This window comes from Taudactylus pleione, unplaced genomic scaffold, assembly GCF_031769625.1.
Source record: "Taudactylus pleione unplaced genomic scaffold, aTauple2 ptg000375l, whole genome shotgun sequence".
NCBI classification, from domain to species: Eukaryota; Metazoa; Chordata; class Amphibia; order Anura; family Myobatrachidae; genus Taudactylus; species Taudactylus pleione.
In genome coordinates, this window is record NW_028284776.1 from 2,302,174 (window position 1) to 2,374,262 (window position 72,089).

At 44.3% G+C, this 72,089-nt stretch overlaps 1 protein-coding gene and 1 pseudogene across 1 annotated transcript; one reads left to right on the forward strand and one right to left on the reverse strand.

The window, feature by feature from the left end:
• Positions 1 to 22,083: 22,083 nt before the first annotated feature.
• On the reverse strand, positions 22,084 to 27,976 carry LOC148508166 (protein Wnt-11b). Its single transcript, XM_088444981.1, has 5 exons — positions 27,693 to 27,976; positions 25,899 to 26,134; positions 24,159 to 24,436; positions 23,258 to 23,550; positions 22,084 to 22,716 (listed from the first exon to the last, which is right to left on the reverse strand). Exons 1-5 carry the CDS (start codon positions 27,761 to 27,763, stop codon positions 22,542 to 22,544), a joined length of 1,053 nt encoding a protein of 350 aa, XP_088301107.1. The 5' UTR covers positions 27,764 to 27,976; the 3' UTR covers positions 22,084 to 22,541.
• Positions 27,977 to 33,934: 5,958 nt separating this feature from the next.
• LOC148508167 (uncharacterized) lies at positions 33,935 to 37,844 on the forward strand (annotated as a pseudogene).
• Positions 37,845 to 72,089: the final 34,245 nt, after the last annotated feature.

A 72,089-nucleotide genomic window follows, 5' to 3' on the forward strand; every position in this document is an offset into this window, starting at 1 on the left:
TCCCTGGTTTCCGGTGGTCGCCGACAGGTAAGTCCATCTAGAGCTTGTTTACCTGCTGAAATTGATTGATATGTGTATACAGGCTTTATACTAGCCTGTATACATTTATATTTATGTGCGATTATATTTAAAATTATATATAAATGTTAACTATAAAAGCACATAAATATACATGTATACTGACTAATATAAAGCCTGTATACACATGTCAATCAATGTGGACAGGCTGGAGATGTACTTACCCAGTCAGCGGTCACCGGAAAGCAGGCCCAGAGACTATTCCTGAGCACATGCGCAGAAGAACAAACAAAAGGTATTGTTTTCGGAAATCCCCAAAACAATGCCTTCTGTGATATCGCAGTGACAGCGTGTTACCGCAACCGCTGTCCCTGCACAAAATATTGCTGAATAGCAGCAGTAAATTAGCATAAAAACTCCTGACGATGTTGCCCAATAATATTCTGGGCAACATAGTCACTTTTGCTGAATAGACCCCATAATAAACAATTTGCAATTCCTGTGTACAGTTTTTAAAGCATGACCTATCTTATTATTTTCTTTTCTTTTCGTTGTTGATAGCTATATATATATGGCTACTTGCTAATGTCACTTTGTTACATGAGTTACCATGGAATGACCCTCAAGCACTTATGGTCATAGCTTATGAAGCAGACCTACTACAGTCGTCAGGTGCTATAAGACCAGAGAGATAGCAGAGGGGAATTAAGAATGTGCCAAAGACACTGGCGTAACTAGGGTATTTGGTATCCAGGGCAAGATAAAAAATGGAGCCCCCACCTATGTACATGCGATGAAAAAGTGGGAGTGGCCACATGTCACAAGGGGCACGGTCACTGAAAAAATGGGGGCCTGTCAACATGGTTTCTCGTCACTCTGAGAACATTCCTTTCCATTCCATATGCACCTTAATGCCCCCAGTAGTAGTGTCCCTTATGCAATGTCCCCTGTTGTAGTGCACATTATGCAGTGCCCCCCCAGTCGTGCTCAATATTTAGTGCTCCTTATACAGTGCCCAATATGCAGTTCCCCCAATAGTGCCCCTTATCCTTATGCAGTGCCCAATATATAGTGCCCCCAGCAGTAATGCCTTTTACACATAAGACACACACACACTCAACACATAATTTACTTACCAGAATCCCTGCTCCTGTGCCCACTGCCGCTTTCTGCTGCTCCCATCCCACTTGGCACTGTGGGAGAGACATCATGAGGTCTTCCTCCACCCAGTGCTGGTACCGGAAGGCGGAGCTCATGAGCGAGCTCAGCCCGGCTCCGGCCCTAGGTGCAGCAGCCAATAAGAGTCTGTCCGACTGGCTGCAATGCTAAAACAAACACACTGGCAGCGTGTTTGTATTAATGTGTAGTGCCGCGGACCGCACATGACCTGGACTGCGGCCGGTGGCGCCCCTTATGCCGCCAAGTCTGACGGCGCCCAGGGCACATGCCCTGCTCGACCCCCCCCATGTTACTCCACTGGCCAAAGACACTAATATAAATTTAAAGCAGGTAATACAGTCATGACTAGTCAGTAAATACAGTAATACAAGACTGTAGGAGATGATTAAAGGGGGAGCGCTCCCTCTAGTGGAATATGAAGCACAGCAGGAGAGAGTGAAAGTCAGCTCTCAGCAAATGAAAGAAATTGATTTAGAGGAGTTTTCACTGCGGTGACAACACCTATGTTTTGTAGTAAACGGGAATCTCAGGGCCTGATTCAGCGGGACAGTATTGCACAGCCACATGAAGCGGCTGTGCAATACTGTCCAACTAATATTCTAATGCAGCAGGAGGTGTCTGTCGGAAAAAGACGCCTCCTGTCAGCATTTGTGATCAGAGTGCTCCGTCTGGAGACTCAGCAGCGATGGATGCAGTAATCGCCCATCGAAGTATGGGCAACATACCTGCTCAGCCGGGGTCAGGAAGTCTGCATTGGAAGACACAGACACTGGCCACGGCACTCCAAGAAACGCAGGCCAACCACGTCTGCTTCATCCCCAAACAGCCACAACCAGCTGCAGCTTGGTGGCACAGCTTGTGAGGACGCAAGACCCGTCCTGCACATGCGCAGACCTCCAACAATCAGAGATGTATGCAAACCATTGCATTTGCGTACATCTCTTAATCAGGCCCTCTGTGCAGTAGAAAAATAGCAAAACTCTAGGAGCTGTGGGCCAGACCCTCCGGGACACAGAAGAATTTCAGGGGTTCTCTGTATTGAGCGATCTATGTAACTGTAGTAGCTGTGAAACAATTGTTTGAAGTATTGGCTGTGGTATTTAAGGAGATTGTCATTGACTAAGCTGTGTGAACACATCACTCTACACTTTACAGAGACACTAACCAGGGCAGACACTCACCAAAGTGGCAGAAGCTTAGACAGGGCAGGTGTCATTCCCACCCTGGCGGTCCCCTTGATACCTGTGCTGTGAATGAGTTCTAGTAGCAGAGAAAGAGCCCAAATGGTCAGCAGAGAAGGTTCAGCTGGGAGCTGGTGTGATGAGAAGGACTGCAAGTAGAGACTCAAAGTGACCAGCCAAAGGAGGAGCAATCCGAGTCATATCTTTAGCACATTGCCAGCCGCTGCCACCATCATTATTAGTATTAGCACTTGCACCATGCTAGGTGCAAGAGATCCATCAGAAACTGGCTGCTGCTTGCTGTTAACTGAAATTTGCACATGTGCTGTATGCGTCCATGCACATACAGTCAGGTGCATAAATATTGGAATATTGACAGAATTTTCATATTTTGGCCTCTATTCACCACCACAATGGCTTTGAAATGAAACAAACAAGATGTGCTTTAACTGCAGACTGTCAGATTTAATTTGAGGGTATTTACATCCAAATCAGGTGAACAGTGTAGGAATTACAACTGTTTCTATATGTGCCTCCCACTTTTTTAGGGGCCAAAAGTAATGGGACTATCAACTCAAAAGCTATTTCCATGGACAGGTGTGGGCTATTCCCTTGTTATTTCATTATCAATTAAGCAGGTAAAAGGTGTGGAGTTGATTCTAGGTGTGACATTTGCATTTGGAATCAGTTGCTGTCGACTCTCAATATGAGATTCAAAGAGCTGTCACTATCAGTGAAGCAAGCCATCATTAGGCTGAAAAATCAAAACAAACCCATCAGAGAGATAGCAAAAACATTAGGTGTGGCCAAATCAACTGTTTGGAACATTCTTAAAAACAAAGAACGCACCGGAGAGCTCAGCAACACCAAAAGACCCGGATGACAGAAGAATAATTTCCCTGGTGAAGAAAAATCCCTTCCAACAGTTGGCCAAATCAAGAACACTCTCCTGGAGGTAGGTGTATATGTGTCAAAGTCAACAATCAAGAGAATACTTCACAAGAGTGAATATAGAGGGTTCATCACAAGATGTAAACCATTGGTGAGCCTCAAAAAACAGGAAGACCAGATTAGAGTTTGCCAAACAACATCTAAAAAAGCCATTACAGTTCTGGAACAACATCCTATGGACAGATGAGACAAAGATCAACTTGTACCAGAGTGATGGGAAGAGAAGAGTATGGAGAAGGAAAGGAACTGCTCATGATCCAAAACATACCACCTCATCAGTGAAGCATGGTGGTGGTAGTGTCATGGCGTGGGCATGTATGGCTGCCAATGGAACTGGTTCCCTTGTATTTATTGATGATGTGACTGCTGACAAAAGCAGCAGAATGAATTCTGAAGTGTTTCGGGCAATATTATATGCTCCTATTCAGTCAAATGCTTCAGAACTCATTGGACGGCGCTTCACAGTGCAGATGGACAATGACCCGAATCATACTGCAAAAGGAACCAAAGAGTTTTTTTAGGCTAAAAAGTGGAATGTTATGCAATGGCCAAGTCCATCCCCTGACCTGAATCCGATTGAGCATGCATTTCACTTGATGAAGACAAAACTGAAGGGAAAATGCCCCAAGAACAAGCAGGAACTGAAGACATTTGCAGTAGAGGCCTGGTAGAGCATCACCAGGGATGAAACCCAGCGTCTGGTGATGTCTATGCATTCCAGACTTCAGGCTGTAATTCGTGAAAAAATACCAGACTAGAAATATTCGTGCGCCTAAACCTGCAGCATGTGTGGAGATAGACAAGAGAGGGGCTCCCAACACCTCTAAAAGCTATATGTAACAACAAATGATAGTAATCTCATGCACATGCGCTGGAATATACATTACATTCCTGTAAGTAACTTGTCAGGAAAACTTTCCTCATCAGTGGACACAGTGGTCAGCTGTGGTAAAGAACTGGCAATGGACAGTTCTTAATAAGCAGTTTGGTGTATTGTCACCGTGTAGTGTCCGGACGCTGCACGAGTGGCTCCACTTCCAACCTCTGGTATACAGTCCTTCAGTGACTCCTGGCGTCCCCGTACCACCAAGGCGTTTCGACCTCCAAATCTGAGGTCTTTTTCAAGGTGCAATCCAAGGTGTATGGTCTCTCTCCCAAAATCAAGTCCTTAAATACCCCAGTGTCCAATTATCAGAGCTCCGGTGTGACCGGATCCCTAGACAAAATAAACTACAAGTCCCATGATCCTCCGTCGCACCGGGCCTCTATCTATGACCACTTCCGGGTGTATCCTAACAACCAAGACGCTTGTTCCTCTTCCCGATTTCTTTACCGTCCCGTCATGTCCAGTTAATATCCAATCTGTAACCATGGTAATTAGCAGTATCACTCGTTCTCAAGCGTTCATAGTCAAAATTGAATATAGTTCATCGGAAACACCCGGAATCATGTAGGTAGGACCTGGGGATGTCCATATCAATACCATTTCTCCGGAACAACATAAGGATAAATACATAATAAAAAATCATTAAAAATAGAAATATTAAAAAAGTTAAAATACTGTGATCCATAAACCACCCAAAAAAAGTGCCAGTGCGTCAAAGTGCAAACAACAGCTAAAGTATACATGGACATAATGTGAAGAAGAATCTTAACATTGACCTTATAGAAACCATTTGACCTCGAAATCCAGGTTTAAACCCCCTGGGTGTAGAGTCCCTGAATTAAAAATTTGTCTCATTTCAGTTTTGGATAATTGCGGAGCCACATCTTTTTGTCTCCAGTGTCCTTTGACATTTTGTAGCCCAATAAAACGTATAATGTCCGCTGTATTACTGTTATGATGTACTTTAAAATGGTTTGAAAGGGCATGAGTTTCCATGCCATTTCTGACGTTCCTCAGATGTTCCCCTAACCTAACTTTCAGGGGCCTGGAAGTTCTACCTATATAGAAAAGATGGCAATTACATTCAATTGCATAAATGACATTTTTAGTATTACATGTTATGAAATCTTTAATAGAGATTTAATTGTCATTAATAGTTACCTTACTAATTTTGCTCTGTCCATCACCCTTAATGCCCCTGCAGCCTATGCACATCCCACATCTGAAAAATCCCTTGGATTTAATACCTATATTTTCCTTCTTTTTAGGTAATGCACTTTTAACCAGATGAGAACCTATATTTGGAGCCCTCCTATAGACACATTTTGGTATCAAGGGGAAATGGGGACCTATAACGGGGTCTTTCTTCAAAATTCCCCAATGTTTCCTTAAACATTTTTCTAGTTTGTTATGTTGGCTATTAAACGAAGTCACAAAAGCCCAATCCAATTGTGATGGGGTGTCCCTTTTCCCTAGTTTTAATAGATGCTCTCTAGGTATATTTTTTACTTCTTCCATGGTATCTTCAATTCTCAGTAGGGGATACCCTGATGCTAGAAATTTTTTTTGCATCACTTTAGCTTGTTCATCATAGGTTATGGGGTCAGAGCAGTTTCTTTTAAGTCGTCTCAACTGTCCTCCTGGGATTGCTTTCAGCCAATTAGCATGATGGCAACTCATAGATAGAGGCCCGGTGTAATGGAGGATCATGGGACTTATAGTTTATTTTGTCTAGGGATCCGGTCACACCAGAGCTTTGATAATTGGACACTGGGGTATTTAAGGACTTGATTTTGGGAGAGAGACCATACACCTTGGATTGCACCTTGAAAAAGACCTCAGATTTGGAGGTCGAAACGCCTTGGTGGTACGGGGACGCCAGGAGTCACTGAAGGACTGTATACCAGAGGTTGGAAGTGGAGCCACTCGTGCAGCGTCCGGACACTACACGGTGACAATACACCAAACTGCTTATTAAGAACTGTCCGTTGCCAGTTCTTTACCACAGCTGACCACTGTGTCCACTGATGAGGAAAGTTTTCCTGACAAGTTGCTTACAGGAATGTAATGTATATTCCAGCGCATGTGCATGAGATTACTATCTTTTGTTGTTACATTCAGGCTGTAATTGCCTGCAAAGGATTTGCAACAAAGTATTAAAAAGTGAAAGTTAGATTTAGGATTGTTTAGTTTGTCCCATTACTTTTGGCCCCTAAAAAGTGGGAGGCACATATAGAAACCGTTGTAATTCCTACACCGTTCACCTGATTTGGATGTAAATACCCTCAAATTGTCATTGTCCATCTGCACTGTGAAGCGCCGTCCAATGAGTTCTGAAGCATTTGACTGAATATGAGCATATAATATTGCCCGAAACACTTCAGAATTCTGAAAGTCTGCAGTTAAAGCACATCTTGTTTGTTTCATTTCAAAGCCATTGTGGTGGTGAATAGAGGACAAAATATGAAAATTCTGTCAATGCCCCAATATTTATGCACCTGATTGTAGATCCATCCGACTCAGAATCAGCCCCATTATCGCTTTTGTCTTAGAAGCTATCCATTTCATACTGCACACTGTAGTACTGCCGGTGATTCTTAGACGCCACCATTGGCGCACCAGCAACACTTGCACCAGCCCTATGGCAGGTGCAGTTTCTGCATCTGATTTTGGCCTCCTGTGGCTGTCACTGACACTCCCATAAAACGCCCATGAGGCAGAACACTCTTTTGCATTAACTTCTAGTCACTGCCCAGGAAAAGCCATCACTTTTCCGCCACAGCATCTATACCGATCACTGCATCTTTGTGCATAGACTCTGCTAAACACATGCGCAACAGTCCCCACACCCTTTACATGCTGCAAGGCCTCTCCCCCTTTTTGGGTGTGCCACTCTTAGTAGATCGGTCGCAAAACATTTTCGGCCGCGGATCACCAAGTCCAAAAGTTTGGTCACCCCAGTGCTACAGGTACAGGTTTGAATGTACAGACTCTATCTTAATTTAATAAAGCAGAGATTCCATATGTAATTAAATTGCTAATTATTTTAAATTTGGCAAACATCTTATATCTTCCTTAGTTAAATGTTATCTTATTAAAATTATTAGTTTTCAGTGTACACTTTATCTAGTACAAATGTTGCCAACCTTGATTAAACAGATTACATTTTAAAATACAATATTTTATAAGATTCTACCAGCCTTCTTATTATTGAGGAGTCAATAAATGAAATATAAATTAATATTATATATCTATCGTAAGATGGATAAAGAGAGCAAATGTTTATACAAATTGGAGAATTCAATTATGTTTTTAGATCAGATGTACATTTAATAGCTCTTGCAATTGTTTCTAACTTAAAAAACTGCTTGCCCACCTTTACAAATAACACCTCAGGGCCTGATTCAGACCCGGTCTTCGCACTCAGTCTGTCGATGCGAAAATATGCTAATGACCGCATACGCAATGTAACCGCAGAACAATAAGTAGACACCCAACACTACATAATGCCGCCCTACTTCGCTTCACTTACGTTCTTGCAAGACAGCGAAAACATCGGAAACCATCGGACCCACAATCACAAGTTGTGGTTGACCTGACCCTACCACAGACATTGCTAATGTTTGTGTGTGTAACTAGACGTTAGGATGTGTATGCCGTTGGGGTCTAATTATGCACGCCCCTGAAACAGCGTCCAGATGCCTAGGCACGCCTGTGTTTCTCTAATTACCCCCCATCACCACCCTCAAATGGTCACTTCATGTCAATCACTGTATGAAGCCTCTGTTGCATGCTCGCTGCGGTCGATTCCCAATTGCAGTGGCCGGTTCGCGCATGCGCAGGATGCAAACATCGACAGGCTGTGTGCAAACGCAGCCTTGCAACCGGGTCTAAATCAGGCCCTCAGTGCGCAGGTCATTCCGTTCCATTTCAAACCATATAAAATGGCAGACTATGAATGAAAAGCTTGTTCGCAGTATTTACATTTTCTTTCACTGATGGCCAGATTTTCAAGAGGGCAACTTTTCAAGAATACAATCCTTTAGAATATCCAAATATAGATATTAATACAATTAGATATAGTATAATCCGATTTAATTTAAACACTCAGATGTAAAGATCTCCCTGTTCTCATATATACAAATTATTAGTTATGCAAGTAAAGTTTTCCAAAATTCAACAATATCAGATAAACATTTTGTGTTCAATGATGCATTGTGAGAAAAAAATTTAAACAGTTTGGATATCTTGAGCATATACTCCATATAATTTAGAATATTTAAATTTATACCATTAAAGTGGGTATAGAAAAATGGAAGGAAATAAAATCCATATTTAAGGATTCAGAATATCTTAAAAGCCTGTGAGAATGGATGAGCAAAAAATAGCTAGCATATATATAGTATGTATACGAAAAGTAATTACTGATGTGCCCACATACATCTATCCTCCGTGCGCTACAAGTCGCGCCACACAACGCAGGAGCTCAGTGTGACTCGGTAGCACCAAGCATCTTTTTGTGCGTCTTTTTACCTTCAAATGCATCTTATTTGCACAACTATGCGACTAGATAGCACAAGCAGCTTCTGCTGATTAAAATTATATGCAGCATGCCTATGTTCTGTATGTGACTGAAGGGCAAAAAGCACCCTGCCCTCCAGCGCGGCACCCTGCTGAAACAGCCTGCGGGTGCTGTCCTCACCCGCAGGTCAGTGTCCCGCGGATGGGGAAAACTGTGGTGTAGTGGTCACCGCCAGTGAACTGATGCCGGGGGCATGCGCCCAGCATCCATTCACATTAACAGTATCGTTTGGGGGCAGCCTGGCAAGTACGTAAGTGCCAGGCACGCCCCCAAGACTGACGAAAAAGTGGACGCGACTTGAAGACACGCCCCCTTTTTAGTGACCACGCCCCCTTTACGGGTGCACCTTTGCCGAGCGCAGATGTGCCCTTGCTCTAGAGTGAACACTACTATTGGTTTAATGCCAAATACTAATTGTTATAGATGCCAAGCATCTGATGTGGAAATTATACATTGTCTCTGGTTCTTTCCTAAGGTCCAAAAAAGTTTGAGATAAAGAGATCTCATTAAGATACTGGGAATTACTTTTATAATAAAATGTCAGTAGGTGTTTGGAACATTTATAATTTAGAAACAGACAAATATCATTAGGAGTTACAAAATAATTGTTCACGGTTTACAGCTACTTACAATAAATACATGCAATACTACACTAATGCATCCCATTAGATTCCCCCCCCTAATGTAGGTATAGAAGTCAATCCAATTAGCCATGAGGGGTGCGAATGGGATGTGTTTTGCCATTGGCGCAGCGTTCAAACGCCGCCAACGACACCACGTCTCACACCCCTCGCGGCCCCCTTTTAGGCTAAATTTGCAAAATTTTGTAATCAGCCCACGAACTGAACGAATTCAGGCTGCCGCCAAGCGTGGCCGTTGTCACGATGACTCACACCCGCGAGTGCATCGCGCATAATTAGATTGACCCACTAGTGTACAATAAATTACTGCTACTATTATTAATAATAATAAATAATATAATGTTTTACTCTTTGGTCACCATATATTAAAACTGTGCCTCTCCACTTACAGAAAATACTATTAGAATAATTTTTCAATCAACCTCTTGGTTTGTATGGCCATAACATTAAAATCACTGACAGATTAAGTAAATAATATTGATTATCTTGTTACAGTGGCACCTGTCAAGGTGTATTAGGCAACATGTTGCTCTGTCTTAGGGTCCCCATACATCAGCAGTCAGAAAACCACAATTGAACAATTTGAAGATTTGTTGCCCGATCCTAGGATTTCCCAATCTAGCAATCTGCAATCATACATTACAGATCTTTTTCAGTGATTTGCAGATCGGTTTCAGCAAATTCAGGTCTGCCAGTCTTGAAAGGCCCATCATTTTACTAGTAACGGTCTACAAATCTGCTGATCTTCATAAACTACCAATTTACAGCCCCAATTGATATGTGAAATCCAACATGCTGGACAATCTGATATAACAACTCCAATCACTTTTTGGTTGCAATCTGCGATCTGTGAACCCCATAGATTGCAGAATATTTTTACACAATCATCTGCAAAACGCAGAATTGCCACAAATCAATTGCTGATGTATGGGGGCCTTAAACTCCATTATTAATAATACAGGTTGAGTCTCCCATATTCAAATATTCCGAAATACGGAATTTTTTTTGCATGACTGAGATAATGAAATCTTTGCTGTTTGATGGTTCAATGTACACAAACTTTGTTTAAGGCACAAACTCATAAAAAATATTGTATAAAATTACCTTTAGGCTCTGTGTATAAGGTGTATATGAAACAAATGAATATCATGTATGTACACAAACTTTGTTTGAGACACAAAATTATTGAAAATTATTGTATAAAATTATTTGCAGACACTGTGTATAAGGTGTGCATAAAACACAAATGCATTCTGTATATAGATTTGGATCCCATTCCCAATATATTTCATTATGGTATACAAATATTCCAACATACGGAATATTCCGATATCCAAAATACTCCTCCTCCCAAGCATTTTGGATATGGGAGACTCAACCTGTAATAGTAGACACAAGTAGAGTTCCATATAAAAAAACTGAAAACAAAAAGGATGGTAACCTGGTGAGAGTAGAAGTTCCTCTGTTTGTAGGCACAAATATACAGGAGTTCATTGCAAACAGGTATGGACAGGAAAAGGCATCCAGAAATCTTGGCAAGGAAACATTCAGGAAACATCAGTGACATGTTCCAGGCACGGTAGATCAGAACAGACAGGAAACCTTAATTTAGAGCTGTGGCAGAAACATGAATCCAATGCTATAGCAGACAACATTAATGATCCAGCAATGGCAACAGAGACTAAAAAGGCAGCTGACAGGTGTAGCCCATGCTGGTTATTGACCTCAGTTACCTGACACATTAATGATGAAGAGTCCAAACAGCAGCAACTCTGGTAAGGCCCAGTATTGCAGCTCTTATAACAGGAGCCTTGGTGACCCTTAGTGGTTGGGAAACATATTGCCAGAAAACATAGCAGAACAGAGTCCTAACAATTAGGCAGGTGCTTTTACTTTTAATATCTGATCAGTGTATTTTTAGGAAATCCTATTTAAATTAACAGGAAAAATTAAATAGAGATGTGATATATATTTAGTTTAAATATATATTGCATTGTTTCTAAATGAAATAAACGTTTAATGCACATTAGATAATTCATGATGCAAGCACAACTTTATCATTGTATAATGGAATGGTATATTTATCACACTTTCATTTTAATGTGAATGTTATTTAGTTGTTTTGGGATATGGTCCTTATGTCGACAATCAAAATGTTGACAGGGATGTAATATAGACATGGCATAATCAGGGCCGGTGCTTCCTTTAGGCAGCTGTCTATGGGCACCGGGACCTGAGGTGTGGCCTGTGAGGCTACCTGAGGCTGGGAGAGAAATTAAGACAACCCTGCTCTGGGATGGCTGGTCACAATCACAACAGTGCTGACACTAACAAATCTGTAGCTTTGTGATGCAGCCTCCCCTGCTCACCAGCTGTGCGATGCTGTCGGCGTAGCCCGCCCCTTGTCTAGTGATGCCCGATCCCACACAGCTGGTGAGCGGAGGAACAGGGGAAGCTGCTGCATCACAACACATGACAGACATGTCAGTACTGTTGTGACCAGCCAGCCCAGAGCAAAGGCGTAGGGAGGGTGGAGCAACTAAAGCTTATGTTCCGGATGCCAGCAGAGGTGAAGGATGCCTCCTGGCAGGGCCGTACATCAGACTCCGCCGTCAGTCAAATGGTGCCTTTTCTAGAAAGAGTAGTAGTGTGAGAGTGTGGGCGGAGTTGTTTCTTCGGGAGCCAATAGCATCAGGGGGTAGGAGGGAAACTGTCTGCTGGACACCAGTGAGGGTGGTGCTGGTGTCTGAGATGCAGGCTGATCGGGACTTCAGTCTTCAGCAGTGTAGAGATAATGAATTGTGCTAGCCAATGCACCACAGACCAAGGGAGGAAACACTGAAGAGGTCGTGGCAGATATTGCACTATGGAGTGGCTAAGCAGAGCAGAATTAAGGGAAAGGTGACATGTTGACCAGAAATTACACTAAAATAAAGGAAGAGTATTGCAGAAAGGGAAAAACTGACAGAAAGGGGGTACAAATGGAGGCACAGAGAGGCAGTAGTGATTATTACAGATACAGGTTAAAGGGGTACAGATAAGAGGCAGAAAGAGGTATAAATAGAGACAAGGGGGTACAAATTGAGGCAGAGAGAGATGCAGTAGGGGGTACAGATAGAGGTACAAAGGCTACAGATGAGGCAGAAGGGGGGCACAGAGGCAGTTGGGGGTACAGACAAAGGCATAAGGGGCTACAAGTAGTACAACAAGGCAGTAGAGATTACAGATATACACACTTTCACCTGAGGGGCTAGAAATTGGGTATTGGTGGTGGGGGAGGGCAGTAGGCTGAAGTTTTGCCTAGTGTGCCGGGACACCTTGAACCAGCCCTGGGAATAATGCAGACAATATATAGTCAAGATAAAATAATGAAAGTTATAAAGGCGACATAGATAAATTAATACATAATGGTGACCTGTCATAATGGACAAATGTACAAGATAGCATCCCACTAAGAAAAGTACATAGTCATATTTCCCTAAACATCACATAATAAAAATCATTGTCACCCCCCCCCCCTCGCTTCGTAACTGTACACTATGTGCCACCAGCAATGTGCCACACTATAAATTATTGCTGCAACCATTACGCTAGTCCCCTTCAAAGTTGCGATAACTAAATGACAAGCAAAGCATGTATATTTTGACTGCTGGTCAAACTATGCAGTTACCTATATTTTTTATGTCAATTTGATTGTCAATATTTTGATATTGTCAAAATTTCGAAATGTAACAGTGTTTGCAGTGCACTTCTCTCAGTGGGACACTATCTTGTACATTTACCCATTATGACTGGTCACTATTATTTATTATGTTATCGGTCAACATTATGACTGCTGACATTTTAACTATGTCTGCATTTTGATTGTCAACACAATTACCATGTCTGCCTTCTGGCCATGTTGACATTATGACAGTTGTCCTTATGATTGTCTATATTTTGACTACATTCCTAAGATGGGGATATATATATATTCATCACAATTTGCATTTAATTAAAATGCGGTTTTAGATAGATAAAATGTAAAAAAAAAGGACAAAATAGACCATCACGAATAAGCATAAGCTTATTAGTTGAAGATGACAAGCTAATTCATGTAAGATATGAGACTGCAAGACTAGACATGTACTGTAGGCTACATTACAGAAGCTGCATGAAAGATCCAGTTTAAAACAATAAGCGTTTTCTACTGAGGAAACTATACCAAATGAGACTTTGTAAATGAAAAGGAAAAGACATGCACAAGTGTAAAATTGGAATACTAGAGACAGTGGTGCAACTCCAGCCAATGGGTGAGCACCTAAAGTGTAACAATGTGATAGCTATACTTCTGTGCAGCCTGCCTAACACATAGTACTTATTGATACCCCGGAAACAAGGCCTGAACCAGAATTAATAGTAGACTTTGTTTCTTTCATCTATAATCTGGATTTCACATACATGACAACAGATTGTGTCCTCAGAATGGCAAAAGATATGTCACATTCTAAGGAAATTACAGCATTAGAAGCAAAAAAATCTGAAGAAACAATGCTCTGTGTATGGAAAGCAGAGAAACAGAATTTCCTCAGTGACACTTGCACAAATCAGTGAAGTGGACCTTTTCAGGCAATAGAAGGTTATCTGCCTCTTTCCTGGTGGATAGTTTTCAGAGTAAAAAGTCACACGAGTGGTAGAATCTTCTTCACAAAACATGACCTGCATCACAAAGACATACTGTATCTGGACCCACTGTCTAAGTTCCCAGATGTAGTCAGAGAATGATGGCTGTAGATGAAGCTACTGTATTACATCAATTTCTTCAGTCATATTGTGATAAAAGCAAAGATTGGTTTATTTAAAGAGACCTCACCACATTTCTGTGCAGAGTGAAGTCTATGGCAATGAGAATTCAAAGTGAATTCTGAGCTCTGAACAGATTGCAAGACATTTTATACACACCATTAGCAGATTATTAAAAGAGAGTGTTGCTTTTGACATAATACAGACATTTCATTTGCAGATGTATTGATAAGGGAGTAACATTATATGGTCTCGGGGCACATGGGAGAGAAAACAGGTGCATTCCATGAGGTCTGTGACATTGTTGACCCAAGTCATGGTAACCTCAGATTTATTTATTATTTGATTTATTAACAGTTACTTATATAGCACAGCATATTCCGGTATGCTTTACAATTTGAAACAACATTAATAGAAAAAACTGGGTTGTAAGAGATAGACATACAGGTAAGAGGGCCCTACTCGCAAGTTTACAATCTAGAGGGAAATAGATGTTGATACACATGGATAGGTGTTACATATTGCAAATTGGTCCAGCCAGATTGCAGAGGTTCTTGGTGAGCTGTATGATCTAGTAACACAGGAATGTTGGCCTAGGGTTAGTAGGATGTGAAATTGAAGAAAGAGAAAATATGTTAGGTTATGTGTGGACTGTAAGAAGGGATGTAATTAGATATGGAAGCTATGAAGGTTATGTAGGCGATTCTGGAATCTGATAAGCTTGTCTAAAGAGGTGAGTTTTCAGAGAGTGCTTGAATGTTTGGATACTAGCAGAAAGTCTTATTGTGCATGGGAGGGCATTCCAAAGGGTTGGTTGCAGCACGAAAAAGTCCTGTAATCGTGAATCGGAGCAAGTAATGTGTGGGGATGAGAGACGCAGATCTTGTGTTGAGCGAAGAGGTCGGGCTGGGAGATATTTTGAGATGAGTGAAGAGATGTATGTTGGTGTGGTTTGGTTAATAGCTTTATGTGTTAGTGTAAGTATTTTAGATTGAATATGGTAGAAGACCAGTAACCAATGGAGGGACTGAGAGCGGGGCAGCAGACAATGAACATTTGGTGAGAAAGATCAGCCTCGCAGCTGCATTCCTAATGGATTGTAATGGCAAGAGTCTGTTTTTGGGAAGACCGGTAAGGAGACTATTGTAATAGTCAATGCAGGAAATGAGTGCATGGATCAGAGTTTTTGCGGTGTCTTGTGTGAGATATGGTTGAATTTTGTCTGTTTTTTAAATGTATGTAACAGGACTTTGAGACAGATTGAATGTGGGGAACAAAGGACCGTTCAGATGACACTTAGACAGCAAGTTTGTGGGGTGGGGTTGATTGTTGAGTTGTCAACAGTGATAGAGATATCAGGTTGGTAACTACTATTGGCCGGTGGAAATATAATTATTTCTGTTTGAATATATAAAGTTTGAGGTTGTGAGATGCCATCCAAGATGAAATGGCAGAGAGACATTCAGTGACATGGACCAGCACAGATGGTGACAAATCTGTGGAAGATAGGTAGATTTGAGTATCGTCCGCGTGCAGATGATACTGAAAACCAAAAGAGCTGATTCGTTTGTCAAGAGAGGTGGTATAGATTGAGAAAAGCAGAGGACCTAAGACTGATCCTTGCAGTACTCCAACTGATAAGAGGTAGCATCAAAAAAGCAAACAGTGAAAGAGCGATTAGATAGGTAGGATGAGAACAAAGAAAGGGCTGTGTCTTGAAGACCTAGGGATTGTAGTGTTTCTATGAGAAGAGAGTGGTCAACAGTGTCAAAGGCAGCAGAGAGATCTAGAAGAATTGAAAGTGTCCTTTAGCCTTGGCAGTGATCAGGTCATTTACTACCTTAGTCAGTGCAGTCTCTGGAGTGTTGGGAACAAAAGCCTGACTGAAGTTGGTCCAATAAGTTGTGGGTATTAAGAAAGTGTGTGAGGCGAGTGTAGGTAAGTCTCTCCAGTATCTTGGAGGGGCAAGGGAGCTGGGAGATAGGACAGTAATTTGAGAGAGAGAGGGTCAGAATTTTGTTTTTTCAAAATGGGAGTGATCACTGCATGCTTGAACAGTGATGGAAAGATACCAGTAGAGAACGAGTTTAGTTAAGGTTGGGATGAGCACAGGAGACAGCGCTTTACTGATTTGTGAGGGTATAGGTTCAAGAGGAGAGGTAGTAGAGTAGGAGGATGAGAAGAGTGTAGATATATCATTTTCATTAGTGGGGTCAAATGAAGAGAATGTGCCAGAAGGTTCAGGTAGGGAATTGAGAAGGTCACTGGCCATTTCATATAGGATATTATCAATCTTATCCTTGAAATAGGAAGCAAGATCTTGTGCACTGATAGTAGCTGATGGGTTGGGTCAGGGAGGGATAATAAGTGATTTAAATGTATTAAAAAGTTACTTGGGTTAGAGGCTTGGGTAGAGATGAGAGATTGGAAATATGTTTGTTTGGCAGTATCCAGTGCATTACGATAGGCGTTGTAGATAGTCTTATATGTGAGGAAGTCACTTCTTAGTATGAGATTTACACCACTGATATTCTACTTTATGTGAGAGTTTTTGTAGGTGTCTTGTCAATTTGGAATGCCACAGTTGATATCTAAGTCTACGCGAAGTGTGATGGGTAGCTGGAGCTACTTCATCAAGGGCTAGCTCTAGAGTCTGGTTCAGGTGTGATGCAGCAGTCTCAGGAGAAGTGACCTTAGATAAGGTGGTCTTGTTTTTCTTCCATGAGACAAATAAGAGCCAAGGCCATTATATGTACTGTTCCAGACCATCAGGTGCCTGTTGGCTATAGTTCATAAAATAGATATCTATCTTTTCCAGCACTTTTGTGATTGATACCTCACTATCCTTCTGGTCACTGCAAGAATTAACTAAAAGCAATTATTTTGATTAGAACTTCAGTAATTAAGTGACGCAATACAGACCCTGTTTGTTGAAAATCCTGCTAAATGTTTACATTTTGAAGCAAAGGTTCAAAGGGAAGAGGCCCAAGATAGAGCTTGATCAGATAATAACAAGATTATATAAACCATGTTTTAGTTTCTTTCAGGCGGGCAAATTGCCAGAGAGTAAGATGGAGTGGATTGCACACTGGATGAGGAAACCAAAACTCTTGGGTTTACCATCATATTTGGCAGGAGTGGGCTTGTCTGGTGCAGGTAACTCATGAGCAGTTGGTGGAAAAGCAGGATTAGCCAGTGTGGTCTAGAGGACATCCAAACAAGTCAAGAGCTCATGCAAACATTGCATCATCTGAGCCTGAGTAGCCTCTTGCATCTCAAAACTTTCAACAAGGTATTGTAGCATGTTTTTATGGCTATACATTACCAACAGTATTCCATGTGGATGTAACACGTCAGACTGGTTTGGTGCTAGTCACCACAGAGTCGAACACGACACAGGCATTCATCAAGGACCCCCTGCATGGAGATATGTACTTTGTGGATACACCACGCAGGTTTGAGCCCCCAGAGTGAGTGCCAGACATAACTGGCAGGTATGGTTTGATGGGATAGAGACACAAGGGTTCCAATGGCAATAGTTGCTGATGGTATGAAGTATGAGACATAAGAGTACCAAAGACTAGAATGACTAATAGTAATGTGGCATGAAACTACCAGAGACTGGAATGACTAAAGGTAACAAGGCACATGAGAACCAGAGACTGGAGAAACTGATGGTAACAAGGCATGAGTACTACAGACTGGATACCAGACACAAGGTGCTTTCTTGAAGATTCTAAATACAGGGAATAGCAGCAAGCCAATCAGGGCCCAAGCAGCAAGACTAACAAAGATGAGATCTGGCAAAATAAAGAGCCATTGAATAGGTATAAATACCAAATTTATTGATGAGGAGGCAGTTCACTAGTAGGACTATCTTGAATACAAGCTTTTACAGTGCAGGTTGGCATGCACCTATATCCAAGATACAAATGGATGGCATCTGGAGAACAGCGTCGCCATAGAGGACCTAGACAGCATGCCAGACCCCGATAAATATACTAGAAAGTCTAGCGCATGACACATTGATATTTAAGTTTCAAAAGATTATTGTTCTTGTCAAAATTAGTAATTTCCCAAACAATTTTATACCCTTCAGTTCCTGCTTCTTACTTACCAGTTAGAATTCTGCATTCCGTAAGTTTGTGGCATCCATAAAACCTCGGATTGGCATAATTAAACTACAACAATCTAGTCTGGTGGAACGAACATCCCTAGTGCACTTTGTACAACCATGATAGGCAACTTATATGTCTAAGGATGCATTAGTGTAGCCAATTCCTCAAGTATCTTTTACTTGAGTTTCTCCTTACCCTTGCTGTTTTACCTCTATGATCGCCAGGTTTCTGAGCAGATCCTGGGAAATCCTCTTCTAATGACACCCATGAAATTGTGGCACATCCTAGTTGTAATTTAAACCCTTATATCTCCCAACACCTGCCACTTCTTTGACTTTGAGTCCAGCAAGTCATGCTACCTCAGCACACTGTCATCCGGTGGGAATTTACAATGCTTGTCTGATTTGCTCCCAATTATTGGTTTATATTGCTAAAGAAGAAAAACTTGGTAACCTGAAAAAAAACAAAAAAAAAAAAACAGTGCTTTCCAAAATAAACAGATTTCTAGATCCAACAACAGTCAACTTGGTATCGTAATAACATGACTTTTGTTAAAGACCTAGCAGATGATGCCACTTCCTTGCGAGACTTGGTACAGAAGAGAAAGCAAACCATAAACTGACCCACAATACATTTTCTGGACAAAATTATTTATGCAAGGCATTCAACAATTGATAACAGTAAACTACCACCAGTTCCTACAAAAACGCCCCTGCATCAAAGAAAGTGCAGTTAGTTTAAGTGAACCCATACCCTGAGATTTCTTCATCTGTTGGCATCTTATTTTCAGAAGGGGAATCAGATTCCATGCACGATAATGAAACCTGGACCCTGACAGAAATGCCAGCAGGGAGAAAAGCCATAGTTTGCAAATGGATATTTAAAGAAAATTATAACACAGAATGCAAAGTTGATAAGTACAAAGGACCTTATTCAGAGTCGGTCGCGAGCGCTAAGCGCTCGCAACCGACTCGATGTTGGTCCACAGGGCATGCGCACAATGGAGACTGCTCCGTCGTGCGCATGCGCGAGCCCCCGCTAACGACGGATCACCCGTCGTTGGCGGGCTCGAAGCAGACGGAGCGAGCTGTCGATGTTGATGATTGACAGCTCGCTCCGTTTGCTGGGCGGGCAGGGGACATGCCCGGCCAAACTGAGGCGTTCCTTTTGGAACGCTTGACGTTTTGTGGGCGTCCCCACTGACAGTGATGTCAGTGGGGAGCTTCCTGCTCAAACAGAGCAGGAAGCTCCCTGGGGCTTAAGGTTGACGAAACCCTACCCTAGGGTCTCGTCGTAAGCTCCGATGGTCGCGATGGTCTTGACCATCGCGACCATCTCCCTTAGCGGTCGTTAGAGCTGTGGGTGTTAACCCACAGCCTAACGACTGACATGGAGGCGGCCGTTCAGGATGCAAGCGGCCGCCCTGTTTCTGAGCGACCGCTTGCATCCTACGACCGCCTCTGAATGAGGCCCAAAGTCTCTACCTGCAGACAGACATCACGAGCGGTTCCAAAAACTGGGTCTCATGGACCAAATCTCAACTGTTGTGAATGATGTTGGAGTATGGAAACTGCTACAGGATGTATTGCTTGAAAGCTATACTGGAGGGACAGCAGGCAATGCTGTATCATCATACTTGCACAGCAGAACTGCAAGTATAGTTTATCATCTTGTTATACCCCATGTTATGAAGGTACAGGTTCTAGCCACCTGGGTTGTGGGGGCAGTTCCATCAATTAGTTGACCAAGGCAGTTTCATAGTGGAAACCTCTGGGTATCGTCATGACGGAAAACAACCACTAATTTTGCTAAGTGCATAACACCCATTCTGGTTTCCGAATAAACCAAAGTAAAAAATAAAATAATTAAATCTATACATGAGAAACCACCACCTTATTTACTGTATAGTATAGATTTTGTTTTGAGTTTTCAAATCTGCCATAAGTTTTTATGAACTTAATTTACATAGTAAACCCAGGATTATGTGAATGCTGAGGGCTCAGGTACCCAAGAGAATAAAGCTGATCCATCTAATTTTTGAACGGACAGTATACAACAGCTTTATTCATTTGTTTTTCCTATTGGAGAGAGAGGGAAAAAATAAAATATAAATCTTGCCATGTATATGATATTGTTTGAAAAAGAAGCACACACTAAAAAAAAAAAACTCATGGAAAGACATCCATCCAGACAACAAACACCACAGTGAAAATTACGTGTCAAGCCAACAGTATAGCTTAAAAAGTAATCAGCCCTCTATATAAATCTTTGGGATGGTCACCAAACAGTCTACAAAATATGAGAAAACCAAGGCATTGTGACACTGACAACCAGCATATCTTTAGGTTTAAGGGATGCATTGGGCAAAGGTGATTTAGCGTAATTATGAACATACATCATGATCTTCCAATACTTATCAAGACGAGTGGCTCCTGCAATATACAGGGGCAAAACAAGTCCACTAGAACTCTGGGCTTTATATTCAACTAGTGCTTAGATTTTTTTTTTTCTCTTCTTTTTCCAAGGTTTTAAATCTCATTTTTTTATATTCTCACCAATCTAGCTCATTTCAAGTGTGTGTACAAGCAAAGAGAACAAAGTCTACTTAATAGAGCTTTATACTATTACAGCTATATACTACAGTCTACTTAGATTAGAAATACAATTTCCCATTGTCCCTTAAATTTGGACAATTCCAATAAGGTAGTTCTGAAGAGAAAGGAATTACCAGATAATGTCTGGGAGTGCTTTGTTGTATTACTGATAATGTACAACACATTAATGAAAAAAAAAAGGTAAAATGCAATTTAACAAGTAAACACATTAGTACAAACAATATTGTTGAATTAGCAAACAAAGGATGTACAAAAGGATCTTGGGGCCATATCATGGAGTGTATGCTCAACCATAGTTTGTGATGTTCATAAAAAGTAAGAGTAACCCCCCCCCCCTTCTTCCCTCCACACATACCGCTCAAGGACCAGTCTAGCTCTATCATTATACAAACACAAAAGGGATATATGGCCAAGTACTTTCACTGAGCTGTATTGATCCCCTTAATGATCCTTTTGTCAAACAGCTACAAGAAAAAAAAAAAAACTTAAACACTTAGACCTTGAGATTCCGGAGCATTGACATGGGGCTAGAACCCCCCACAGAGTGCAGCTTGAGGTTATAGGACAGCCATAAATCAGACCTAGGGGTTGTAGGGGTCTTATTCCATGTGTGTACTGGTGTTTGCAAGTATTTTAGAGATATTCCTGGAAGCTTGTCTCCTGCACAGTGGGAGGGATGGAAGACTGGCGTTTCCCTTCCCACTACACTGCTCTGGTTTGCAGCAACTGGTGAGAGACTTCAATTCCAAATAAAACTACAGGTATTTTGGGATGTAAAATGTTGGAATTCAGAGGATTACATGCACTCCGGGTGTATCAGGACCTCACCAATACAGATCCTGTCCCAAACTCCAGCAGCTGCTCTTTACCAGGCCCTGCCAAAAGCACCTGCCAAGCCCTCCCCCATACAGCTGTCAGGCTGCAGGCCCACAGGTGCAGAAAAAAAAAAATATATATATCAGTGCTGAAAGACTGGACCTTTCCAGTACAGAGGACACATGCCCTAATGTGAGGAATCATCAAGTCGCAATGCAACCCTCCAGGCTGCCCCTTCCTACTTGATAAACTCATTTTACTAGTCATTTGCACAAGACAGGTCTCTGCGGTAGCAAAAAAAAAAAAGTTTATTAAAAAAAAATATATCTACAATTTATAAAATATATATATTTACACACCATAAATCAGTCTAAAAATTTAGACAAACATTTTTCTGAACTAGCACAGTGCATATATATTATATATTACACGGATGACTGCAGAATACTTTCATGTTCTGTTATTCAAAAAAAAAAAAAAAAAAACAGAACAAAAGCACTGCTGGGGTGCTCCACATCAGCAAAGACTGCGCAGACTGCCACCTAGCTGCCCCATCTTGCAGTGTCATGATACAGTTCATCCTGTGTGCTGCTCAGGGATTAAGTCTTAGCTTGAGGAAGAAGAGCCCTAACCAGCTGCAGAAAATTTCCCTGCATCTGTCAATAAAAAGCTTGTAGTCTTTTTTTTTTTTTTAGCTTCTCAGAACAGGGACTTTGCAATGTTTTAAAGGAGGCAGGTTGTCCATGCAATTGCAATGCGATCACAATAGGAGCTACTTGCAGACATATCGTTCTACTGTCCGCTCACATTTTTTGCACATGACATAACAGCACCAGTAATATTTACACTGGCAGCGCTCCACAATGGTTTCTGTGTAGACATTGTACCCACGACCACAACACATCAGGTTACAGCTGTCACTGCCCACTGAGGTTTTGTTGCAGAGTCTGGAAAACAAGGAATAATAGTGTACAGTAAGTAGAGTGAACTGTGCAAACAGATTTCTGGGAGGACAGGTTTTGGCATAAGACATAAGTTTCTACACATGCTTACAGTTATTGCGTTTATTTGGTTTGTGGGGGAGGGGTCTAAAAAGATTTAGTATTCTAGATGACAGAATATAAAGCGGCATGCAGGATAAGCTTGCTACCGATTTACATGCTTCAGAACACCTAGGTCGTACATATTTGAACATATGCTATAGCCTGTAACTCATGAAATCTATATTTGCTTAAAAGGTTATCATTTTATAGGTTAGTTGTATAAACTATGCAGTGACATAAGGACAAAGGTTTTCACTGTGTAAAAGTCTGGTACTGTTGTACCCACACAAATTAAGCACTAATGGCCAGAGACTAGTCTAAAAACACAAATCAAATGTTACGATTTCAGAGTGTTTGTCAGAGGGTACATAATATTGTAAACCAGAGAATAAGCTTAGTGGATACTACATGGAGAAAAGAGAACTCGGATAAAGGATCATCTTACCTATCTTGTGTTCCATATGATCCTAGGCTGGGATTTCTGGTGCAGTAGTCAGGGGAGCTGTTCAGATAGACCAGCTCTGACTCTCTAACTGGCCTGATGTCCAGCTCCTTATGAACCAAATGCTTGCGACTTCCCATCTGTCTATGGGTGACTTTAGTTGCTGCCAAGTACTTTGATTTCAGCTCATCTGCTATATGTGGCAAATCCTGTAGCCCCTTCCAGCAGGTCTTCACAGAACATGACCCAGATACTCCATGGCACTTACACTTAGTCTCCAGAGAATCCATTAGTACCTGCATAAAAGAATAAAAAGCCTTGCATAAGTTTAACACACTAATTTAAATGACAATTCCCTACAGACAGCATGTACCACTCTTTTTTTAAAAAAAAGCAATATATCTTTTAGGCTTGTTCACACCTATACGCTTTTTATTGCATGTTAATAAATGCATAAAAAGGGCATACTAATTAGCACAAACAGGAGTCAATGGTGCTGTTCCCACCATTGTGCTCTGAAACTTTACCACTGCATTTAAACAAGCATGATGTATTTCTCATGCAATAGTGTGCATTATCAGTGCAAGAAATAAAAGTGCATGTCAACTAAGTTTGGCATTGTGCTTATAATTGCTACGCACCTTCAATGCGAGCTACTTAGTATTGTTAGCTGTTCACACTTCCACTTACCACTGCACAAAGACTTTTAAATAGTCTAAAATTGGCACATAGCAATTAAAGCCTTGCTTCAAATCTTATGAAAAAAAAAAAAAAGATCTAGCTAGCTATCTATTACACATACATACACACGTAATATTAGCTTTCCAAGTCAAATTGGATATTCAAGTTAGCAGTCCTTTAAGATGTTATAATACAGTTCTCACCACTGTAATGTAACAGTTACCTGTCTACCAACTGCATTGTTGTGTAAATTCATTAGTTTAGTAGCTTGGGTCCCTGACTTGCTGGACTTCATTGGGGCATCAACAAAGGCAGATCCCATCTGAAGGCCATAACGCAAGTTGTCACCACATCCTCCCCAGCGGAAGCTTGGTCCAGGTACCTCAGCAGGCATGGCTCCACAGGAACACGTGGGTAGCTCCCCTGAGGCGCAGGCTCGAGCAATGGCATGACTTATAGTAGCAGAGGCCAAAGCATATACAAAGGCCGACTCTCTTGTTCCTAAAATTAAAAACAGCCATTTAGGAAAAGACATGCAAAAAGTAAAATCAAATACAGAAAGTTTAAGGGAAATATATGTAAATATAATGCAATTTCATTTATTTCCTAGATATTTTATATTTCCATTGTAAGACCTGGCACACTTGGAAATATTTTCACAAAAGCCAAGTTATGAAAGCTCTCCAACAATGGCAAAAGCCAATGAGCCCTAATGCGTTTTGAAAGACTGCACAGAGATTGAGTCAATCAAGTACTGTGGATTTATACATCATGCAATTGGCTTGTGCAGACATTATATACACCTACAGAAAACATACACTCAAAGGACTGCCATGTTAATACCATTACTCACAATTATATTCACCTTTAGCATAAATATGTCAAACTTTTCTAATTAATCCATCATCCAATATATTTTTCAGACGCGGATCGGAATAAGTTGTACACACGTATAGTGCATATGTCCAATCCATCATTCATGGAGAATATAAGATTTGAGGTTTCTGCTTCATATTACCACCAAGTGATCAACAGGTCTCCCTGCAGGAGAGGGAGCTACGCGGTATAAACCCCCCCCCATATTAGCCAACCGAGTAAAGAAAAACAAAATACTATTTCAACTCTAGATGGAGCTGGTGTGACAACTACAGTTAGTGCTTTAACAAACAGTTGCTAAAATATATATATCTCTGTATTGTCCCCATAGTCTAATCCGATCTACTGGGGAGATACACTCATAATATATTAACACAAAACCACATAGCACACCCATTGTAACTTTTGCTAAACTAGAGAAAATTCTACATAAAAAAGGTATGAAAATAAAGAGTAAGGGGGTCACATTTAAGGACAAAACTAATTGTTTGCAAATATTCAGGATTATAATTATGGAAAATTATATATTTTTTTACTTTTCTTGTCTGATTTAGCAAATGCTACACAAAAAAAAAAAAAAAGCTTTTACATAAATAAGGAGACATACAAGATCTGACATTTACTCAGATAAACATTTTAGGTTCGTAACACATGCTGAAATGACCCTAATCACAAAGTTGTATAGTTAGTGTAGTCAGTAAGGGGTTAAGATCTTTTAGACAATGGATACTTTCAGATCCACAATTTTATTTTTTGAAGTAAGTTTCCTTCAGTGAAAGGATTCAATTTATCATCATTAGCTAAAAAAAGAAAGCTAAACTACCAATTCCTAAAAAGGTATGTTTTCCTCTGCATATGGGATAATGCACTCACTACTGTAGATTATATAAAAAAAAAAAAAAAAGTCACTGCGTTCTGTAAAACATAAAAAGCATGAGACTATAGGCTTACAAATTACAGGGGACATTAATGTGTAATGATTTACAGTAGGGGCTGCATTATAATACATTAGTTTCCCACATTAATTGATATCACAATCCAATGTGTTTATACAGATTTTCATGCCTCTGTATATAATAGTCTTTACCTTTTAGCAAGTCTGGGGTAAAGTGTGGCGCAAGATCAATTGATGAACAGTTCCATCGCATGTCGGAGAAGGTCATCTGACAGGTCAGTTTGGTCTGCTTAGCTGCAGTAACAACACTCTGCATAAGCTCCAGGTTCCTTTTACAGAGTTGTGTTTGGTCAGGAACTAGCCCTTCAAGTAGGCTGCAGTGCTCACTCTCATTCCAGGCTACAGAGCTGCCATTTATTGTCAGACCCCTGATTCAAATGAGAAGACCAACAGCTAATCAGAATTAAGAAAAAAGTAAACATCGTTTGATTTATCACTTTGCGCCCTATATTAAGTAACTAGTACATCACTTAAGACTTTGCATAAGATTTGTACAGTAATACAGGCACAAGCGAACAAACCTGTAAATGGCCAAAGAAAAAAAAAAAACAGTAAAGCAAAGCTTGGGGGCAGAGAGAACATAGAGGCTGTAGTTGTTGGACATATTTTGCATCAAAAACACATGCTAAAAATGCACCTGAGAAAGATAACCAAGAAAAACACATTTTGCGCAGTATGCTCAGAAGTACATGCGCCTCTACAAGGCTAGCATATGCGCCAGTTTTACGCCTGGAGAGAAAGAATATGCTCCAGGTTGACACTAGTGTAAACTAGTAGCATATGCCATTAGATGTGTCAGTAGTAAATGATGAAGTTACAGGGTCCCATTTGTACACAATATAGTACTTTAATAAAGTTTCACATAGATAAGAGTCTATCTGGACAGTTATTAATAAATACTAAAGACATTTACCATGTAAAATACAATTAATATAGATGCAAATACAAAAAATTCAGCCCTTACATAAAAAAAAAAAAAAAAAAGAACACCCATCTGGGGAAGATTCTTTCCTACCATAGACCATTTGAAAATATTAATTTGACAATGCAGAAAATAAATACACACACACACTTTCTGTAGTTTCAGTGGGATGGGTCAAGAAGCAGCTGCCAATTGTCAGTGTGTATTTTGCACCAGGGTTCGAGCACCCACAAGATGTACGGCTCCTGACAGGCACATCTCTTTCTTGTGGCCTGTACAAGTCGCATTTCTGTAAACACGCAGCCGCCTTCAGTGTACTTGGCGTACGCTTACATGCCCCATTCCGCTTCTAAGCATATAGGGTCAGAAGTAAAATACAAGCAAATTAGTTTTGTAAGCATTCATAGTACAAACTAAAGATGCATATTTTATGTTCAACTCTACATCTGCCCCACAATGAGCAGATAGGCACAGACTGATAACAGAACAGCCAGATTGTGGCCCAGCATCATTTGGTACACAAGCTAGATAAGGAGTGGCTCCTGTGCAGATAAAAAGGCTTGTAAGCTGATTCATCTTTTGCTTTTTTTAAAGTGTAAAGTTTAACCAACTGGTAGATGGTACAATGAGCACATTGGCTCTGCAGACTGAAAACAAGACAGCAATTTGCTCTGTACTTCATTATGTACTCAAAAGCTACAGACTACTGAGAATAAGCAACTGATTGAAAAGCCACTGATTCTGGCACTAAATAATAATGAAATCACCATAAAGTCAGAGGGTCTTTAGTTCATAGACAACTCACTGCTCAATTTTCAGAAGGAAAACCAAAAAAATAAATGTGCCTTTAATTTACCATATAAAATAACCAGGTAAATGATACAGTATTAGAGTACAGTGCCATTGACAGCAAAACAGCAATTCCCTTGATACGTGGAAAATCAGAAAAAAAGGGAGGCATACACCAGAAGATACACTGTAATAGAAGTGTACACAATACTCACAGCCAGTGGATGGCGCCACACGGTCCGATCCAGCAAACAAGTAGGGAGATCCAAAAATGAAATAAAGCCATTTCGGCCAATCGGGAACCCTGGTGAACAATTGTGAAAAGTCAGTGATTTGCAGGGATTGGTGTACAGGGGGGTGACTTTCAACAGGGTTTGTGTGCGCGCGATTCCCAATGATGAATTCCAATGATAGTGATTAGTGTCCTGTGCAGAGAGAGTGTTTCTATAAAAGTATTAGCCCCCAGCCCGGCCGCTGTCACTTCATTTCCAGGAGTCTCCTCTCATTACTGACTACAGGATGAGCTGATCCCGGTGGTATTTATACCCCTGTTACGTCATCGGCCCGCCCCCAGAGCAGGGTTTGAACAGTGCAGGTGAGATCTGCCCCTCTGTATGTATGTGTGTATAATTATGTAGGTATATTTATAAGTCACATTAGCATCAATTTCTCTCCTTCCTGTCCTAATATTAAAGTGACAATGACAACTCATTTCTCCTTTATTATGAGTCCGGAGCTCAGGCTTTATCAGAGCAGTGCGAGAAGCCCAGCAATGGGTCAGGCATCCGTCACACAGATGCTAAATGATCTGGGAAGTTAATGTATTACCAGTAATTCGGTATAAAACGGATTATAACGCGAGTTGTGCTAACTGTAAATGAATTACACAAATGACTGCAGTTTCGATCGGTGACTAATGAGTGTGTTAAAGCAGCACCTTTCCACATGTGTGATACCAGAGAAAACATTATTATTAGAATTAACGAGATTAAGTTGATAGTAAAGTGTGTATAATTGTATTCCCAGTAGAGTGAAACCTCAGCACAGAGTTTTTCTATAGATCCTATATAGATAAATTCCGTGGTGCAGTATATAGGCAGATTTGTGTGGTGGAAGGCAAAACAGTATAGTGCCAGGGGCAGAACTATGGGAGACAATGGAGGTGCCTGCCGCCAGGCTCCAGCTCTGAAGGGGCACCTCCTCCATTGTCCACAACATATTCACCCCACTTAGGACTGTAGCTATATACTCGGAGTGTACCGCCACGGCCGCCCAATAAATGGCACCCCTTCCTGGCACCTGAGAAGCAACCATACACTAGTGGAGAGCTCCATGTCAGACCATCAGCTGCTGTCTTCGTCTATCTATAGCCTGTCTGCATGCAAATTGCTACATTACAGTGTCAGCCGCTGTGACGGGGTGGGGTGGACACCAAATTATAACTTGCCTCCGGGCGTCTGGGATGAATTTATGCCACTGTATAGTGCCTTGCAGACCTTAAGCTGGGTACACACTACACGATATGTGTACCCAGCGATGGAACGATGCGACAGCCCGATACATCGCGCTGTCCGTATACACGATGCAGTGGACGACTACGCAATGTGTAGTTCCATGCTGCATTAAGCATGGTGTTGTTCATTGCATCGTCCCATCTGCTGCGCTGCAAGATGCGATGAACGACTCACAGGCACGTGCAATTGGGCGTACACACTGCAATCCTCCCAATATATCGTTCCAATTCGCGTTGGATTGATATTTTGTGCAATGGATCGCATAGTGTGTACCCAGCTTTATTGCAGTGATTCCCAAACTTTCATGAATCAGGGCACTCTAGAATATCAGCATTTATTTTTCAGGTCACCCCAAAGCCAATTTTTTTTTTTTTTTGAGAATTTCAACAAAAATTATTAAATTTAATTAACTGTGCTTAGCTGTCATCCTTTGGATCAGTTTTGTGGTAGTGGAAAGGGTTCTTCCTCTGTTTGCCACATGGTTTAGGATTGGTAGCTAACAGCCCTGGTTTTGCCTATCATATTGACAATAAGTAAATTGATTTGTTCCCGGACCACCATCCCATGACACCCCTGCAAGTGCCCTGCGGCACCAAGTTTGGAAACCACTGCCTTACTGGTAGGAAGGAATTTGTAGGGATATCATTTGTCAGTCTGTAATAAGGAATGTTTCTGTGTTATGCACACAATTCATCAAACTCTTTATTTTATAAAGCACCTGTAATTCATATGAATATGCGTTGTTTAGGTAAAGCCATTGAATATCACATTGTTACCCAATCCCATTAAACATAAATTCAGCTGCTATAAGGGGCATATACCACAAATCGCACTTGTAATACGGATAGGATAAATATTTTTAGACCAATACATTTTGTATCATGCAAATTGACTAATATCCTATTGCCAGGAGACGGGCTTCAATAAGATCCCGTTCTGGCAAAGAGTAACACTATCACACTGCTTCCTGGTTCAGGTCCCCGGCAGCCAATGAACTATATATATATATATATATATATATATATTTTTTTTTTTTTTATTAAACATTTGTTTTTATTGAAGCAAGAGACATACAATCGATTTAGACAGAAATCAAAACAGTACAAATATCAAAAGGTAAAAAATGTTGAATGGAAATGCTGGTAATAATAAGAACCAATGTGCAATATTGACATGGAAGCCCATCTGGAAATGGCATTATTCTACCATAGCCGGAGTTTGGTAAATCCTGCAGCACAGCAGCCCCCATAGAAACCTATGTGGGCTGCATTTGCGGACAAAAATGGGGGGACTGTGGCAGATATTGGAGATATTTTAGGGTACTCCCTGAAAACAGCTGGGGGTTAGTACTGGGGGCACTATATAAGGGGGACTACTACTGGGGGCATTATGGGAGGGGCACTGCATAGGGGGACCACTACCTGGGGCACTATATAAGGGGCACTGCATAGGGGGACCACTACTGGGGGAACTATATAAGGGGCACTACTGGGGGCACTGCATAAGGGCTTGTGTAGCTAGCCGAGGGGGGGGGGAGGGCGCAAGGTTGAAGAAATGCCTAGGATGCCAAGTTACCTTGCACCGGCCCTGATCGTAAGATGCATCTCCCCCAAAAATACCTTCATAGGCATAAAGCGACTACAGCCATCTGAGGATAGCGGTTGCTTTTGGCACCATGCTTGGAAAGCTATGCTTTTTGGAGCTTGGTCCCTAGGGATCAAACAATAATGGGGACTGCAATCTGAAGCAGTAATTAGCATTTTACATGAGAAAGTATGTTTACATTGATTTTTTTTTCTTTGGCGAACAACTATTGGCTCTAGATAAATATCAGGTTGTTCTCCAAAGCAGAGGCATTGAGTTATTCCATGTGTGATACAGATTTCTTTCTCAGGTCACTTTACCTAAATCCTAACAAGTAGCAGGTCCCACATTAGCATTGACACCTCTACACACACACACACACACACACACACACACACACACACACACACACACACACACACACACACACACACACACACACACACACACACACACACACACACACACACACACACACACACACACACACACACACACACACACACACACACCAGAAGTGTTAAATCTGTACCACTCCCATTTCCCTACTTGCTTTGAAAGGAGAGTTCAGTCACTTCAGATCTATTTACATGTAAATAACTTTTAGGAGCAACTATCCAACAATCCTGGCATGTCAGAGTCAGCCCGGGGACCCCCCAGTTTGTGTGTTTTATTGGAAACCTCATATTTCTCAAAGACTTTAAAGACAGTTTCTCTGTGTGTCACAAGGGAATTATGGGGTAGTGTGATATTTTCCCCATCAGATATATTGTAGTGGATAATATCAGTAGCATCTATGACTGCTGGATTATTTACTACAAGTATGAAGAATTTTGCAGTCAGTTGAATGCACCTGCTCCCATTTATACAGAATGTAATAATGGTTACGTGAATGTTTGTAGAGTGACATTACTACACCAATGGGCAACAGGCTGCTCCCCTATAACCACATCCTCCGTGCCTTCACCTGCACCCCCAATTCCCTCCTGCTTTATTGGCGCACTTGATTGTTAAAGCTTGTAGCACTTCTTTAAACTGCCTGCTGTTATGCTGTCGTACGGTGCATACACACGGTCAGATTTTTCTTCGGTTCTGAAGGATAACGATTAAAAAAATCCTTAAATCGTTCATATCTGAAGGAAAATCTGACATATCTGACATGTCTGAATGATGAACGATGCGCGTTCCCGATGGTCAGATAACGATATCTAATATCTGATCTGTTTGCAGTCAGATTTGGACGATTCCATTCATTTTAATGTAGTCAAAAATCGTTCATAGTTCAAATCGTTCAAATCGTTGGTCAAATCGTTCATCAAATATTTCAGATCTTTCAGATTGTTCAATCGTTCATCTGACAAATCTGACCGTGTGTATGCTCCATTAGATGGGTGTTTATTTCTTTGATTAAATGTATTGTTTTGATTTATTACAGAAATGTGCAGTTCCCTTAAAGTTTAGAGAGCTACCAATGTGACCATCACTGTAATACACAGATCAAACTCATCTGTACCCAGAATCTCACTCTTCCTTCCAACATCACAGTTGTTGCCTTGCCCCCATCTTAATTGTAGTGTTTTAGCTTTTTTATGCTTTACAGAAAGAGGTGATTACATTGAATGGTCTCCGTACTGATGCAACAAGAGCAGCGGCAGCTCCTAACAATTGACTTAAGGGGAGCTACAACTGTCTATCCGCCCAGTCGCCTGCCAGTCACTATCGCTTACACATGTGCAAAAATACAATTAGAGCATAAAAAAAAATAGGCAAACAAAACACACACAAAATGGTAAGCACAAAAATGGTAAGGCTGGTGGAAAGTGCTTTCTGCTATTTGCAGTCCGGATTGGCAGTCCCAGGTGGAGAAAACACCTTCCCTGGGACTGCCTGCCCGACATGCAATTAGCAGATGAAAGTTCTTCCAATGTGAAGCCACTGCCAGTGCACTAACTGGGGGCTTGCGTGGCAGGACTAAGGCTGCCCACACATCTAATCTGGTAACGTATGGGAGTAAATGAAAATCGTCCTGACAAGTTGGTTAAATGAAATGTATATAACAAACTTTTCTGAACGACCTTTTTCCATCTTTTTTTCAGCGTTTGGCGCAAATGGCCGATTGACATTTGCTCACATACATTACCAGCTGTCAGTCACTCACCGGATCCTACAGCAAGTGTACAGGCGGTCGGCTGTATCCAGTTTAAGATTAGCTTTCTCTTGTTAAATCAGGTGTGGAAAAATCATCCTTGTTTTTATCCTATCCTGATTGGATAGGAGGATGGCAAACTTGGATTTGCTAAATTTAAGGCTGCATAGTAATTCATCCCCTGAGCTAGTAATATTACAGTATATAAAGGTTTCTATGGTAGTTCTGTACCAGCAGAAATTGGATAATATTTTAAACCACATTCTCCCTAGGCCAAAAAAAATATGCAAAACACAGGAGAGTGTGCCTATGTGTGCATTATATGAATCTTTTGTGGCTTCTCCCTACAGGAGATCAGGGACGCAATACGTCTGGCCCCAATACACAGGCTATTGTCAGTAAAAGCCAGGTGACAACTTGCACTGTACAAAATAGCAGTGGCCTATGTAATTAACATAGCATATGCAGCTGCAGGTCCCAGGGGCATTGCATTGTTTAACCCTTGCTTCGCTTTCTTGGAAATCAATCAGGAAACAGGAGCCTTTGTAAACACTTTCATTTTGTTTGTTCACTTACAAATATTTTATCCATCACAATGTAGCTGCCTTTCGTAAGGTTCATGTTTCTGCTTGTGCTAGATATGCTTGGTAATATAAATAACTATGGTTTACATAATAGTTATATCAATTTATATATAGTGTTTTAGGTCTCAAAATGAAATGATTTAGGGACCTATGTATCAATGCTTGATGAGAGATAAAATTGTGAGAGAAAAAGTATTAACCAATCAGCTCCTAACTGTCATTTTTCAAAGACAACTTGTAAAATGTAAGTTAGAAACTGATTGGTTAGTGCTTTATCTCTCACAATTTTATCTCTCTCCAGTCTTTGATACATAGGCCCCTAGATACTATGGGGTCTATTTACTATGGAGCAGCAGTTACAGTTATTATGTATGGCAGAATATAACGCCATACATAATGTCCTTCTGCTGCAATTTTCCATGGCATGGCTCCTCAGCAAGGATTTATCCTGGTCACTGGCAGAGTAACGCTGATGATGATGTGCACATACACGGCTTATGTGCGCACATGCGTATAGTGATTTCACCCAGAGGGGTCTCTCTATCTTCTCCATTTCCACTTGACTGCCGAAGATAGAGAGGTAACGCCATCTTGAGATGTGGTTTGCTATCTTTTTGCTACCTGTTAAAATGACTCACGCAGCAGTCCTGATAGAGGTCTATGGGAGTGGCAGTAAGTGACGGTAAGAAAGGAACCACAGGAGAACTGTTATTTACCACTTGGTAAATTGTAAGTAGCTGAGAAAGACCTCTTGTTCGTCGGGAGGCTTGCCACCTAGCAACAGCTGATGGGTTAGGTGCAAGCCTCCCGACGATCACGGTGAAAGAAAACTTTCACTTACCTTCTACACAGCCAGGGGGAGAGCGGGAATCAGGAGACCCATGAATCGAGGGTACTAGGCGCTATAAGCGCGCGCGCATGGCGCTGGGCACGAGCGTGCGCTCAGTATAAACATAAGGGCTGAGCCACGCTCCTCCTGTTAATTTTACCTTAGCGCGATGGAAGACACAGGGCCTGATTCAGGCACAGCGCTCGCAAGCGGATCGATGGTCCCCGACTGCGCATGCGCCTCCTCTGGTGTGCGCATCCGCGAGACCCGTAGTGCGACAGCTGCTCCGGTCTCACTACAAGATGGGGCGGCTGTCGATGTTGATTGACAGCTCGCCCCGTTTTGTAGACGGGGGGGGGTGGCTGCACAAACGCAGGCGTCACCCACAGCTTAGCGAGCGGCCTGGAGGCCGGAAAAAAAAAAATCCCCGCCATGATTCAGAGCGAGCGGCTCTGAATCAGGCCCACAGTGTCTGTGTTTGCCACAGACACGCTGCTGGTGTCCCCACCTGCCAGCAATTTTGCTCAATTAGCCTTTAGAACGGCTCTCATTAAGGAGGAACGAAATGGTTCTCCGCAACCATACTGGCGTCACTGACATAACCGCTCTGTTTGCACCAGAAATAGATCCAGCCCTTTCTTCACTCATTGGGGATAAGGCCCAGAGTGATTCTACAGATAAACTACTTAGGAAAATTCAGCTTAAAGTTGCGGACACGGCTGGTCCTCTGTTATTTGTCCTAGATAAAGCAGAAACAGAGGGGGTCTCAGGGGGCTCTCTAGATCATACTTGCCTACCCTCCCGATTTGGCCGGGGGCCTCCCGAAAATCGGGTGCCGCTCCCGGCCTCCCGGGAAGTCAGGCAAGTCTCCTGACCTCCGGCGACGTGTCTGCACCCCGCGCACTTGTAAGTATAAAAGCCTGGCAGCGGGGGACCGATGACACGATTCGCGTCATCGTGGCTCCGCCCCCTGCTCCACAATGCCATTAATATCGGCATTGTGAAGAGGGGGCGGAGCCACGATGACGCGATTGCGCTGTCCCCATTCTCAGCCCCCAATGACGAGTTACTGTCGGCTCACGCCCCCTTTGGCAGCGCCACGCCCCCCTGCTCTGTAAGCCCGACAGCTCCCTCCCGGAACGAGGGAGCAAAATGTTGGCAAGTCTGCATAGGTGGCTAGTCCGGGGGGAACTTATGAAGTGAATTGCGCTGAATTGGGTCATCGTGGCCCCGCCCCCGGTTACACAGTGCCGGTAATCTCGGCATTGTGTAGCGGGGGCGGGACCATGATGACACGATCGCACGGTCACGCCCCAGCCCACAAAACCGTGTCACGCCCCCCTTGCTGTGCCGAGCTGGCTGCCTCCTCCCGGAAGAGGCAGCCAGATTGTCGGCAAGCCTGCCCTAGATTCCCTGGTAGCTTCCAAGATGGCCCTCTTAAAATCTATAAGCAGGGCTACCCTAATGATTGGCCAGACTTTTGATTTCATATCAAATTCCCGTAGAAGTCGCTGGTTGACTAGTGCAGGTCTGACCAATCTAGCCCCCAGGCCACTAGACATTCCTAACTTAACAGATTCTTACCTTTTTGGTCCTGACTTCATAGATGAAGTGAAAGTCCACTATAAGGCCCGTAAGTCATTTGCAGACGTGAAGGGCCCCCAGCCTTCCAAACGGCCCTTTCGTTAGGAGGGTCGTTCTGTGGGAGCCAGCAGTTCGACCCGTGACCAGCGGGGCGCCCCCAGAGCTCCCAGAGGAGGATTCTCCCGGACACGGATTGCGAGAGGCACCGGATCCAGCAATGCATACTCCCTCAGGAAAGACAGAGGATATGGTAAGTCAGTTGCCTTCGCTTCCTCCTCCTCGTCTTTCCCAAATAATAGTTTCCTGGAGGCAGATCACCACAGACAGGTGGTTGCTAAGGATTGTGGAGAAAGGTTTGTCTCTCCCACTTTTCCATTTTCAACATCAGCTATATCCCTGCTCAAAAAACACCAGTCCTTTATTAGAGGGTTTCCTATCCTTTGCCCTTCAGCAGGGCAAAATAGAGTTGGCAGATCCTTCCAGGAGAGGCTGGATCAGTCACCTATTCCCTGTAAAAAAACAGGACGGTTCATACAGGCCGGTTTTAAATGTCAAAACCCTAAACCAATATATAATATATATATATATATATATATATATATATTTATAAAACCTTGTTCTTTCCATATTCAGGGCTTAGCGGATGTACCCTTCCTGCTCGCCAAGAATGATTTTTGTATCAAAATAGACCTCAAAGAGGCCTTTCACACAATTCAAATGCATCCAAATCACAGGAGACTCTTAAGATTCCTCTGGAATGGCGTCTCTATCAGTGGACAGTAATGGTTTTCAGGCTATCCAATGCCCCTTACATATTCACACACCATATGAAGGCAGTAGTTACACACCTCCATCAGATGGGAGTCCACTATATAATTTACCTAGATGATCTCCTGATGGCCCACTTGGACCAGGACTCCCTTTTACTCCACAGGGACCTTATACTGTCACTCCTTCGGAATCTAGGGTTTACCATAAATCTCGACAAATCCGTGTTAGTCCCTTCACAGGCAATCATATTTCTGGGATTCTTGATAGATACCCCTTCTTTATCAATATCAGTTCCCCCAGAAAAGTGGAGGGATTTTCAAAACTTTGTGTCTCAAACCCTCGAACACCAATTCTTAATGAGGGATTTAGCCAAAGTTATTGGCAAAATGAGAGCCTTAGATCCAGGGTTTCTCCATGCTCCCCTGGTATGCAGGCACTCTAAGAACCTTCTCTCAACTCTACTTCGACAGGGCCCAGATTGGATGGACAAAATCCTCCTAAATCCCAGAGTTCGCAGAGAGATCCGCAGCTGGACAGCCCTTCCCCTACCCTCTCCCAGACTTCTGCTTCCTCCTCCACCGGACATAGTCATCATGCCAGACGCATCTCTTTCAGGCTGGGGAGCTTATACAAAACACAAAGCAGTAAGGGGTCGGCTCAAGAATCGACAGCTCATATCATTCTTTTGGAATTGAGGGCTGCCAGATTAGCTCTTTCTGCACTAGTCCCACCGAATTCTCGAGAGGTATCTGTCCAGCTCTGCCTGGACAACAGGACCACGGTTTCTTATCTCAACAGAATGGGAGGCACTCAATCCCTAATTCTCTGCCAAGAGGCAATAGACATCTGGAACTGGGCGGTGGAGCGATCTAAACTCCTATGCACAATATACGTTCCAGGAGAGCTAAATTAGTTAGCCGATTCCTTATCCAGGAAAAAACTCACCCTAGATCGGGCAACCCTGAAACCTGAGCTGTTTTGCAACATTGTGAAGACCTTTGAACAACCACAGGTGGACCTGTTTGCAACTCTGTCAAACACTCAGGTTCCAACCTTCATCTCCAGAATCGGGACTCAAGGGGCCATGCACATGGATGCAATGTTCTTCCCATGGACAGACCTTCCTTTTGCCTACGCCTTTCCCCCTCCTGCCATGCTACTAAAGGTCCTCCACAAGATCAAAGCAGACAAGATATCGCAACTCATTCTAGTATATCCCGTATGGCCCTCCAGAGTTTGGTTCACATTGATTACTCCTCTCCGCACAGGTCCCAAACTTCCCCAAGGCATTTCCAGATACTGCTTTCAGGGGACTCCAGACCTCCTACAGGATCTTCCCCATTGCATTTGGATAGCGACATTACTCGGTTGTTGACTGCTACTTTCCTCTCGGCTTAATCCATGGCCTTGATAAATGCATCTCTTAGACCCAGAACAAGGTCCAGATACCAATCCATAATCAATGCGTTTATGTCCTGGTGGGCTGCTCAGGCTCTGCCCTTCGGCTCTCTTTCTGAACCTAACTTAGCCCTAGATATCCTAGCTACTAAGTTCAAGTCAGGCCTCGCTTCTGCCACAATACGTTCATATGGCTTGGCACTGGCTCTTCTTATTCCAGGCCTCACAGAAAATAAACTATACCTTAGACTACTTTAGGGTATTTTCTTGTCCAGGCCTCCGTGTCAACATTACTCTACCACCTGAGACATTAATCCCTTTCTGAATTGTCTTGCCACTATTCCTTCTATGGCTGACATCTCTAATCTTTCAAAAAAGCTAGCTTCAGCACTAGCACTGGCATTTGTAGCCAGAGGAGCCGAACTCTTTAATACACACATCCGAACCCTGGATGACACCCACTCCACTGGGTTTCCATATCGTTTTGAGAGGACACACAAAGACCAGTTCCATTCAGTCCCCTCTGGTGGAGTTTGATCTACTCAGAGACCAGTCGGACCCGGATCTTTGCATAATCGACTGCTTATCTACCTACCTAACACAGCCCCACTGAGAGACAATATTTCTAACCTCTTTATCACTTGCCATAAACCCTTTCGTTCCGCCAGACCTTCCACAAATAATTTTTGCTATGCAGAGTTCAGGAATAGACACCTCCCACTTCAAGAGTCATTCCGTTTGTGGGGCTGCCATCACATTGGCACTGGCTAAGGGCTTGCCATTACAGTCCATAATTCAAGCTGCTCGTTGGTCTTCCACGCGTACCTTTGTTAAACACTATTGGAGGCCTTCCGATACACAAAGGATAGAGGGGGTCATTCAGACCCGGTCGTTAGCGCCGATGCGCTTGACCGGGTTGATGGCCCCCCACAGAGCATGCGCATGACGGCGCCGGCGTGCGCATGCGTGAGACCCGCTACGACCGACAGCCCCAGTCATAGCGGGTCTCGATCCAAAGGGGACGAGCTGTCGATGTTGATTTGGGCCGGGGGGGTGGCAGCCCAAACGGAGGCGTTCCCATGGGAAGTGATGTCAGTGGGGCCGCCTACCGTTTGGGGGCGGCCCCACTGACATCACTAGTGATGTCAGTGGAGAGCTTCCGGCTTTGACAGAGCCAGAAGCTCTCCGGGGCTTACGACAAGTGAGACCCTACCCTAGGGTCTCGTCGTAAGCCCCGATGGTCGCGATGGTCTCTGACCATCGCGACCATCACCGGAGCGGTCGTTAGAGCTGTGGGTGTTAACCCACAACCTAACGACCGCAACAGAGGCGGGCGGTCAGGATGCAAGTGGCCGCCCAGTTTCTGAATTACCGCTTGCATCCTCCGACCGCCTCTGAATGAGGCCCAGAATTCCTTAGAGCAACCACCAGGTATGAGGTAGTCTACCCACTAGCTGTTGCTAGGTGGCAAGCCTCCCGATGAACAAACACTAGTTTGCAGGAGTCTATGACCTGCAAACTCTCTTTGTTCTAGGGAATAGGATTGCCACCTAGCAACAGGTCCCACCCAACCCACCCTTTACCTTGCTATGTCTGCTGGCTTTAAGCTCTAATGTCAGTTATGAGTTATACCTAACATCTCCTTTATTTCGGGCGCTCCAAAGGTCCAGAAGAAGCAGCAGCAGTCACAGCTACCTAAGGATCAGAAGTAGTTTTATCCTTATCTTCTACAGTCACCACAAGTTCGCAGGAGTTTAAGACTATGGGCCTGATTCAGAGCCGTTCGCTATTTGCGGTCGTTCGCTCAAAAACAAGGGGTGGCTATTCAAATGATCCGTTCGCAAATTGCAGTCTGTTCACACCTCTAAGTCTGAACGAGCGAGCAAAACATACGCTCGTTTATTTGATAAAAACGCCACCTGGCCGCACGCACCATACGTCATGTCCGCTATTAGATTAATCGAGTACATCGTACAGCGTATGAACTGCTCGCTATTCTTGTGGTTGGTGTTTTCAACCGCTATTTTGCGAGCAGTTCTGAGTTAAAAAAAACCAAGTGACGTGGTCAATGACGCTGATGTATTAATTATGCACTCCCTTAAAACGCCCGTTTTGACCTTTAAGCACGCCTGCGTTCGGATCTCCACTCCCCGTTTTCAAGCACCTTCCCCTGTTACCACCCACATACGCCTCATTCTGTCACTCAAAAAAGCAGGCACTCGCTATATAGCGTACAAACGATTTTCGGCCACACTGACTGGTTCGCGCATGCGTACTAAAAACCGTACGCATGCGCAGATGTGCGAACATCGCTCGGAACGAGCGTACTGCCGCTAGCGAGCGGCTCTGAATGAGGGCCTATGTTCCAGTTTCAAAGCAATATAGGAGATCGTTCTTCCTCCATTCCCAGTTGCTTTTCTGATTACCTTATACTACCGTTTGCTGGTTTCTAGTAAACGTATTGTTTCTGCATCAACATAGTCTCAGGTCTCCTTTGTTCTTAGGTTACAGGAATTAGGGTGATTTCACCCTTCCCAACTTCTCTCTGGTTCTAGTCGGGATCGCAATCTGTAAGCTTCCGTAAAATCTAACAGGGGGTGTGTGGCTCAGCCCTTTATACTGAGCGCGCGCACGTGCCCAGCATGCGTGTGCATGACCGGCGATTCGCGGGTCTCCTGAGCCCCACTCTGCCCCCCGGCTGTGTAGAAGGTAAGTTTTCTTTCACTTTACTTTCTCCGCGATCGTCGGGAGGCTTGCACCTAACCCACCAGCTGTTGCTATGTGGCAATCCTATTCCCTAGAACAAAAAGTTTGCAGGTCATAGATTCCTGCAAACTAGTGTTTCTCAGCTCCTAAATGGACCTCTTTATATACTTCAGAAAAGTATGAACCATATCATAAATAATGGAGTACACAGAAAAATAATTTAAATGTAGCCCATAGAACTTCTAAATGATGTGGGTATGCCTGCATACAGATGTGTCCTCATATACTATTACTGCAGTCATGCCAGACAGCCCTTCTCTGAACACCAGGGACCTGATTCAGACCTGCTCTCTAAGGCGTGATCGCTCGATGTGAGTGATTTTTGCCCATCTGCGCATGCGTATAATTCGCAGTGCGCGTGCGCAAGCCATTCGTTGCAATCTAATTTGCTGCTTTGAGTGATAGTGCCGTTTGTGGGTGGTAACGGGAAGGTGCATGTGAACGGGGGAGTGGTGTTGCGAATGCAGGTGTGTCTGCCCGCCAAATCACAATTTAAAGGGCGTGCATAATTAGCAAAGTAGCGTCATTATACACGTCACCTGCATGTATTTCAGCCCGCACTGACGGCAGTGCTTGAGGCAGGGAAAAGCAACCCCAAGGGCTGCGATCAGCTCCGATGGCTCACGATGGTCCCGATTAATCATACATTTTCCGGAGATGACGTGTGTTGCGAGTGGCAAGGGGGCGTCTTCAGACATGTGCGAGTACACTTTGCCGTAGCTCACTAACACACAGTGGGCGTCCTTACACGACGCAGCGTGAGCGCTTAATTTGAATATCTGGCCCCTTTTTGCCAGCGAGCAATTGCATCTTGCAAGCGGGTCTGAATCAGGTCCCAGGTCCTATACGTCTGCACGGCTTGCACTGAGTGTCTTTTTTGGCATTTTTATGCCCAAAAATGCATCTTAGTCATAATTGGATGCAAAATACAGCTTCAAGAGACTGCATTGGTTAATTTGATATGTGACACTTGTATATCTGTGTGTGACAGAGTCTGAATTTGTATATGAAGTGCTACGATGCAGTGGCTGCAGCTCTTCTTCACGCCAAGTTCTGTTGCTCTTTGTATACAGACTCAGGGCCTGATTGAGACCCGCTCACGAGCGCTGAGCGCTCGCAAGCGGGTCGATGGTGCCCTAGTGCGCATGCGCACGACGGAGGGAGCTCCGTCATGCGCATGTGCGAGACCCGAATAGCGACGGCCAAGCCGTCACTATGGGTCTCGCTACAAAGGGGGCGTGCTGTCGATGGTGGGTGACAGCATGCCCCCTTTGGTGGGCGTGCCGGGGGCGTTCCTGCCCAGACGGAGGCGTTCCCATGGGAACGCCTACCATCTGGGGCCGGCCCCACTGACATCACAAGTGATGTCAGTGGGGGTGCTTTTGGCTCTGACAGAGCCAAAAGCACTCCTGGGCTTGCGGCAGCGAGACCCTACCGCAGGGTCTTGTCGCAAGCCCGATGGTCGCGATGGTCTTGACCATCGCGACCATCTTTTTATCCGCTCGCATAAGCTGTGGGTGGTCACCCACAGCTATGCGAGCGGCCAGGAGGCCGCTCCAATCTTAGGTAGGAGGGCCCTGATTCAGAGCGAGCGCTCTTGTCAGAGCGTCCGGCTCTGAATCAGGCCCTCAGTTACATACAGATATCCAAGTTTCGCACATCAAATTAATCAGTGCAGTCTTGTGAAGTTGTTTGTCACATCTGATTGCGACTGAAATGCTCGATGCAAGCTGAGTCCTGGTGGTTCACTTGCGGCAGGCTTCTCTTGCCGTATGGCTTATTGAGGCTAGGGGGTAAATTTACTAAGATTCAAGTTTGGTCGAGATGACAATCTCGGGTGAGTTTAGGCATGTTATTCATCTCACAAATTTACTAAAGACAAACTCGGGTGAGTTTGGGAGATATTTCTCTCCTTTTACTCGTAAAACATGGGTGAGATCGCAAACTCGAGTCAACTCACCATCGGACAAACTTGAAAGTACTGTTCATGAAAAAGATGCAACTTGCAAATTTACGAAGAATTAAGATTCCAATCTCAGCTAAGATTGGAGCAAAGAGAAATTGAAGTTTCAAATACTCCACCTCCTAAGCTGCGACAGATCAGTGTGATTTGTGTATGTTTCTGTATGTGTACCTAATGTAAAGTTTTTTGGGTTTTTTTAATGATGTAGTGTTCACCCCCAAAAGCATAACCAGCCCCGGACTTGTCAGCCAGTCCTGGTTCCTAAATTACGGGGAACAAAACGAGTAATGTTCCCCCGTGGTTTAGGTACCAGCACCTGGCTACAGGGCCAGTGCTGGTTTTAAATATAGGGGGAAAAAATTGCGTAGGGGGTCTCCCTATATTTAAAACCAGCACGGGACCCAAACCGACCGGGGTGTAATGCCACAGCCAGGTAACCCTATCACCGGGGCTCCATGGCCAAAACATTCACACCCTAAGCCAGTCAGCCCAAGCCAGTGATGTCAGGGGAGGTGGGGACCCCCCTAAGAAGGTACCCCCCCCTCTTCTGAAACCCCAGGCTTGGGATGAAGCCTGGGGCTCTTCCCCGCACCCTGGGCTTGGGTACGGGGGTAATAATGTGTTAAATAGTTATAAACTATTGTATTTTACAGTGGAACTACAGGTGCCAGCATGTCTGCCCTTTGGCACTTGTGGAACTACAAGTGCCAGCAGGCGGCCGGCCTCTGTACCCACACTGTAAAATAAATATTTTAAAAAGGCAGAAAACAGATACCATAAATAGTACAGCTTTATTACATACCTACATACCTCACTCACACATACCTACCTGGGTCAGCTGGTCGGTCCACTTCTCCCATGTAGAATCCAATGGGTGTACCTGAATAAAAAAAGTGATACTCGTGTGGTGCCCCAGCCCTGTACAGTGGCCATGGTGCCCTTTGATGTCCCCTCCTGGACCCTGTGTTGGCTGGGTGGGGGGCTGACAAATGTAATGAAAAGAGCACATTTATTTTATTTTAAAAAGCTTAGACTGATTTATGTAGCGGTGGAGCTGGACTACATTGATGACAGTGGCACAGCAGCAGCAGAGTCAGCACGGGACCCAGCAGGAAGTGGCTCATGTTACCTGAGAGCCATTGAGGGTTGGCAGTTGGTGGCCATCTTAGGAGAGAAGGAGCTGCTGTACCGCTGACCAAAAGGTGCTGTGTTCCCGGAGTCCCGGCTGGCAGAGGAGCAGACTGGTGAGCGCTGGCATCACGGCCAGATCAGGAACATCTCCCTTCAGCTGTGTGTGTGCAGGTGGTGGAGTTGGCGTGGTGACGCAGCTCCTCCCCTAGAGACGAGCAGTAGACAGCACCCAGAGAAGAAGGCTTTCCTCTGCCATCTACAGGGAACCGACAACCTTCATCTCTTTGGAGAGTGAAAGATAGAGGAATCACAGGTGCAGTAGTCAAAGACCTCAGGACTAAGGCCCTCATTCAGAGCCGCTCGTAAGCGGCCGCTCGTTCGTTATGAGCGATGTTCGTTCATCTGCGCATGCGTTCGAATTGTATTACGCAAGCGCGAACCAGTCAGTGCGGCCGAAAATCGTTTGTTCGCTAAATAGCGAATGCCTGCTATTTTGAGTGACAGGAGGAGGCGTATGTGGGTGGTAACAGGGGAAGGTGCTTGAAAACGGGGAGTGGAATTCAGAACGCAGGCGTGCTTAAAGGTCAAAACGGGTGTTTTAAGGGTGTGCATAATTAATACAGCAGCGTCATTGACCACGTCACTTGGTTGTTTTATAGTCAGAACTGTTCGCAAGATAGTGGTAGGAAGAAACAACCACAAGAATAGCGAGCAGTTCATACGCTGTTCGATGTACTCGATTAATCCAATAAATAGCGGACATGACGTATGATGCGAGTGGCCAGGGGGCGTATTTTTCAAAATTACGACCGCAAGTTTTGTTCGCTCGTTCAGACATAGAGGCGTGAACAGACCGCAAAGAGCGAACGGTTCATTTGAATAGATGATGATAAAGATGGTAGAATTACTTATGTAACTATGTCTGGTACATTGAAAACAATCATAGGGTGTACACTATTTATTGACATGGAACATATAAGTATAAAACACAATACATATGACACATAAAAACTTCAGCTTGGTAACTCTGATGTAAATAACTATGTCACCAAGAAATCACAGATGCATGACATATATAATACATATAAGTCCAATCCCGGTGTTTATAATATAAGGTGGCTGCTTTACCAGAATTAAGCAGGTCATGGGCATAGGTGTAAAAAATTGCGGAGAGGTAGTCCGGGTCCCTCAAATCCACAGGTCCATTGATTCTCCACAATCCTGGTGCTGCAGTGGTTCTAACTCCCTTCTTCCAACGCGTTTCGGTACTCCGTGTACCTTTATCAAGGTCTTCAGGCTGCTGCGGGTGACACAGAGACGGTCTGGAACTCAACTTACATTCTCCTCCCTATTAACCTTCCCACAGCCACATGCTGCAGCAGCACAGAGCGGAGGATATTCCTGCACTCCCGGTTTTTTATGGGTAGATTGATCAGCCAGTTGTCTGAAGACCTTGATAAAGGTACACGGAGTACCGAAACGTGTTGGCAGGAGGGAGTTAGAACCACTTCAGCACCAGGATTGTGGAGAATCAATGGACCTGTGGATTTGAGGGACCCGGACTACCTCTCCGCAATTTTTTACACCTATGCCCATGACCTGCATAATTCTGGTAAAGCAGCCACCTTATATTATAAACACCGGGATTGGACTTATATGTATTATATATGTCATGCATCTGTGATTTCTTGGTGACATAGTTATTTACATCAGAGTTACCAAGCTGAAGTTTTTATGTGTCATATGTATTGTGTTTTATACTTATATGTTCCATGTCAATAAATAGTGTACACCCTATGATTGTTTTCAATGTACCAGACATAGTTACATAAGTATTTATACCATCTTTATCATCATCTATCATGAACTTTTTTGGTTAAAGAGGTAGCGCTTGTGTCAGTTTTTCAATCAATTTTTTAGTTCAAAGTTTATTAGTCCTTGGGGGGACTGAGATCTGACTGTTAGCTGCTCACTTTCAGGTGTAGCGCTGTATAAGAATTCCCATTTTTCTTGCTCCTGGTTCATTTGAATAGCCACCCCTTTTTTCTGAACGAACGACCGCAAATAGCGTCCGGCTCTGAATCAGACCCTATGTACAGAGAGAGGTCTGTACAGCATTATCTACCTCATCCCTGCACTAATTGAGATACTACTCAATTAAGATCAACAAAAACCAAATGAGTACATATGTATATACACCCAAGGGAGCTCTGAATTAATTGATAATACATTTAATACATATATAACATTGCATATGAATACATCAATAAAATTGAGCTAAAAGATACAATATAACCACTGATGACTGGCAAATATTAGTCGCTTGAAAAAGGTCATTCAAATGATCCTGTGGAAATCCACTAGTGGTATAGAAACTTCATTAGCAGAGCCAGTGTGTTAGTATGATTTGCATCAATATAGTCTCACCACTCTTAGGGAAATCCTGAGCAAAGGCAAAGTCCCCAGATTGTGGCAGGGCAATCTTCTGTGAATCACGTTCCCCGTCTGATAATCAGACTTGCCGCTTGCCAATGTGATGATGTCAGCAGCAGTGGGAGCAACACATCAGTGCCCAGATATGAGAAGTCACAGCTCTTGCATAAAAAATTGAGGTTTTGCATCCGTAACACCACAATGTTCAGACAGATCCACTTGTCAAGCAGCCAGTATTAAGTCCACAAACTTAATTTACCTTCTGCATCCCCGTGGTCGGCATGACAGTGCCAGAATTCTGACCGGTATCAGGATTCCGGCTCCGGTAATGTAAGCGTTGGATTCTGGACCACCGGGATGCCGAATGTATCCCTAAATGAAGCCTTCTATATTAAATAAAATGTGATCAGTACAAAAATGCAAACCAACACTCAGCTGCCTTGATGTCACTGGCTTGGAGTGATTCTTATATGGCATGTACCACCACAATGTTTGGTGAATAGGCTTGATGAAGTTATTGTTGGCAAATGACAACAAGTATTGTCATTGGCGGTAATTATTTGCTCTGTTAATGCCAGCGGTATCACTTAATGTTTAGGGTTCTCATTTAACCATAGAAGAATTACAGTACAACATTATACACCTCAATGTTCTAGCACATATACTGTATGTATATGTTGATCGTTTTGGAACAATTTTTCAGGAATATCAATTGGCAGATATCTATCTGTCTTAAGACAATAAATAAAATAATTGTGCATACTTGGCAGTAATCAGGACACAAATGATACCTGACTGTGTCTTATATCTTATATAATTTAGGATCAATATCAATCCTAAATTGTAAAGTAGCAACAAGATGAAGGTCATGTGACCCTTCTGAGAATCACTCGACAGCTCCCCACACATTCCTGTGATAGGAACACAAGCAAGGGTTTATTGGAGCAGACTCCCACTGTGAGCTCACAATGATAATCCTAGCTAAGCAGATGGAAGACACATTGGACATGCAACTGCACATGTAAACCCTCTCAATAGTCTGATAGGGCACAGGAACTCACTGGAGTTTTAATATTTTTGCTTAACACTTTGAATACCTCAGTGGGAACAATAACGTAAAACATAAAGCACCTTCGGCCCTGCTTGCTACCACATACAAATGATAGAATATGCATACTTGCGTACTCTTCCGGGATGACTGGGAGCCTCCTGAAAATTGCTCCTGCCCCCCCAGATTGTCAGCAAGTCTGAGTATACGGTGGCAGAAGTCTGGTAGTGATGGCTCAAGGTCTCCGCCACATAGATCCGCTGGTTTTTGATGAACCCATCACAGTCACATGGATGAAGTACAAGTAAGAATGGTACAAGTACTGCTGTGCTGGTCTGTCAGACAAGTCTAAAATACACTATTAAATATGGCTGGTGCTTAGGTGGAGGGCAAGGCAGATACATTTGTCTGTTTTAAAAGGAAAATAATGAGGATCTAGGCACACAAAGAAGTTTTGAGATATGCTTACCTGTTAAAAACATAATTATGAATGGACATATGAGCAGTACTGCAGTGGAAAACCCTGCTGAGTGTATACAGTCATATACCATGAGATTTAATTTACTGGCCATGAAGTGTGATATTGGCATACTCACAAATGTGCTTATCATGGACACAATTGTTAATGGTATGAGCAATGGTGCAACATCCACAAAAAGTTAACATTAGAGGCTGCTGTACACATATGTATGCCACATGAACAGTCTGATACAAATGTCCAGGAGTTTAAGTGGGAGGCAAATGTCTATGGTCTCCAACATCAACCACAGCAAATGGCACATTGTGAGAACTGTGGGGGTCACTTTTCCTATGAGCATCATAAATGTACTGTATTTAATAAGTGTTGTAATGCTTGTGGCAAACTTAATCACTTTGCAAAATGGTGCAAGTTTAAAAATAAGAACAAAATTAGTCAGCACTATAGTGTCACGGATGTGGTTGGCTGTGGACCCGGACTAAGGGTTCTGGCTATAATGATGTCTAAGAGGTCTGGGCAGAAGCTGGGAGAGGTGTTATGTAACTTTTCCTCATACAGTTGAGTGGCATAGAGAGGAGCGGTTATGACTGATACTGGACTCTAGAATACTGTGTGCCGGGATTGAACTGGAATACTGGACACCAGGATTGAACCGATATGCTGGACACTGGCATTGAACCTGAATGCTGGACACCGGGATTGAACCAGAATGCTAAACACCAGGGTTGAACCCGAATAGCTGGACACCGGCATTGAACTGGAATAGCTGGAGCCAGGAGCGCTGGTGATGGAAACTGCACTGGAAGTCACTGTGCTGAAGAATCTGAAGAAATACTCTATCAGCTTGCGGCAGGATACATACAATAAAGCACTGGCACCAGCAGACTGCCTGGAAGTTCCTTATATACCCCTGGGCCATTGGAGATTGGCTGAGGCGAGTCAGGTGACTGAGTCCAACATGGCTGCGCCCATACTGAGTTTTGGAGGGAACTCTGGTGTGCAGTCTGAGTACTAGCAAGCTTTGGAAGTGTAGAGACAATATAGCAGACCCTGAGAGCAAATGTATCTTCATAATCTATGCAGTTCAAGACCAGCACTACTATTTGGAGTGCAAACACTGTTCTAATCAGGAATCTTCAGACTTCACAGACAGAAAAACTGTGAGGTGAATAATCAGCCAGCATGCTGAGCAGACCCAGGCAAATCAGAATATCCTGACCCACAGGACTGGTGGCAGAGGTAAGTCACAAGACAAACTAATAGCATACAAGAGAAATTAATCTGGATCGTGACACATAGAGCCCATACCAGACACCACGCCTGTCACCAGCTTCTGCTGTGAAAGTGTAGACCATAGAGCTGAGAAAGTTGACGTATGCACCACTATCACAGACAAAGGGCCTGATTCAGAGGTGGACACAGTGTCTACCTTTGCGCAGTTGAGCGATTATTTGCTACTGCGCATGCGCTTAAAATCCCGGAAACCCCTTTCAGCACATGCGTACCACCAAGTGCAAGCGGAGACCGCTGCTGTGTACGGAATCTCTCTAATTTTATTTGGTGGAGGAAAGCCATGTGCGTTCCTGGGAGGCAGCTTGAAGTGATCACTAAAAAAGGGCGTGTTATGGGAATGTCATGGGCATGTCAGTGAATGCAACTGTATTCTCAGATGCAGAGCCGCAGCCACAGAGACCATGTTTAGATAATGTTCAGAAGGAGACACATCATGATGTGTTGATGGTGGAATATTTAAATACACCGTCGGACTTCCACTGTCAATGGATATTGAAAGTGAGCAACTCAGGGCTTGCAATCTCTGGCGCTCACAATTACAAAAGGGGAAGGCTGAGACTAGCACTTGCATATTATCGCAGCTGCAAATCCGAAAAAATCAGAGCCGTACATGCATTAGAGCCCACCTCCGAATCAGGCCCAAAGAGGCCAAAAATGTTTTCAAAATAAAAATTGACACCAAAGCTAAGTGTAACTTAATGTCCAAGGACCTCCTCCACCACACAAATCCAAATATACAGATTGATCTGCTCCCTCCATGGTGAATTTAATTGCTTACAGATGCCATGTGATCAAGACCGTGGGAGTGCTACACTTAACTGTACAAGTGATAGTGATGTGAAACTGTGCAAACCACTGCACACTGCTTCTGCTAGAATACAACATCTCATGCTCAAACTACAATCTTATCGCATTGATGTGCTGTACAGGTGCAATAAGGAACTGCATGTTGCTGATGCTATTTTCCGACTACACCTGTTGCACTCTGACACGCCTGATAATGATATGAAATGGTTGTAATGTAGTTTGATGTCCTATCCTCCAGTCGTCTAGAGGAACTCTGTGAGGCCACACTCCGTGAGGACCTGTGTCAGCGTCTTTCTCAAATCGTTCTGAATGGTTGGCCTGCCTCTTCCAGGGAATTGTCCCATGGTCTGAGATCTTTGTTTGCCTTGTGGGATGAACTTATGAACTTACCCTCTCTGATGGTGTTCTCTTGTAAGGTCAACTTTTTGTCATCCCTCACGGTCACCAGAATTTGTAAGCAGCCCAGGTCCATCAAAGGCACGCTGGGTGTGAAGTTACCAAGCTCAGGACTAAGGAAAAGCTCTTTTCTGGCCTTCCACGTCTGCCAACATTGAGGATGTTGTGGTTTTTTGTGCTCCTTCCAATGCACTGCAGACACATCACACCATGGAACCTCTCTCTTGCTCAACTGAAGGAGCACCTGGTAGTAGATTCGTACCCTGGCTGGTTCAAAATGGATTATCTATACAACATCACCAGCAGCACAGTAATTAACAAGCTAAAGAGACACTTCTCAGTGCATGGCATACCACAGAAGCTCCACATTGATAATGCTATACAGTTCATGAGTACAGAGTTTCAGACTTTCACCAAACAATGGGACATTACTCACACCACTAGTAGCCCCTGATACCCACAGTCAAACTTGTTAGCTGAGAGATCAGTTGCTAAACATGTGCTTGAGAAATGCTCCAGAGATGGTTCTGGTCTATTCATGGCACTTCTGAATCTGAGAAATACCTGAAGGGATAATCTTTTCTCACCAACATAGCAATCTTGCTCAAGGTGCACTAGCACTGCTGTTGGCCAAGCCGAAACTACAGCCAAAAGTTTAAGACAACATACAGAATGCATTAATGACCTCCAGAATGCGGCACAAGACCAGTTATGATTAGTCATAACAACAGAGGCGTCAAATACACCCAGGTCAAGCAGTGCACATCTAAACTCGTGTGGGATTTGTCAAATTGGGAACACTGCAGAATTCTTCAAACAGGCAACAGTTGTCATGGAAGTGGATAGTACCTTATAGGAGTGCAACAGGCGCCACTTGTTGGGGGTGTCCAAGTCATAATTTTATATGAAATGCAGGTGCACCTACTGTTGTGGATAGGTACTCACAGTGGCTCAGGATACCCCAGCATCCATGCCAGATAGTGATGCTTCACAAGAGACTTACCCATTTCATCTTTACCAGGTCTTGCATAATCTCCAGACCCAATTCCAGATTCAAAGACTATGCCACTTCTGGCTCCATATTTTCCAAGTGGTGTTTTGCATACACTGCCTCGCCATTTCTAATGCCAGCAGTCCTGTGCGTATCAGCGCATTTGTACGTACACACAGGCTAATGCATGCGCCATAGTGGTTTTCAAAATATTTTGTTCATGTGCAGTAGAAAATAATTGCTGAACCTTGCAAACATCGGCATTGTGTGCACCTCTAAATCAGGCCCTATGTCCCAACAAATCTACAAAAAGTATTAACGCTTATGACATTAAATTTGTGTTATAAGCTACTAGCTGGGATACCCGGCATTGCCCATGTTGAAGACTGGACCCTGAAGTACACCTGCAGCCTTTATTTGTTTATATTGTCCTCACCTATAACACCATTCCATTGATTCTGAAAAGGACCCCACTGTTTACTAACATGCATGCAAACAGTGGCGTATCTACCGTCGGTGCAAGGGGTGCGGCTACTATGGTGCCCAAGCTTCCTCTGTGGCCCGCTGCATCCCCTGCACCATCATGCACAGAAGGTGGGCTGGTCCAGTCAGAACCATCGAGGGGGCCCCAGGTGTCAGCAATGTTGATTTGGTTCTGGCCCGCACGCCAGCTGATTATAGCTGGCGCACTGGAAGATAGCCATGAAAAGACAGCACTGCCGGTCCTGAGGCAATCAGAGCTTGTGGACTGGCAGTCAATCAGCAGTGGCAGCTCTTGATTGACTGTTGGTCCGCAAGCTACTTGCTGGCGACTGGCGCCAGTTTCAAATTGCGCCAGTGCTGTCTGGTGCTGGCTGGTGTTGCACCAGCTGTAATCAGCTGGCGGCCCAGCACCAAATCCACACCTGCTGACTGCTGATGGCACACAGGGAAAGGCAAAATGCTGCTTGAGGGACACTGGGAGGGGAGTTGCTGGGGGGGACTTAGGCCTTGATTCAGACCCACTCGCAAGCGGCTGTCCGCTCGCAAGTGGGTCGATGGTGTGCACTGAGCATGCGCACAACGGAGGGAGCTCCGTCGTGCGCATGCGCCAGATGCGACGAGCGAAGGAAAGTCCTTCGCTCGTTGTGTCTGATCAAAGGGGGCGTGCTGTCGATGTTGATTGACAGCACGCCCCCTTTGGTTGGCGTGCCGGGGGCGTGCCTCCCTGACGGGGGCGTTCCCAAGGGAACGCCTACCGTCAGAAGCCGGCCCACTGACATCACTAGTGATGTCAGTGGGAGTGATTTTGGCTCTGATAGAGCCAAAATCACTCCGGGCCTTGCGGTTGAAAACCTCAACCGCAGGCTCCGGCTCGCAGTTTCAATGGTCGCGATGGTCAAGACCATCGCGGCCATCAAACTGCACGCTCGTATAGGCTGTGGGTGGTGACCCACAGCTATACGAGCGTCCAGGAGGACGCTCCATTTTTATAGAGGGCGGCCCTCATTCAGAGCGTGCGCTCTGCTCAGAGCGTACGGCTCTGAATGAGGGCCTTATTGTGTAAGGGGCACTACTATTGTGTGAAATAATGTGTTATATGGGACACTACTACTATGTGGCATAATCTGTAAAGGGCATTACTGTGTGGTATAATGTGCATGGGGCATTACTGTGTAGTGTAAGGGGCATTACTGTGTGGCATAATGTATAAGGGGCACTACTACTGTGTGGCATAATGTGTATAAGGGGTACTACTGTGTGGAAAAACCTGAATGGGCGCTGTGTGGCATAATCTGAATGGGGTCTGTGTGGGCAAATGTATGTTTTTTTTACCTCTGGGGGGCCCATTTAAGATCTTGATATGTGTCCCACAAAATTCTAGTTATGCCCAGGGGCGCAGAGAGGGGGGGAGCAGGTACTAATTACTCAGCTCTGGGCTTGTTGAAGGGGCCTGGCTGGGGCCTGGGTCCACCCTCTTACCTGTCAGCAGCACAACACACGCTGTTGTGTGCTTGGTTGCAATGGGAGACTGCTTTGCTGCTACAGAGCAGCAGTAGTCTCCTATGCCTGTGAGTGGGGGGTGTGATCACACTGATCATGCCCACCCTGGATTTGTGCCGGGCTTAGGGGCTCACAGTGCCCCCCCTCCCCAGTGCGCAGCCCTGCTTCGCAGCACTGCAAAAAAGTTTTTTTTGATGGGGCAACTTTGTCATTCCCTATAAAATTGCTCCTGAGATCTGGATGGTTACATCTGAACAACTAGTTCTTCCACAAGTGTAGCCAAATTGACTAAAGATTCAGCTATTTGGCCATCAATTTCCATTATGCATTTATTACAAACAAATAGCATGTAGATTTCCTTAAGACAATGAACCTCAGTCAAAGCCGCTCGCAAAAAGCAAGCGCTCGCTCTGAATGAGGGCGGGTGTTTTTTTTTTTTTTTAAGCCGTCCTCCTGGACACTCGGTAACCTTTTGCGAGCGGCTAGGTGATGGTCGCGATCATCGGGCTTGCGACGAGAGCCTTGTGGTAGGGTCTCGTCTGCCGCAAGCCCCAGTGAGCTTCCGGCTCTAATAGAGCCGGAAGCTTACTACTGACATCACTGGTGATGTCAGTAGGGCCGCCCACAAATGGCAGGCGTTCCTTCAGGAATGCCTCCGTTTGTCCAGCCACCCCCCCCACTCCACCTACAAAACTGGGTGAGCTGTCGATCAACATCGACAGCCGCCCCGTTTGTAGTGAGCCCCAGAGCGAGTGAATTTTTCACTCGCTCCGGGGATCGCGCACGCGCATTGAGCACGCCGCGTGTGCGCAGTGCCCCACCATCGAGCTGCTTGCGAGCCCATAGCGCTTGCGAGTGGGTCTGAATCAGGCCCAATGTGTGCATCACTGCTGGGGATCAGCTGTATGTGAGAGGGTCTGGTTCTAGCAACTGCTTGGGTTGGATCTTAGGGCCTGATTCAGTGCCACTCGCTCTGACAGAGCGCTCGCTCTGAATCAGGGCCTGGCTTTTTTTTTGGATCGGCCTCTTGGCCGCTCGCATAGCTGTGGGTGACCACCCACAGCTATTGCGAGCGGCCATGATGATGGCCACAATGGTCAAGACCATCGCGACCATCGGGCTTGCGACGAGACCCTTGTGGTAGGGTCTCGTGGCCGCAAGCCCCAGAGAGATTTCGGCTCTAACAGAGCCGTAATCTCTCCACTGACATCACTCGTGATGTCAATGGAGCCGCCCCCAAATGGCAGGCGTTCTAATGGGAATGCCTCCTTTTGGGCAGCCACCCCCCCGGCCGCCCACCAAAGGGGGCGAGCTGTCACTCAACATCGACAGCTCGCCCCCTTTGGTGCGAGACCCGGAGCGACGGATTGCACGTCGCTAGCCAGGTCTCGCGCAAGCGCACGACGGAGCCGGCTCCGTCGTGCGCATGCGCTGTGGGCCACCACTGACCCGGTTGCGAGCGCTCAGCGCTTGCGAACGGGTCTAAATCAGGCTCTTAGACACCAAATCACAAAGTATCATTGTGAGTGATAATAATGGTTTTACAGCAACGGCTAGGCAAGGGTGGTCCCCTGGAAACCTAGCCTTTGCTGATTATGGGGGTCATTCAGACCCGGTCATTAGCGCCGATGCGCTCGGACCGGGTCGATGGCCCCCCACAGAGCAAGCGCACGACGGCGCCGGCGCCGTCGTGCGCATGCGTGAGACCCGCTACGAGCGACGGCGCCGGTCGTAGCGGGTCTTGATCCAAAGGGGGCGAGCTGTCGATGTTGATTGACAGCTCGCCCCGTTTGGAAGGCGGGCCGGGGGGGTGGCAGACCAAACGGGGGCGTTCCCGTTTGGGGGCGGCCCCACTGACATCACTAGTGATGTCAGTGGAGAGCTTCCGGCTCTGATAGAGCCGAAAGCTCTCCGGGGCTTACGACAAGGGAGACCCTACCCTAGGGTCTCGTCGTAAGCCCCGATGGGCACCATCACCTTAGGCGGTCGTAAGGCTGTGGGTGTTAACCCACAGCCTTACCACTGCAAAGGAGGACGTCTTGAAAATTCAAGACGCCCTCCCCTCATTCAGACCGACCGCACGCTCTGTGCGACCGGCTCTGAATGAGGTCCTATGAGAGGTGTGTGTGGGGGAAGGGTGTTGAGCCTAGGAAAGTTTCTGCAAGATCACACCGCTTCTAGGCTTTGTGTACAGCATAGGTTTTTGCTGAAACTCTGTGAACAAGACTCAAAAAGTGGCATCAGAGTCCTTTAATATTTCACAAGGGTATTGCGTAGTGCCCCGTGTGTGAATATTCCACATTGTGAACATGTCCAAAACCCACAAAAATGGCACTAGTTTCTAATGTATTCCCATACTCAGCTTTGCCATATTGCCAATGTCTACACTACTTTCAAAACCCTTTTTTTAAAATAATTTCCAATGTGTTGAGAAATTAGACTAGCGTAATGTGTATTTTAAGAAGATGCATCCTAACTATAAATAGGACATCATTTTAGTTCCATTTTTTAATAAATGTTCTGTCAAATAGTCGTACAAGGAAATGTGATTCTGCACAGAGAATGTTTCCTTTGCATCTTTGCACATAAAGGGCAACGCACAGTGGTAGCAGCTATTTTGAGGGATTATGAGCCTGATTCAGAGGTGCACGCTATTTGCGCTCGCTCTGAATCAGGGTGTCCCTATTTTTTTTAATTCTGGCCTCCAGGCCTCTCGCACAGCTGTGGGTGACCACCCACAGCTAGTGCGAGAGGCCTGGCGATGGTCACGATTATCGCGACCATCGGCATTGCGAGGAGACACTTGTGGTAGGGTCTCTGCACTCGCAATGCCAAGTGGACTTCCAGCTCTAATAGAGTAGTAGATGTCAGTAGGGCTGCCCACAAACGGCAGGCGTTCCTTCGGGAACGCCTCCGTTTGTTCAGCCACCCCCCCTACCCGCCTACATCAACATCGACAGCCGCCCCGTTTTACTGCGAGCTCCGGAGTGAGTGAAGGTCTCACTTGCTTCGGGGCTCGCGCGTGTGCACTGGGCCACCATCGACCCAGTGAGCGGGTCTGAATCAGGCCCTATATTATTAGTACCTTCATGTAATGTTGTCACTAATCAATATCTTGGTAAATAAAGTTTATCAATTTAAAATTTTAATTGATAAACTTTATTTCCAGGATATTGGTTAAGGCCAGGAAATGACTGAGGGCCTGATTCAGAGCCGGACGCTATTTGCGCTCGCTCGTTCAGAAAAAGGGGCTGGATATTTAAATTGAGCGCTCGCTCTTTGCGGTCTGTTGACGCCTCTATGAGCGAGCGAACGAAACATGCGCTTGCAACTTTGTAAAGACGCCCCCTGGCCGTTCGCATCATACGTCATCTCCGCTATTTATTAGATTAATCGAATACATCGAAAGGCGTCTGAACTGCTCGCAGTGCTTGTGGTTGGATTTTCCTACCGCAATCATGCGAACAGAGACAACCAAGTAACGTGGCCGATGACGCTGCTTTGTTAATTATGCACACCCTTAAAACGCCCGTTTTGACCGTTTGGCACGCCTGCGTTCGGATCTCCACTCCCCGTTTTCAAGCACCTTCCCCTGTTACCACCCACAAATGCCTCATCCTGTCACTCAAATTAGCAGGCACTCGCTATTTTGCGAACACACGATTTCCGACCGCACTGACTGGTTCGCGCATACGCATTACGACCCATACGCATGCACAGATGTGCGAACATTGCTCGGAGCGAACCAGCGGCCGCTTACGAGCGTCTCTGAATCAGGCCCTGAGGCCCTGATTCAGAGCCGGACGCTCTGACAGAGCGCTCGCTCTGAATCAGGACCATCCCTTCTCCTTTTTGGAGCGGCCTCCTGGCCGCTCGCATAGCTGTGTGTGACCATCCACAGCTATAGTGAGCGGCCAAAATGATGGTCGCGATGGTCAAGACCATCGCGACCATCGGGCTTGCGACGAGACCCTGCGGTAGGGTCTCGCTGCCGCAAGCCCTGGAGTTCTTTTGGCTCTATCAGAGCCAAAAGCACTCCCACTGACATCACTTGTGATGTCAGTGGGGCTGGACCCAGACGGTAGGCATTCCCATGGGAACACCTCCGTCTGGGCAGCCACTCCCCCGGGACGCCCACCAAAGGGGGCGTGCTGTCAATCATCATCGACAGCATGCCCCCTTTGGTGCGAGACCCATAACGACGGCTTGGCCGTCGTTATTCGGGTCTCGCGCATGCGTACGACGGAGCCGCCTCCGTCGTGTGCATGCACACTTGGGCAACATCGACAACATCGACCCGCTTGCGAGCGCTCAGTGCTCGCGAGCGGGTCTGAATCAGGCCCTGACTCAACTGCATGTAGATGACACCTGATTTTAAAAAAGAATGTGAGCTGATATTGTTTTTGTTTAATTAAACACTGATCACAGACTACAATAGACCATTACACCCTCAATCAGTTATTAAAAAATAACTTACCAAACAATACATTTTAAACAAAGTTTTTCATGTAAAGACGTTAGTATTATTCCGCAAGAAGAAAGTTAAATAAATTGTTTAATTATAATGATTTTTTAGAGTTTCACCTAATGTCACTCTCATTGTGTTTTATTGTATAACTTCTCATTTGTCACGCCTGAGGGTTGGTTTGGTCTGGAACAGACTTGGGAGGCTGAAGAGGAGACTTGGGAGGTGTGAATAAACCTGGGTGGCTTAAACCAGGACTTCCGCTGTATTGCTGTGGGGAGGTAGAGGAACTGCAGAGGATGATGGGCCCGAAGGCGAGAACAAGAATGGAATGTCTTTATCAAACAGCAGGTTAGAATGAGAACTGGAGGTGATAATACTGAATGGATGAGCAGAATCGGACTGATGATGCTGGATCGAGAGCAGGATCAGTTTGAGGCCCTGATTCAGAGCCGGACGCTCTGACAGAGCGCTCGATTTGAATCAGGGCCGCCCCTCTGTTTTTTTAGAGCGGCCTCCTGGCCGCTCGCATAGCTGTGTGTGACCACCCACAGCTATAGCGAGCGGCCAGGAAGATGGTCGCGATGGTCAATACCATCACGACCATCTGGCTTGCGACGAGACCCTTGTGGTAGGGTCTCGTTGCCGCAAGCCCTGGAGTGCATTCGGCTCTATCAGAGCCGAGAGCACTCCCACTGACATCACTTGTGATGTCAGTGGGGCCGGCCCCAGACAGTATGCTTTCCCATGGGAACGCCTCCGTCTGGGCAGCCATGCCCCCGGCATGCCCACCAAAGGGGGCGTGCTGTCACTCACCATCTACAGCACGCCCCCTTTGGTACGAGACCCAGAGCGACAGCTTGCCCGTCGCTATCCGGGTCTCGCGCATGCGCACGACGGAGCCGGCTCCCTCGTGCGCATGCGCACTGGGCCAACATCGCCCCGCTTGCGAGCGGGTCTGAATCAGGCCCTGAGACCGGTGTTGATGATTTGAAGATTGTGATGGATTTGAATCCAATGTTGAAGAATTGATAAACTTGATCAGTTTGAGACTGATGTTGAAGAATTCAAGAACTTAATTAATATGAGTCCAGTATTAATGAATTGATCAACTTGATCGGTTGGAACCGATGTTGATGAATTGCAGAACTTGATCAGTTGGGACCGATGTTGATGAATTGAGGAACTTAATTGGTATTAGACCGATGTTGATGAATTGATTAACTTGATTGGTTGGGACTGATGTTGATGAATTATGGACATTAATTGATAAGAGTCCAATGTTGATGAATTGATGAACTTGATCCATTGGGACCGATGTTGATGAATTGAGGAACTTAATTGATAAGAGTCCAATGTTAATGAATTAATGAACTTGATCGGTTGGGACCAATGTCGATGAATTGAAGAACTTAATTTATATGAGTCCAATGTTGGAAGCATCGCGTGAGACCGATGATTGGAGGTATCGGCTGGAATTTATGGTGGCTCTCTTAGTGGTAAAATCCAGACTGGTGTGCAAGATGGTTTACTAGACTTGTTTACTAGATATAAGAACTGGATATAACGGACTTCAGATACAGAGTACCTGGGAGCTCAGCACTGAGCTGTAACTTCAACAAGCAGTGATGTACTGGCAACAGAGGCCAGTCTGGAAATTGAATTCATAGGGGAGAATCCCCAGGGATTGGATACTGCGATCAGCTGGTCTGGGAGCAGAGCTCTGAGTGGAGGAAGAGCGTCAGGTTACAGAGTCCAACATGGCTGTGCCCATATTGTTGTTTAGGAGGGAACTCTGGTATGCAGCCTGTGTGCCACCATGCTGGGAAGACACGCTGTGAGCAAGAGGCTGTGGAAAGTCATCTCCTTGCTCAGTAACAGGACACTGAGCGGACAGGGCAGGAGCAGCACCAGCCGGGAGAGTTATGCAGTGTGAGTGGCCCTCTGTGCTATCCTGGACAGACCCCGGGGGGATAAGAAAGTGGTTTTAATAGTCCTGAGCATGACATCATGTTGGGGAGAGCATTAGAGTATTATCAGCCTTTGTTTCTGTGAGACAATGAGATTTTGGACCTCATTCAGACCCGTTCGCAAGCGCTGAGCGCTCGCAAGCGGGTCGATGTTTAGGCCCTGCGCACGTGCAGTGGCCGCACTGCGCGTGAGCAAGCTCTGGAGCTCACTACAAAAGGGGCGGCTGTCGATGTTGATCGACAGCTTGCCCCATTTTGTAGGCATGGTGGGGGTGTGGTTCACAAACGGAGGCATTCCTTAAGGAACACCTGCCGTTTTGTGGGTGGCCGCACTGACATCAGCAGTGATGTCAGTGGGGAGCTGAAGCTCCCTGGGGCTTGCAGTTGCCGACACCCAACCTTAGGCCCCGATGGTCGCGATGGTCTTGAGCATCGCGACCATCAACCTGGTTGGTCGCTAAAGCTGTGGGTTGTAACCCACAGCTCAGCTAGCGACCAGGAGGCTGCACTTCAAAACCCAAGTGACCGCCCACATTCAGAGCGACCGCTCGCATTTTGCGAGCGCCTCTGAATGAGGGTCTTTATTTGTAGTCCCAGAGTTTTTATTGTATTGCTTTTGAGAATAAGATGCTTGTAGATATAGTTAATACTGCACAAAAATGTAATCTATAATAACACTAGTAAAGTTCAAATTAATAAGTTATCAGTCCAATTATCAGTAATAGTCTTCAGTCTTGTATGTCTTGTCTGATCTCTGAAGCTGGCACATTTTAGATCATATGTTTTGAACAATTTCTTCTTTACCTTAGTTCATACTTACCAGGAGATAATAGAGGTAAAGTCCAAGAAGCAAGTGTCGGTGTCGTCATCACGACCTGCCCCCCACTGTGCAATGATGTAATTTGTATCATTTTGCAGCAGGGGGTGGGCCATGGTAATGGAATTTGCCTCATCATTCCTTTCTCGCTTCAGAAGAGAGATCAGTGGGATTCAAGAGGGGGGTATGTTGGGTAGTCAAGTATGATACCTTCACTTTTAGAAAGTAAGCAAAAATCTGTGCATTAAAACACTACATTCCTCGACCTGGAAGTAGACACCTCCATCATTGCACCCCAGCTCCCTTTCTGATGTCACCATCAGCTTTCATCTCTACTAGCTGACCAACATGTGGCATCAGCAACGCCCCAGGATTACATCTTCTTGCCCTTTGTGAAGTGAGTATTCATACGCAAGATTACCTTATCATTGGGCATAGGCACTTATACCGCTTACCTGACTCAATTGCAAAATGACATGGTCGGACCTTGCTCCTATATCCTGCACATTTCTCATCCCACACTCCATCCTTAGACAGTAGACCTGGGGGTTTAATTAACCAATTCTTCAGGACTTAGCATGTAAAACCCAAATAGAAGTTGCATTAGCAGACCACATGAAAATTAATGATATCCCTGAGACCTACAATGTCACAATTTTGGAAGCTCACAAATGTTTTATGAGAGGGAAATGCTTTTAACTAGGTTCTCCAAAGTACCAGCAGAGGGAACTCCGAAAGCAAGAATTTCTTAATAATCATTAGGGAACCCAGCACAATTCATCCCTGTCTCTCTCGACTAAAGCCAGTTTTGTAAAAATGTGGCAGGCACTTAGCACACTCTGCTTGAATAAGACCAAACAGGCCTTTTTAGATGTGGGAACAAACCCAGCAACCTTTTGACCCATGTGGAATAAAAGCAAATAGCTACGACCTTTATACCAAAGTCTGAGGACAGTACAGGTACCAGACACCACCTAATAGCAGATACAACTAACACTTATAAATTTTATACATTGCTTTACTCACACCTACTACACCCAACTGTACAACCTGCGCAGGCGTTTCTCCCTGGCCGATATATGCTGCAAAAAGATCAAATAGACAATTATCTGATCTCTGCAAACTTCCCTAGATTTCCAGAGGATAACAGAGTTAGAAACTGCAATAATGTATTCTCCTTCTTGTAAAATCCCTGTCCTTGATGGTTTTACCATTACATAATACATTTAAAGTAGAGATGTGCGGTTCGGTTTTGGCTCGGATGTTCCCACCAAGTTCAGATCTCAGAAAGTGGCAAAACATCATCTTTCACGGACATTTCGGCACAGATCTCCACGAAAGATTATATTTTGTTCATGAAAGATGATGTATTGTCCGTGAAAGAAGATGTTTTCACCCTGAAAATTGACGTTTTGCCTCGTTCTGAGATCCGAACTTGGCATGAAGATCCGAGCCAAAACCAAACCGCAAATCTCTAGTTTGAAACATCTCCATTTCTAAAAACTCTTCACTTTAGTAAATATACCCCAATAGTGTTACTCTCCCACACCTCCCAGGTTCTACTGTAGGTCAGACAAGAAAAGTAGGTAAGTATGGTAAAACTAAATGAACGCTATTTCTGTCTGTTATTAGCAATCTTTTTACCTCAAATATATCATTTATATCTTGCCGTGTGCCTGGCCGGGATCCATGGCGCTGATATTCAACTCTCGACGCATTTTAACCATGTTGACATCAATGTCAACCCTCTACTTTTGACATTGTGAATGCATACTCTGTGGTTATGCTATATGGTAGGTCATTTAAGAAATATATTAACAGCAGAATATATAATGAAATCTATATTTAATATGTAGCAAATGATGATTTTCAGGTATTTGAAATATAATATAATATAGAAAATAATTTATAATATGTTACCATAAGGCAGAATGAAGTTTTACACTGATGTATCAAAGCTGTAAAGCAGAAGATATTGGTGATATCTCCTGCTATGTGTCCAACAACGCTTGCAGCAGCCTTCCCTGTAGTTTGCTATGGTGACGGCTATTTAACAAGGTCATAAAAGCTTAGCTTTCATAAACATTCATAACCATGACTTGCTTCTGGCCCATCATCGGGTACCACCTCTGCACATCTCCGTCACATGATTGCATGGTATGCACATTTATCAGGAGATGCACTATAGCTACTGCTGCGGAACAAACATTGTCAGCCATCCCCTGAATTTATTCTGACTAATTCTAACGTTTTATCACTATGGCAATTATGGTAACATCATCCTTCTACTGTACACATCTGTATATTATTTGGTTTAGGTCTATTACAGGATGTCTTAATATTTTCACTTTTCATTAGCTCATTTTATTTATGTACACAGAAATCTACCAACTGAACAGTCCTATCACTTGGGGCCTGATTCAGAGCCGGACGCAATTAGCGCTCGCTCGTCCAGAAAATAGGGGTGGCTATTCAATTGAACCGTTCGCTCTTTGCGGTCTGTTCACGCCTCTAGGTCTGAACGAGCGAACCAAACTTGCGGTCGTTTTTTGAAAAAATACGCCCCCTGGCCGCTCGCATCCTACGTCATGTCCGCTATTTATTAGATTAATCGAGTACATCGACCAGTGTATGAACTGCTCGCTATTCTTGGGGTTGGTTTTTCCTACCACAATTTTGCGAGCAGTTCTGACTATAAAATAACCCAGTGACGTGGTCAATGACGCTGCTGTTTTAATTATGCACACCCATAAAACGCCCGTTTTGACCTGTAAGCACGCCTGCGTTCGGATCTCCACTCCCCGTTTTCAAGCACCTTCCCCCGTAACCACCCACATACGCCTCTTTCTGTCACTCAAATTATCAGGCATTCGCTATTTTGCGAGCACATGAATGTCGACCGCACTGACTGGTTCGCGCATGCGTATAACGATCCGTACGCATGCGCAGTTGGGCAAACATCGCTCGGAGCGAACGAGCGGCCGCTTACGAGCGGCTCTGAATCCGGCCCTTGGCACTTTTGAGTAACTAATCCAGTGATTCCCAACCTTGGTCCTCAAGGCACACTAACAGTCCTGGTTTTAGTGATATCCATGGTTAAGCATTGATAGTTAAGTCAAAATAACTGAGGTACTAATTAAGGCCCTCATTCAGAGCCGCTCGTTAACAGCAGTACGCTCGTTGCGTTCCGATGTTGAGAAACCGCGCATGCGTTGGTGTAACACTGCGCATGTGCGTGCGGCATATTGCGAGCTTTTTTTGTCTCGTTCGTCAAATTGCGTACAGGAAGTGACATGTCAAATGTGATTGACAGAACAGGGCGTTTTTGGGCGTTGACGGGGGTGGAGATGGAAAAACGCAGGCGTGGCGAGGCGTTTTTTGGGCGTACATACATTATCTGATGCGAACGTCAAATATTTTTTGGTTAGCACAAAACCGTACGCAGGTGGAAATCATAGCTGCTAATTTCAGGATTACACAATCAATTAGCGTACATTTGTAGGTATGTTTTTTTTGGTTTGTATTTGGTTTTTGTGCTATTGTAACAATAATGTTATCATGTTTGTGTGTATTTTTCCATTTTGCTTTTGTCTGGAGAATTTGCATCCTTATGTAAATTTTAAAGTGTTCCTTAAAGAGCCCTTTTTTTTTTTTGGGAGGTCGTTTTTGCCTTGTGGGCCAGGATTAACTGTAAACCATTTCTAAATAATGTCAGAATACAATGTCGAAAATTTTTTCAAAATTTATTGGAAACTAAAAACATTTTCTGGCCCATTTTTGGCCCAAACTTTTTTGGCAGTGTTATTCCAATAAAAATTATAATTTGTGCAAACATAAAAGGTATGGAAACTTAAAACAAAAAATTAAAAACAATTCACAAGAAAGGAGAGGGAAGTTTTGGCCAGAAAGGAATATGGGGCAAGCACAGAAGGAGTGTGGGAAAAGTAGCCAGTGCTGTCAACGTTTTTTCCCCCGTTTGTCTGGGGGAGGGTGGGCGCCAGACCGGGTCCGGGATGTCATCGGGCTGGCCTGTCCAGAGGCAGATGTTGTGGCCTCTGGACTAGGCACAGTGCTAGGCACATTTGGAGGATTGGCTGATGTTGTGCCAGAGGTGGAGGATCCTGATGTTCCGGCAGGAAGGGAGGTCGGCTCCACCATGTGCTGGTGAACGAGCTGCTCCAGGGCATTGGCGATGCGGATGTTGGCCCTGGTATTTTCCGCCAGGGCCTGACCAATGGTCACGTTGGCCGCAGCATTTTGCTCCAGGGCCTCAGCCACCCGTACCAGACTGGCGTCCATCCTCTGCAGAATCTCCGTATGGAAATCCGATTTAAAATTGAGTTCTATGAGGAGTGCCACTGCCTGCGAGGGGGATTGCCCTGGAATGGCTTCTGCAGGGTCCTCAGCCGGATGTACTGGTTCCTCCCCTGCAGAGCCAGCAGAAATTCTGCGGCCAAGGCTCCCCTCTGGAGCAGACTCATCCGCCTGTGTCTCTGTTGGAAAATTGAGAAAAGAGTCACATTAGAATCTACATATTGGCACAATAACATTTCAGAGTTGGTTACATCACAATATTTACCTGGGACAACATGAGGAGCTGCAAAGTCTGGCATGTCCGTATCCATGTTGGACATGCCAAACACCTCCACAGCCTGCACACACCCCTGTGCCAGCTCTTCTAAATCATTCAACTCCAATGACACAGGGGTGGGACCCCCACCTGTCCCCCTTGCATGCCTAGCCCTGTCCGCCATTTTTTGTTTCAGGCGATATTTGAAGTCTTGCCATCTGTGGGTGAAAAAGTAACCATTATTCCGTTTTTTGTTTTTTTTTGGTTTTAGGGGGGTCAAGTTTTTACTTACCGCCGTTTGACATCCCGGGCTAGACGGACATAATCACCCACCCTATTGACAGCACTGGCTACCTCCTCCCACATTCTCCACTTCTGGCTTGCACCCATATTCCTGTCTGCCTGTGGCAGGATGTCCACACACTTCTGAACCAAAACCTCCATCTCCTTTCTTGTGAATTGTGGCTGCCTTTTCTTTTTCCCTGCTTTGGCCGGAATACTGGGCCCAGCAGCCTCTTCCATGTCATCCTCCTCACCTATTTGTTTAAACGTTGAGAAATTTAAGCTTGCAAACTTTCACTATATTATGTTTCAAAATAATCCTTGTTTGTAAATGCATGAAATACTTACCGGCAGACTCTTGGCCATTGTTTCCCTGGTCTGTAGTCATTTCTTACCTCCAAACAAGAAATACACCAGAACGTTTTTTTTGGGTCGTGACGTATTTATACATGCGTCCTTATTTTTCGTCCGCATCATTGATTGTGCGTTCCTATGATCCCTCCTTAATTTGTGCGGGAAAATAAACACTATTTATGGCTTGGGGCGTCTCAAGTCGAGGTGGCGAGTGTTGGTTGTTGGAGGTTACATTGGTCGAAGTGGATTGTTGGCGGGATTTGTATTTGGCGTTGTTTGGAGTTGTTTTTGGTTTGTCTTTTTGGAGTTTTTATTTACGTTCGCTTTTTTTGGTGTGGTTGTTTTATTTGTCGTGTTATTTTTTGGTAAGTTTTTGGCCGTCTTACTTTTGTTCACTTTGTGTCTCCTTCTTTTTGTAAAATTTGGGTCGTTAATTTTTTACAAAATCTCCTTTGTTAGGTTTCTTTTGGCTCTGCCCCAACGACCTTTTTATCCGGTGACTTATATATCCTCTATTGGTAAGTTTTTTTTTTCACTTGTTTATTAAATGTTCATGTTTTTTTTAACGCAACTTTGTTTGACCTTACACTTTTAACCTTTGGTTTTGTGATTCCGAAATGTATGAACTAATTAGCGCTTTTTTATCTGCTTATTTTTTTACTTGAAATTGGTTGTGATTTCCCTTTAGCAATTTTTTTTTAATTTTGGTCCCAAATTGTGGTAGTCTGCGCACTGTCGTTTTGCTCTTTGCCCAAATGTGTGTTTCTCCCCTTTTATGTTTTGTCTTGCACCCAATTTAGATTCCTAAATGGCCACCCTAAATTGTTGCATTGTTTGTTTGTTATTATTTATAGGTTGGGAAAATCATGACAATACCCCGGCATGTAAGCATCATTGGATTGTATCGTCAAGCTAAGTAATTTTTCAATTATTTTTGTCCAAAAAAACCTTACATTCAATTCTTGCCATTTCAGGTTGATCTTGGTCGGATTGTTCTGGCCATGCTCCCGGAAGCCGACCAACCTCAATCTCGTCCCAGGCGTAGGCATCGTAGGCGTGCAAGGCCCCAGATATATCGAACACGTGTCACCCTTTTTGGAATGCCCGATGATGAGGTGTTAATACGCTACCGTCTTCCGCCCCAAATCATCATAGACACTCTCTCATTAATTGACAGTGGTCTTGAGCGGCAAATAGACAGTCCTACAGCAATACCACCACTTACGCAATTTATGGCGGTGTTACATTTCTGTGCCTCAGGATCGTTTCAAACAACGGTGGGAATAGTGGCGGGAATCTCCCAATCCTCCTTTTCCCGGATCCTGAGGGCAGTGATGGAGGCCCTTTTCAAGCACCTCCATCATTTTATTCAAATGCCTTTGGATATGGGTGCCCTTAGTGTGGCCAAGGCAAATTTTTACCAAATTTCTGGCTTCCCACACATCATAGGGGTTGTGGATGGTACTCACATACCACTTCAGCCTCCAGCACGGCTGGAGGCCATATTTCGCAACCGGAAACACTATCACTCCCTGAATGTAATGGTGGTATGTGATGCCTCCCTCCAGATCCTGTCCCTGAATGCAAAATTACCCGGAAGTGCACATGACTCATTCGTCATCCGGCAATCAGGGATATGGCACAAATTAAACAACCTACAAGCTGGTGATGCGTGGCTTCTGGGTAAGTGGAGACCTTTAGTACATAACAATGTTAAGCTTCATACACAGTGATCCTGATGTTGTCACTTCTTTTTCACAGGAGACAGTGGCTACCCTTGCACGCCCTGGCTGCTCACTACTTATTTGGCTCCCACACCAGGGCCACAAAGTAATTTTAATTCCACACTTACAGCCACCAGGCAAGTGGTGGAGCACTGTATCGGCCTTTTAAAAGGCCGATTCAGATGCCTCCACCGCTCTGGTGGCGAGCTCATGTATTTGCCGGATATGGTTTCGAAAATTGTGGTCCTGTGTGGGATATTTCACAACATCGCCATAAGGAGTGGTGTCCCAATGCAGCCAGAGGATGCCTTGCCTGAGGTTGGTCGCAGGTCAGTATGTGGGGGGGCCATACGCGATGATGTGGTGGCCAGATATTTTAGGTAATTATTGGCACAAAAGAAGTTCTTTGACACAATGTGGTAAGGATTTTTGTCTAATTAATTTGTTTTTTGTTTCCCATCTTCTGTTTGATTTCATAATCTTTGGGACTCAAACGATGACTACTTCCTGCTACCCAAAACAAACCTTCATGGGGACACATTGGATATATATTCTGGAACCAATATTGAAACGTAACATTTGTGGAATCATGTTGGCATGCTCATTCGTCAACCAGTTCTTGATTTTTCTTTACTTTTTTCATATGGTGTTTGATGGGTTGTATTTTTTGTTATCACTGTGTGTATTGTTTGTGAGCCAACACTTTGGTTTTTTAGTTATGTTTTGAATAAATTTTTTGAGAGTGTAATTTTGCAAATTTTATTGACCATTGCAAGCAAGTGTAACCAGGTTCACCCACGTTAAAATTGCTTAAGGGTTAATCCTGTAATGTCGCAATTTGATCTAAATTTAAATATGCTTTCTGGGTCAAAACCAACACCAAAAGGTATTATGTACAATCAGTAGGCTTTGTAATCTCGGGCTAAGCAGGTTGCCCCCCAAATTGGAACATGTAAAATGTAGTAATATAAAAATTGTAACACACCAAAAAAGCCCAAGCAGATTGTTACTGTTAGCTGTTTCATGTGCCTGTTTCCTAAAAATCTACAACACACAATCTTAGTGACATTAATTGCAAATACTTGCTGGAAGAGTCTACTTATGTCAGTGTAAACAATCTAAGATTTGGAGACAAGGAATGAGACAGAACGCTAAGTTTAAATTTTTTATTACGACAAATATTTTTAAATGAAAATAAAAAATTATGGATGCAGGATCCCAGACATACGGTCAAGGACCACCAGCAGGCTGATCACGTGGCCCCGCATCACTTGGAGGCACCCGGCTAGGTCTGCCAAACGCCTCTGGTCCTCTGTGGGTTAGAAAAGTGTGGGGCTTAATACATAAATAATGAAAGCCACTGAAAAAACAAGCCAAACAAAGGTATCCAAAAATGACAATATTGTGACCAAAAGCACATTTAACCCACAAAACCAAAGGACACAAAAATGGACACCCAAAAAATTGCACAAAAAACAAAAAAATGTTGACATGTGGGATATGTGTATGGGGAAATCAGCAGTAAAAGGTAAAGACAAACAGAGATCTACCCAAACTTCTGACAAACCAAAAAAAGTAAAAGGCACAGACACAGGATTAGATCCAAACATTTTAAAACACAAAAAAGGATAAAAGGGAAACATACCGTTCAAAATTACGCCTGGCCCAGAACCAACTCCCTCGTCCTCGGAGGTGGCAACATTCCCCAACGAGGTGGGAAGGGTGAATTTCGGATTCAGGGGAGGGGGTAGTTACGAGAGGGGTGGTTGGAGGGGAGGGGGAATTGGGATGGAGGGGAAGGAGCCCAGACGGATGTGCCACAGGGTCTGTGCAGGCTGGGGAGGAGGGGGAATTTAGGGTATTTTGGGGTGAGGATGTTTGGCTGGGGGTTGGGGAGAGGGGCAGAGAGCGCCGTCTTTGACGGCGATGACGCCGTAGTCTTCGCTCTGCCCCTAAATGATGGAAAACAAATTGTGGTTATTTTAGAACATCACCTTGTTAAACGCTAATTTTTTACGCCCCCATGAAAACATGCCCATGCAGATATGAGTACAAAGAATAAATAGGCCATACATGAAAACATGCCCATGAAGATATGAGTACAAAGAATAAATAGGCCATACATGAAAACATGCACATGCAGATATGAGTACAAAGAATAAATAGGCCATACATGAAAACATGCCCATGCAGATATGAGTACAAAGAATAAATAGGCCATACATGAAAAAACATGCCCATGCAGATATGAGTACAAAGAATAAATAAGCCATACATGAAAACATGACCATGCAGATATGAGTACAAAGAATAAATAGGCCATACATGAAAACATGCCCATGCAGATATGAGTACAAAGAATAAATAGGCCATACATGAAAACATGCACATGCAGATATGAGTACAAAGAATAAATAGGCCATACATGAAAATATGCACATGCAGATATGAGTACAAAGAATAAATAGGCCATACATGAAAACATGCCCATGCAGATATGAGTACAAAGAATAAATAGGCCATACATGAAAACATGCCCATGCAGATATGAGTACAAAGAATAAATAGGCCATACATGAAAACATGCCCATGCACATATGAGTACAAAGAATAAATAGGCCATACATGAAAACATGCACATGCAGTTAGGGCCACATAGATAAACATGAAAACCACAGTCAAAAAAACTTACTTTCCGCTATCTGCATGGGAAAGCATGCCAGCAAGCGGGGCGTCCGCTGTTGCAGGTCGGACCACCTGCGCTCCAGCTGGCCGATCTGGCGGCGTGAGCCGAAGGAACGCAGGCGGCCACGTACCTCCGCATATGCGGAACGCTTTTCCCTATTGGTGATGGGGGGAGGCTGGCTGGTGATCCGCCTGTCCATCACCTCGGTTAACACCATCAGCTCGCGCCTGGTGAATGCCGAGGCTCTCATGATGGCAATGGTGTATTTTAAAAAAAACAATTTTAATAAAGCCCCGAAAAAAAATTTGATTGGCTAATGTATTTGGGTAATTAACAGGACAAATTCTAATGGTTAGTGTATGAGTCATGTGTTCGACAGGGCCACAAATCTATTGCGCGTTATGATAGGCTTGATGCAGTGACATGCGTAAGTTAATTTAAATAAAGAAATGAACCCAGTAAAATATGCGTGGTTAAAAACAAAGAAAACAAATGGATAATTGCCTCAAACATGTATTTTGACAAATAAAAGCGAATGTTTAAGCCGTACATATTCTGCGGGTAAACACAAACACGGACAAGAGTAAAGTTTATTGCATTTAAAAAAAAAAAAAAAATTGACGAGCAATTAAGATAATTGATATATTGATTGGCATGATACGATTGAGGGAGGTAGGCAGAATAAAGGAGCAGGTAATCGGAATCTGACAGGCCCACTTCCGGGTTGGACTTGTGCGTGCGTTCCCTGCAAGCCACATTGGGGATGTACGTTCGCTATTTGGCACGCTCGTTAGTTAGAGGAGGGGTCGGTAGAGTTTGGGGAAATTACGAGCGAGCGCTTGAATTAACATATTTCTGTACGTACGCCGAACGTACGAACGGCCACTTGCGTCCGGGTCTGAATGAGGGCCTAAGTCAGATGTGTTTAAGTATGGTTGTCCTTAAAACCTGGACTGTTAGTGTGCCTTGAGGACCGTGGTTGGGAACCCCTGAACTAATCACTTGCTGACGTTAAATGTATACATGGCCACTTATCTTGCATACTGTATCACCTTGTTCTGCTTTCAGGACTCTTCAGAGGACCAGGCAATCTCACATTTTGGGTCTGATTATGAGTCTGATGCAGATGTGACGGCGTCTGAGTTTTTTTGTGCCACACTAGCGTCTGTGTCTTATGGTAATGCAGTGGTTGATTTTCACACAAATGAGACGCCCACTTGCAGCGTCTTGAGAAAGTGCATTTCCGTCTCTGTGTATCTTTACCATCGGTGCACCATCCATCACATCATCGGTGCACCATCCATCACATCATCGGTGCACCATCCATCACATCATCGGTGCACCATCCATCACATCATAGGTGCACCATCCATCGCACCATCAGTGCACCATCCATCACACCACCGGTGCACCATCCATCACACCATCGGTGCACCATCCATCACACCATCGATGCATCATCCATCACACCATCGATGCATCATCCATCACACCATTTGAAACTTCACTATGGCAGGTTCAGTTTGTCCATCTGAGTTTGGCCTCCTGTGTGAGTGGCTATGTGTCTTTGGAGACAGACGCTTTCAGCGACACTCCAGAATGGGTTTAGCCAACCCCCTGTTATATCCCAGGAACATCCACTAAAAATCACAAACCCTGCGTCTGATTCTGTACCGCATCTCAGAGCAGACAATTGGGGCACATGCGTGGTGCGATGCATGTGCAGACTTAAAACATTGGCCAACTGCATGCGACATGGACACTGCTTCTGACTCAGAATCAGGCCCTGTAATGGTACAGTTCTTTGGACTATATTGGTGCCTTATAAGTAAATGATATTAATAATAATTGTGGTCTGGTTCTCAGATATCACTAAAATAGGTTAAGTTATTTATTGGAAAACTCACACGCAGGTCCCATAAACATATATCCACCTGCAACATATTTACATAATAAGGCCATTATAATGCTATAAAATTCCTTTGTAACGAGTCTCAAGTGAAGCCAGATCCGCACTTTGGGCCTGATTCAGGGCCGGACGCTAT

Bases quoted from the DNA above. Each gene is read 5' to 3' on its own strand.
- LOC148508166 (XM_088444981.1), bottom strand. From the start codon at position 27,763: ATGGCTTTATTTCATTTTTGGATCTCCCTACTTGTTTGCTGGATCGGA. The intron at 26,135-27,692 runs GTGAGTATTGTG...CATTTGAATCAG, and splicing joins TGTGGCGCCATCCACTGGCT to GGGTCTGACAATAAATGGCA. The intron at 22,717-23,257 runs GTAAGATGATCC...CTTGTTTTCCAG, and splicing joins TCATATGGAACACAAGATAG to ACTCTGCAACAAAACCTCAG.